Consider the following 72,089-nt stretch of genomic DNA (forward strand, 5'->3'; position numbering starts at 1 on the left):
TTCATCTGAAAGACGGCACCTCCAATAGTGCAGCGCTCCCTCAGTACTACACTGGAGTGTCAGCCTAGATTTTTGTGCACAGTCTCTGGCGTGACAGTTGAACCCACAACCTTCTGATTCAGTTAAATGACCTATTTATGGATAATAAAGTTAAAATTGAGAGTTGTAATACATAAATGTATATATTTGTACAATTAGCAATGTTAAGACTATAACAAGGAAAGTCGAACAAATTAAAATAGTGGGCTAATGTCAATCACTGTACACCTGGTAAGGTGTCAAAGAGATGGCTTATTGGAAAGAATTTACATTGCTCACACCACCTTGTTGGAATTCACACTGATCTTATGTTTAAAGGCCAAATTTGCACTGAAAAAAGGGAAAAAACTGAAACAAGTGGCAGGCCCTCACACCACAAGCATTAACGTCACCAAAAGAGAGAGCTGTTGAATTAATAGGGAAGTAGTCGGTGGAAGTCTCTGATTCTCAGATGCTGGAAATGTGGACCAACCACCTTACAAGTGCAGTACTGAGGGAGTGCAGCACTGTCGGATGTGCCATCATTCAGATGAAACATTAAACCGAGGGCCCGTCTACTCTCTCAGGTGGATGTAAAAAAAATCCCACGGCACTATTTTGAAGACGAACAGACGAGTTCACTCCGGAGTCCTGTCTAATATTTATCCCTCAATCAACATACCTAAAACAGATTATCTGGTCATTATCACATTGCTATTTGTGGGAGTTTGCTGTGCGCAAATTGGCTGCTGCGTTTACTACATTACAACAGTGACTACACTTCAAAAATACTTTGGCTGTAAAGCACTTTGGGATGGCCTGAGGTCATGAAAAATACTATATAAATGTACCTTATGAATTGAATCGCATCATGTGTTTCATCAATGTTTTCATATACACAGATTACATAAGAACATAAGAACATAAGAGTTAGGAACAGGAGTAGGCCATCTAGCCCCTTGAGCCTGCTCCGCCATTCAACAAGATCATGGCTGATCTGGCCGTGGACTCAGCTCCACTTACCCGCCCACTCCCCATAACCCTTAATTCCCTTATTGGTTAAAAATCTATCTATCTGTGATTTGAATACATTCAATGAGCTAGCCTCAACTGCTTCCTTGGGCAGAGAATTCCACAGATTCACAACCCTCTGTGGGAAGAAATTCCTTCTCAACTCGGTTTTAAATTGGCTCCCCCGTATTTTGAGGCTGTGCCCCCTAGTTCTAGTCTCCCCGAACAGTGGAAACAACCTCTCTGCCTCTATCTTGTCTCTCCCTTTCATTATTTTAAATGTTTCTATAAGATCACCCCTCATCCTTCTGAACTCCAATGAGTAAAGACCCAGTCTACTCAATCTATCATCATAAGGTAACCTCTTCATCTCCGGAATCAGCCTACTGGATCGTCTCTGTACCCCCTCCAAAGCTAGTATATCCTTCCTTAAGTAAGGTGACCAAAACTACATGCAGTAATCCAGATGCGGCCTCACCAATATCCTGTACAGTTGCAGCAGGACCTCCCTGCTTTTGTACTCCATCCCTCTCGCAATGAAGGCCAACATTCCATTCGCCTTCCTGATTACCTGCTGCACCTGCAAACTAACTTTTTGGGATTCATGCACAAGGACTCCCAGGTCCCTCTGCACCGCAGCATGTTGTAATTTCTCCCCATTCAAATAATATTCCCTTTTAATGTTTTTTTCTCCAAGGTGGGATGACCTCACATTTTCCGACATTGTATTCCATCTGCTAAACCTTAGCCCATTCGCTTAAGCTATCTAAATCTCTCTGCAGCCTCTCTGTGTCCTCTACACAACCCGCTTTCCCACTAATCTTTGTGTCATCTGCAAATTTTGTTGCACTGCACTCTGTCATCTCTTCCAGGTCATCTATGTATATTGTAAACAGTTGTGGTCCCAGCACCGATCCCTGTGGCACACCACTAACCACCGATTGCCAACCTGAAAAGGACCCATTTATCCCGATTCTCTGCTTTCTGTTAGTTAGCCAATTCTCTATCCATACTAATACATTTCCTTTGACGCCACGTACCTTTATCTTCTGCAGTAACCTTTTGAAGTGTTACTTTATCGAATGCCTTTTGGAAATCCAAATAAACCACATCCATTGGTACACCTCTATCCACCATGCTCATTATATCCTCAAAGAATTCCAGATTGTATAAAGTGCTTCGTAATTCACATGATGAAAACACAATTTACGAAAATAGATATGTGCTCAGTTATTCATAATGTCCCATCTGCTCTCTTCACAAGCATTGAGAGTCCAGTAGTCTTCAGAGTGCAAGAACAGATGAACAGCCAGGACAGCACCAAGTGTCATCAGCATGCACATTGCTATCAAATAGGAGACCAAGTTTATTATTTTGTGACGAGGATGAAGAAGAACAAACCACTCGTGATGAAGGTTCAGCAGAGTTGGTGACCGCTGAGGAACCAGGGCTGCATGGCTCTCATGAGTTGTCTCGGGATATAGGGTATTATTTCGGGCATGGACGGTAACAATGGGTTTTCAGATCGCCGGCTTGTCACCCATTCTCAAAGCCCCTAGTCTCCATTTTTGAAATTGGGCGTTACCACGAGCAATATGAAATGGGCAGTAGCGTTAAATTTCTGAGACCTTCTGCCGTAAAGTGTCGCCGTCCTTAGCAACGGCATGGCAAAGCTTGATTCCCGCGATTCAGGAGGTCAAGGGTCATCATGATATGCGCAGAAGAGGAGACAGAGAGAGAGGGAGCTGAGAGGAAGGCGTGTGTGGGTGTGGTGTAGCTGCTTTGGGAGAAAGGAGGGAGAGTTTCGAGCTTTAAACAAATTGGGGGAAAAAAATTAGCTGTTACCAATCAGATATTAGGTCGAATTTGGAGGGAGAGGAGGAGGCAACACAGCACGCTGTGGAGACTGACGTTGGAGAGAGCAGTGAGTTGGGAGAGGAGCACATTGGAGAGCGCAAAAGAGCGAGGAGATTCTTGGACGAGGCAAATGCCTCCCTCCTGCAGGAGGTCGAAGTACGCTGGGGTGATTTGACCCGTGGGAAGCCCATCCCAAAGGCCTACCAGAAGATATGGGCCGAAATAGCAGAGGTGGTCTTGTCGGCGACCAATAAGGTGCGTGAGGACAACCAATGCCGCAAACGATGGAACGACCTTGTCGGATCCGCAAGAGTAAGTATTACATTTATTTACATGTACTTATGTTTTTGTACAATTTGATTTGTAAGAGTCATGAGTGACTATCATCAGATGTGAGGTCTTTCACTTTTACCGGGAATGTTTTACTCAAAGCCTGCGGTCACGGTTACGTCTTTAGGTAAAGAATGATAATTATCATAATAAGCATGATTACATCTGTCGGTTATGTGTTGTATCAGTCTCTGTGACAGTACCTAGCAATGATATCACGCAATGATCTCATGCCATGTCGCCTTGTTACCTTTTACAGAAGAAGCTATCGATGATGAGGTCCTTGCAGAGGTGAACAGGTGTGGGGCCACCAGCCCCAGCGACATCACTGAGATGGAGGAGTGGGTGCTCACACTCCTGGGGAAGCACCCCCGGATGGCCATGCAAGCATCTACAGACCCTAAAGTGATGCGACATGAGTAAAGTTTACACCATTGCGTGATGTAAAGTCAATAGATGCCACACCCACTTATATCCAAACAATAATATATGATAGATGTTTCTAAAATTGTCCTATAAATAATGCTGGCCTAATGAAAATTATTGCAATGCAGAATGTGTTGATGGTCATGAAATGTGATGTCTGTGATGATTTTTATAGCGGTGGTGCTTTTGTCATGTATATGCTGTGTGTAATGCTGGACTCACCTTGTGACCCTAGCACCCCCTTCTCCTCTAATAAACTCATTTGTGTTTTGCAGCTCAGTCAGCAGCACGTCCCAAGGCAAGATCACAGAGGCCAGAAGGTGGGGGGCGTGGCGTCGGACTCGTCGGACGATCCTACATCTGGTGCTGAGGAGCTCCGATTCTCGCCCGTCAATCCGCTGGGTCTGTTCTCTATGGATGAGAGAAAGGACTTTGAGGAACCTGCATCACCACGCTCCAGAAGCCATTCCACCCCAAGGCCATCTAGTGCTCCTCCAGCCATTCCCGCCTCCACTTTGGAGGTACCGGGCCAAGCACCTCGCCACAGGGCACCCCATCTGTCTCCAGGACGGCGCCGACCCCACAGAGATTTCGTGGACGCGGCAAGTCTGTTCCACGAGCGCCACATGAGAGCGGAGAGATGGTACAGTTGTCCAAGAGGACTGTAGACATTGGTGACCAGATCCTCGATGCATTGGGGGGCATATCCCGATAGTTGGCCACCATGACTGAGTATGTTCCGCGGACAGGGGAGGCCGCGGATAGGGGAGGCGCAGGCCTCCTAGTGATCCCGGAGCGCGGCACTCCACCCCTAGGTTCCGCACCACCACTGCCAATGACAGATGAGAGGCAGGACCAAGATTCTGCTTCTGGATCCGAGAATGTTCCAACCTCGGCACCCCCCACTCCTGTACCCGTGCAACCACAGCCTCTGCTTTCATCCCCCACAATGAGGTACCACCTGAGGAGCTCTTCGGACAGGCGGCGTGGAGCAAGGAGGGGAAGGGGTAGAGGTGGGGAGAAGAAAGGGAGGGGGGAAAGAAAGTGAGGTGCATGTCCGCAGGTGATGTTATATCTCCATCTCGTGTATGCAATTTGTTGTAATGTATGGGGGGAGGGGGCCACCCTCCTGCTTTGCATTTGTATTCTGTGTTGCTGGACATGTGGACCATTTGATTGATGTCAATGGTCGAAAATGTGGGGTGGGGGTGGGGTGTTTTTGCCCGTGATACTTATGATTTCAGACCAATGGTCGTATAAAATGTTTTTTATTCAACATAACCTTGTTCCGCATTGTCTCAGATAGCTGGACTGTAACACACTGGTGATTCCTTAACATAAAGAGTTAAATAAAACTTAACTTGAATCAACTGAAACTTTAACTTGCACCAAGGTGATGTCCACCATTGATGTCTGAGCTGCACACACACAGCAGTGTGTCAGCTTTGTCAATCACAGCAACGTTCTTTCAGGCAAATCATTCAATTATGAGCTCCTGACATAAGGATCTTGCACCTATGTAGCCACCAGGGCCCTTTCCTGCAGTCTGAAGAGGGGCGAGGGCATGGTTGCATAGTCAGCCTGATTGTCTGGCCCTAGCTCAGCATCCAGCCCCTCGTCCTCCTCTTCCTCTCTCTCCTAACGTGGACCATCAGTCCCTTCTGGCAATTCTTGTTCCCTCCTGATAGCCAGGTTGTGCAGCATGGAGCACATGACCACGAATTTACCTATTTGCTCAGGATGGTATTGTAGCTCCTCTCCTGAGTGCTCCAGGCATATAAAGCACAGTTATTGTTTTCTGGACCACATTGCGTGTGTCTCTGTGACTCTGGTTGTATCGCTTCCCGGCCTCAGTGCGGGTGCCACGTGAGGGGCGGGGGGGCCGGGGTCATCAGCCAGGTGGCTAGGCCATATCGGTTGTCACCAAGCATCCAGCATTGTCCTGGTGGCTGACTCTTAAACATGTCAGAGACAGTGCTCTCACGCAGGGTGTGAGCCTCATCGAAGCTGCCCGGACATTTGGCATTCACTGCCAGTATGATCTGGTTGTAGTAGACAACTGTTTGGACCTTCAGAGAGTGAAATCCTTTTCTGTTACGAAAAACCTCTTGGTCCTGAGATGTGAGTGCACTGTATTGCTCTCTGCACCCTGGGGAACTTAGCAATGCGGTAGAATGCTCCAGCCCTGTCAGTCTGAGCCTCCGTAGTCAGTGGGAAGCTGATTAAAGTCCATCCTACACATGTACAGGGCCTCTGTGACCTGCCTAATGCAGCGATGTGTGGCACGGTGAGACAGAGGGGAAATCTCGATCGTGGAGGCCCGAAAGGAACCGGACGAGTAGAAAGACAGTGCCGCGGTGACCTTGACCTCGATCGACACTGATGTTCTGATGGCAGGCTGCATATGTGGCCTGATGAGCTCGCATTTTTCATTGATCACCAACTTGTGGAAGCGCAGTCTCCAAGGCAGGTGTGCTTGGACACGTCGAGGTAAGACCACTTCTCCCTGTAAGTGCAGGGTGTGTATGGTCTGGATCTCCTCCTCATTCTGGCACGTCTTAAATTGGGCACATAATGCTGTGCATTAGACGTTGAGCCATTTGCACTCTGCAGCATCTGCATATTAATCGATGCAGGCTGAGAAATGGCTGGACCCATTGCAATGAAAGTATAATAGCGATTAATCAGAAGCAATAATTTCCACTCTAAAATACACCTACAGTAAACCCCAATGGTCCAGAGTCTGAAAAGATGTCTGTTGAGATGGTCACTTCACCTGAGAAGAACTCCAGAGTCAATCCAAACTCTCCCGAAACTGAAGCAGCCTTTTGAATGAAGCGACCTGCGATTTTAAAAATGGTGCCCATACGGCTGTGATTCGTTCAGAACAGTTCCACTTTTTCAGAGCGGTGTTTTGGGCGAACGATATTGTGGGCAAGATGTGTACAAGGTGGTAAAAGTGACGCAGGACGATCTCCCGGGCATTAGTTTTGGCAAAAGTGATCTTTACGACAAAATTAAGTGGACGGTCGGTATTATTGAATCTCGGCATTAATTATGTGCGGAAAGTAATGCTGGGCGATATTATGGGCGTTTGTTTCGCCCATTCTGATGATTCCGCCCCAAAAAAGTGGGCGGGCGGTATTATTCTTTCCCGCCGTTACGTAAATGGGGAAAGTAACACTCGCCGATAAGTGCCCGAAAAATAGGCGTCAGTTTCCATTTTGTGGCTAAATGGGTGATATCTGGCCTTGATATCTTATTTCAGCATTAAAATGGAAGTTAAGTGGGCGTTATGCATGCAAAAAAAGTGTAAAATCTAGCCCATGGTCGTTAATGTGCATATTTTCCAATAGATGATGTTACAACACCTACACACTGCTAAGTCGGCACTTGGCTCCATCTCCGCAGCAGTGAAAAAGATAGGCAAATGATTGTCTGCACTACAATCTACCATAGTGCAGGCAGCACCGCCAACAGTAGTGGCAATGGTGACCACAGTACTGCAGGAGTAGGAGCATCTCTCACAACTGCTGATACTGCTGCTACACATACTCTGGGGTCCAAAATCCAAGAAGCAGTCAAAGCTACCTTCAACTGGTTTCAACACCACTTACAAGTGACTACCAGAGAGCGACTCTAAGATCTCACAGAAGCCCACTCCCCAAAGCTCAGACAGATGAGTGGGGAGCAGGTGGTCTGCAGCAATGTAGCAAGTGGGCAAGCACAGGGAGAGGCAAGTGACGATGGTGTTGGCAGCAGTTCTGAACCATTGTTGAAAACCATCTGGCTTCAGCCAAGGTCAAGCCAGGCAATATGTAAAAAGTGCACCATCCGATTTATGCTGTAGGGGTTGACTTAACTCCTTTGAAATGCAGGTGCAAACTCAGTCTACCATTATGTTTTTACTATGCAAGTAAATTATGCATGGAAAGAAGCTTTCAGTGATTATACTGAAATTGTATTTTTACCAATGTTTCCATTTTTTTTAATCGATCACTGTGTTTTAATGCTGTGTGGTGGTTATAAATAGAAACCAGCAGGGTTCTTGTTCCAAAGGCCTTTGATCCAGTATCGTTCTTTATAAATATGTCATATTGTATTTTGTTAATGGTGTTCATCAGTAGGGAGATGAAGCTTAGAGACTGACACTATGCGATATTAACCTAATAACACTTAATGCATTAAGCGTTTGTGCATTAATATCACCATCATCATAGGCAGTCCCTCGGAATCGAGAAAGACTTGCTTCCACTCCCAAAGTGAGTTCTTTGATGGCTGAACAGTCCGATACGAGAGCCACAGACCCTGTTACAGGTGGGACAGACATTCGTCGAGGGAAGGAGTTGGTGGGGCTGGTTTGCCACGCGCTCCTACCGCTGCCTGCGCTTGGGCCTCTTCATGCTCTTTGCATCGGGACTCGAAGAGCTCAACACCCTCCCGGATATACTTTCTCCACCTCGGGCAGTCTTCGGCCAGGGTCTCCCTGGTGTCAGTGGTGATGTCACACTTTACCAGGGAGGCTTTGAGGGTGTCTTTACAACGTTTCCGCTATCCTCCTTTGGCTCGTTTACCTTGAAGGAGCTCCGCATAAAGCATTCGCTTAGGGAATCTCGTATCTGGCATGTGAACTATGTGGCCTGCCCAGTGAAACTGATTGAGTGTGGTCAGTGCTTCAATACTGGGGATGTTAGCCTGGTCGAGGACACTGATGTTGGTGCACCTGTCCTCCCAGGGGATTTGCAGGATCTTGCGGAGACATCGTTGGTGATATATCTCCAGCGACTTGAGGTGCCTTCCATACATCGTCCATGCCTCAGATCCATACAGGAGGGCGGGTATTACTACAGCCCTGTAGACCATGAGCTTGGTGGTAGATTTAAGGGCCTGGTCTTCAAACACCCTTTTCCTCAGATGACCGAAGGCTGCACTGGCGCACTGGAGGCGATGTTGAATCTCCGCATCAATGTCAGCCTTTGTTGATAAGAGGCTCCCGAGAAATGGGAAATGGTCCACGTTGTCCAGGGACGCGCCGTGGATCTTGATGATTGGAGGGCAATGCTGAGCGACGGTGACAGGCTGGTGGAGGGCCTTTGTCTTACGGATGTTCAGCGTAAGGACCATGCTTTCATATCCCTCAGTGAGTACATTGACTATATCCTGGAGTTCAGCCTCTGAATGTGCGCAGACGCAGGCGTCGTCCGCATACTGCAGCTCAACGACAGAGGTTGGGGTGATCTTGGACCTGGCCTGGAGGCAGGGTAGGTTAAACAGCTTCCCACTGGTTCAGTAGTTTAGTTCCACTCCAGCGGGGAGCTTGTTGATTGTGAGGTGGAGCATGGCAGTGAGGAAGACTGAGAAGAGGGTTGGAGCGATTACGCAACCCTGTTTGACCCCGGTCCGGACGTGGACTGGGTCTGTAATGGATCTGTTGGTAAGGATCACACAGAGCAATTAAAGGCTAATATTCCATCAGAAGGCTTTCATAGACTGAAAACAAAAGTATCAAGTATAAGCCAAATGCACCATTATCATTTTCATTTCAACTTCCCATTGTTTTCATACAAGAAGCACTGCAATGATGTACATTATATCCAACAATTGATATCAGCTAAGAAGGTAAAGGTTGAAGAGCAATTATGTTTATAGATAAATAATTAACAATGACTATACTTCCTTGGTATCTGTTTATTTTTGTTTTAGAACAAAGATTTTTTTTAAATGGAGTAATGTAGCTTTGATTATAGTTTAGATAAGGCCATCATGTTTGACGTTACAATATTCTAATGTAGAAACAGGGTCTGGGATCAGGAATGCACATTTTCAACCTGTCTAAACTGTTGCAGTTCTAAAGTGTTGGGCCCAGAGGAGGTGCTGCAACACTCCTCCTACTATTTCCCTTTCCTAGTGATCACAACAAAAGTCTGTTTCGTACCATGTCTGAATATGTCTGACTCAATTTGTAGATGCAGTTGTGGAGCTGCTCCTGCAAAAGGTTAGGGACAGGAAGGAGACCCTTCTTGAAATGGAGAGAGATGAACAGCACCAATAAGGGAAGCTCACGGTGCATAGAAACATAGAAAATAGGTGCAGGAGCAGGCCATTCGGCCCTTTGAGCCTGCACCACCATTCAATATGATCATGGCTGATCATGCAACCTCAGTACCCCACCCCTGCCTTCTCTCCATAGCCCCTGATCCCTTTAGTCATAACGGCCACATCTAACTCCCTTTTGAATATGTCCAACAAACTGGACTCAACAACTTTCTGTGGCAGAGAATTCCACAGGTTCACAACTCTCTGGGTGAAAAAGTTTCTCCTCATCTTGGTCTGATATGGTTTATCCCTTATCTTTAGACTGTGACCCCTGGTTCTGGACTTCCCCAACATTGGGAACATTCTTCCTGCATCTAACCTGTCCAGTCCCGTCAGAATTTTATAAGTTTCTATGAGATCCCCTCTCATTCTTCTAAATTCCAGTGAGTATAAGCCTAGCCGATCCAGTCTTTCCGCATATGTCAGTCCTGCCATCCCAAGAATCAGTCTCGTAAACCTTCACTGCACTCCCTCAATAGGAAGCACGTCCTTCCTCAGATTAGGAGACCAAAACTGCACACGATAGTCAAGGTGTGGTCTCACCTGTACAACTGCAGTAAGACGTCCCTGTTCCTATACTCAAATCCTCTCGCTGTGAAGGTCAGCATGCCATTTGCTTTCTATACTGCCTGCTGTACCTGCATGCCTCCCTTCAGTGACTGATGTACCATGACACCCAGGTCTCGTTGCACCTCCCCTTTTCCTAATCTGTCACCATTCAATAATAATCTGCCTTCCTGTTTTTGCTACCAAAGTGGATAATCTCACATTTATCCACATTATACTGCATCTGCCATGCATTTGCCCATTCACCTAACCTATCCAAGTCGCTCTGCAGCCTCATAGCATCCTCCTCGCAGCTCACACTGCCACCCAGCTTAGTGTCATCTAGAACTTGGAGATATTATCTTCAATTCCTTCGTCTAAACCATTAATGTATATTGTAAATAGCTGGGGTCCCAGCACTGAACCCTGCGGCACCCCACTAGTCACTGCCTGCCATTCTGAAAAGGACCCGTTTATTCCCACTCTTTGATTTCTGTCTGCCAACCAGTTCTCTATCCACGTCAATACATTACCCCCAATACCATGTGCTTTAATTTTGCACACTAATCTCTTGTGCGGGACCTTGTCAAAAGCCTTTTGAAAGTCCAAATACACCACATCCACTGGTTCTCCCTTATCCACTCTACTGGTTACATCCTCAAAATTGCTAGAAGATTCGTCAAGCATGATTTCCCTTTCATAAATCCATGCTGACTTGGATCGATCCTGTCACTGCTTTCCAAAGGTCTGCTATTTCATCTTTAATAATTGATTCCAGCACTTTTCCCACCACCGATGTCAGGCTAACTGATCTATAATTCCCTGTTTTCTCTCACCCTCATTTTTTAAAAAGTGGGATTACATTAGCTACCCTCCAATCCAGAGGAACTGATCCAGAGTCCATGGAATGTTGGAAAATGACCACCAATGATCTATTATTTCTAGAGCCACTTCCTTAAGTACTCTGGGATGCAAACTATCAGGCCCTGGGGATTTATCGGCCTTCAGTCCCTTCAATTTCCATAACAACATTTCATGACTGATAAGGATTTCCCTCAGTTCCCCCTTCTCGCTAGACCCTCGGTCCCCGAGTATTTTCAGGAGATTATTCATGTCTTCCTTAGTGAAGACAGAACCAAAGTATTTGTTCAATTTGTCTGCCATTTCCTTGTTCCCCATTATTAATTCACCTGATTCTGATTGCAAGGGACCTACATTAGTCTTCACGCGTCTTTTTCTCTTCACATATCTATAGTAGCTTTTGCAGTCAGTTTTTATGTTCCTCTCATACTCTATTTTCCCCCTCCTAATTAAACCCTTAGTCCTCCTCTGCTGAAATCTAAATTTCTCCCAGTCCTCAGGTTTGCTGCTTTTTCTGGCCAATTTATATGTCTCTTCCTTGGATTTAACACTTTCCCAATTTTCCTTGTTAGCCACGGTTGAACCACCTTCCCTTTTTTATTCTTATGCCACAGAGGGATGTACAATTATTTAGTTCATACATGTGATCTTTAAATGTCTGCCATTGCCTATCCACCGTCAACCCTTTAAGTATCATTGTCCAGTCTATCCTAGCCAATTCACATCTCATACCGTCGAAGTTTCCTTTCTTTAAGTTCAGGACCCTAGTCTCTGAATTAATTATGTCACTCTCCATCTTAATGAAGAAATCTACCATATTATGGTCACTCTTCCCCAAGGACCAGATTGCTAATTAATCCTCTCTCATTACACAAGACCCAATCTAGGATGGCCTGCTCTCTAGTTGGTTCCTCGACATATTGGACTAGAAAACCATCCCTTATACACTCCAGGAAATCATCCTCCACAGTATTGCTACCAGTTTGGTTAGCCCAATCAATATGCAGATTAAAGTCACCCATGATAACTGCTGTACCCTTATTGCACGCGTCCCTGGTTTGATGCCATCCCCAATCTCCCTACTACTGTTTGATGGTCTGTACACAACTCCCACTAACATTTTCTGCCCTTTGGTGTTTCACAGCTCTACCCATATAGATTCCACATCATCCAAGCTAATGTCCTTCGTTGCTATTGCGTTAATCTCCTCTTTAACCAGTAACTCTACCCCACCTCCTTTTCCCTCCTGTCTGTCCTTCCTGAATATTGAATACCCCTGGATGTTGAGTTCCCAGCCTTGGTTACTCTGGAGCCATATCTCCGTAATCCCAATAACATCATATCTGTTAACAGCTATCTGCGCAGTGAATTCATCCACCTTATTACGAATTCTCCTCGCATTGAGACTCAAAGCCTTCAGGCTTGTTTTTTTAACACTCTTTGTCCTTTTTGAATTATGTTGCAATGTGGCCCTTTTTGATTTTTGTCCTTGATTTCTCTGCCCTCCACTGTTGCTTTTCTCCTTCCTACCTTTTGCTTCTGCCCCCATTTTACTTCCCTCTGTCTCCCTGCATAGATTCCCATCCCCCTGCCATTTTAGTTTAAACCCTCCCCAACAGCACTAGCAAACACTTCGCCAGGACATCGGTTCCGGTCCTGCCCAGGTGCAGACTGTCCGGTTTGTACTGGTCCCACCTCCCTCAGAGCCGGTTCCAATGTCCCAGGAATTTGAGTCCCTCCCCCTTGCACCACTCCTCAAGCCACGTATTCATCTGAGCTATCCTGCAATTCCTACTCTGACTAGCATGTGGCACTGGTAGCAATCCTGAGATTACTACCTTTGAGGTCCTACTTTTTAATTTAACTCCTAGCTCCCTAAATTCAGCTTGTAGGACCTCATCCCATTTTTTACCTATATTGTTGGTACCTATATGTACCATGACAGCTGGTTGTTCACCCTCCCCCTCCAGAATGCGCTGCAGCCGCCCCGAGACATCCTTGACCCTTGCTCCAGGGAGACAACATACCATCCTGGAGCCTCGTTTGTGGCCACAAAAATGCCTATCTATTCCCCTTAAAATCGAATCCCCTATCATTGTAGCTCTCCCACTCTTTTTCCTGCCCTCCTGTGCAGCAGAGCCATCCCTGGTGCCATGGACTTGGTTGCTGCTGCCTTCCCCTGATAAGTCATCTCCCCCAACAGTACCCAAGGTGGTGTATCTGTTTTGGAGAGAGATGACCGCAGAGGACCCCTGCGCTACCTTCCTTCCACTGCTCTGCCTGATGGTCACCCATTCCCTATCTGGCTGTGTAACCTTTAACTGCGGTGTGACCAACTCACTAAATGTGCTATTCACGACATCCTCAGCATTGCGGATGCTCCAGAGTGAGTCCATGTGCAGCTCCTGTGCCGCAATGTGGTCTGCCAGGAGCTGCAGCTGGATATACTTCCTGCACATGTAGTTGTCAGGGACACTGGAAGCGTCCCTGACATCCCACATAGCACAGGAGGAGCATGACATGGGTCTCGGCTCTCCTGCCATGACTTAACCCTTAGATTAACTTAATTGGTAACAATGCCAAAGGTTTCTTACTAATAAGAAAAAGAAAAAAGATAAAGAAAAGAAAAACTACTCACCAATTAATCAACCAGCCAATCACTTACCCTCTTGGCTGTGACGTCACAATTCAATTACTTTTTACTTCTTTCTTACTTTTGACCCTGCACCAGCTGCAGCTAGCTGCTCCTCCCCGAACTACCGCCGACCTGGGACCGCCGCTGGGCCTTTATAGGCCGTTGCTTGCTCCTCGCTACTCCTCCCCAAACTACCGCTGACCTGGGACCACCGCTGGGCCTTTATAGGCCGCTGCTCACTCCTCGCTACTCCTCCCCGAACTACCGCTGACCTGGGACCACCGCTGGGCCTTTATAGGCCGCTGCTCACTCCTCGCTACTCCTCCCCGAACTACCGCTGACCTGGGACCACCGCTGGGCCTTTATAGGCCGCTGCTCACTCCTCGCTACTCCTCCCCGAACTACCGCTGACCTGGGACCACCGCTGGGCCTTTATAGGCCGCTGCTCACTCCTCGCTACTCCTCCCCGAACTACCGCCGACCTGGGACCGCCGCTGGGCCTTTATAGGCCGCTGCTCACTCCTCGCTACTCCTCCCCAAACTCCTCGTACCGGGCTCAATTTTGCCTAGGAGTTGCTCCATTTTTTTGGGAGCAACTTGATTTTTCTGGAGTATCTTAAAAATCCCCATTTTGCACATTCAATTTGTGCCAGAGTAAGTGAGTTAGTTAGGATTTTCTTAGTTTATTTTTTTCTCAAAAGGGGGCGTTACCAGCCACCTATGCCAGTTTTGCCTACTTAGGCCACTTTAGCCAGCTAATAGTTATTCCAAATCTACTTAGGCCAGCGTATGTGGCTACTTCAGAAAACCTTTGCGGAGAAGAACATAAGAACATAAGAATTAGGAACAGGAGTAGGCCATCTCGCCCCTCGAGCCTGCTCCGCCATTCAAAAAGATCATGGCTGATCTGGCCGTGGACTAAGCTCCACTTACCCGCCCGCTCCCCGTAACCCTTAATTCCCTTATTGGTTAAAAATCTATCCATCTGTGATTTGAATACATTCAATGAGCTAGCCTCAACTGCTTCCTTGGGCAGAGAATTCCACAGATTCACAACCCTCTGGGAGAAGAAATTCCTTCTCAACTCGCTTTTAAATTGGCTCCCCCATATTTTGAGGCTGTGCCCCCTAGTTCTAGTCTCCCCGAACAGTGGAAACGACCTCTCTGCCTCTATCTTGTCTATCCCTTTCATAATTTTAAATGTTTCTATAAGATCACCCCTCATCCTTCTGAACTCCAACGAGTAAAGACCCGGTCTACTCAATCTATCATCATAAGGTAACCCCCTCATCTCCGGAATCAGCCTAGTGAATCGTCTCTGTACCCCCTCCAAAGCTAGTATATCCTTCCTTAAGTAAGGTGACCAAAACTGCACGCAGTACTCCAGGTGCGGCCTCACCAATACTCTGTACAGTTGCAGCAGGACCTCCCTGCTTTTGTACTCCATCCCTCTTACAATGAAGGCCAACATTCCATTCGCCTTCCTGATTACCTGCTGCACCTGCAAACTAACTTTTTGGGATTCATGCACAAGGACCCCCAGGTCCCTCTGCACCGCAGCATGTTGTAATTGCTCCCCATTCAAATAATATTCCCTTTTACTGTTTTTATTTCCAAGGTGGATGACCTCACACTTTCCGACATTGTATTCCATCTGCCAAACCTTAGCCCATTCGCTTAACCTATCTAAATCTCTTTGCAGCCTCTCTGTGTCCTCTACACAACCCGCTTTCCCACTAATCTTTGTGTCACTGCAGCCACTGTGTGTGTGGGACCCAATGCCCGCCCCTAGCCCGGCCGGGTGGCCTCCTGGTGCGATAAACCTCAGGTTTGAAATTTTATGCACTGCAGCTATTTTTGATTTTTCTTACTGGCTTGTCATTTTTCTAGCCTTTTGGATATTTTGAAAAGATTATGTAAATATGTTTTGTCTCTTCTGAATAGTGGTGACCATTTGTCAAGCCTATTCACCTGGTCCAATTGTGGAAGAAGAACATAAGTGACGGAGGAACACTGAGAGAATATCTTATTTAGAAATCAACGCAGGTAGGTACATCGGAGGCTATTCGGCCTGGGATAGGGGTGGGAGATCAGCAGAACTTAATGACTTGACTAAAGAATGTGAATAGGATAAAACAGCTATACAGGACATCATATGACAAACTTCGCAAAGTTAATTTACTATACAAAAGAAGCATTCATGGAAGCTTAAACTACAAAAATAAAAGAAGTAAAAGATAGTTGAATTAAATTGCCCTAATCTCACAACTAATTTAAACAACTATTTGTTTGCAATGATTATACTCGGCCAAAATTGAGCCCATATTATCTAAATAAAATCTACTTCAATAAATAAGATGTTCTCTCAGTGTTCCTCCGTCACTTATGTTCTTCCACAATAGCACCAGGTGAATAGGCTTGACAAATGGTCACCACTATTCAGAAGAGTCAAAACATATTTACATAATCTTTTCAAAATATCCAAAAGGCTAGAAAAATGATAAGCCATTAAGAAAGATCAAAAATAGCTGCAGTGCATAAAATTTCAAACCTGAGGTCGATCGCACCAGGAGGCCACCCGGCCAGGGCTAGGGGTGGGCATTGGGTCCCACACACACAGTGGCTGCAGCACGCAAACCGAGAGGCTGGGGGCGAGCAGCTACTGCGCATGTGCGGACACTCCACTGTGCATGTGCAGACGTCCCGGCACTGTTTTCAGCGCAGGATGCTGGCTCTGCTCCCGATTTGGCTGGCCACACTGCGCCACGACTGAGGAGAGGCCGAACAGTGGCCAAAGTGGGGACCAATTTTTTCGGCGCATTTATCAACGGCGAAAAGCAGCGCATCTCCGGTAAGTGCGCTGAAAAAAGGGGTGGGCTAAAATTGAGCCCTGTGAGTGGAGAGAGGTCACCAGGGCAGTCAGTGCAAACTCCATAAACACATGCAATACCTGACAGTATGGAATGGGAATAAATGACCTTACCAGACCAGGCAAGGTAAGAGTCAGCCATATTGTTACACATTTCAGACATAGATATTCTCACTGGTTCAGCGGTGTTGGTTACGGCCATAACTGACCTGAGCATCATTCAGGGTTATGCCTATACTTCCCAATAACTAATTATATGATAGAATAACCTAGGGTGCAATCATTATACTTTTGATGTGAACTGGTATTATTTATGCCTTTGCATGTGTCCTCATGTGTGCTTCTCCAATCTTTTTCACGATGGATTAAAAAATACTTAATGAGACAAGAAATAAAGACTTGCGCATTTCATGACCTCACAAAGCACTTTATAACCAATGACGTACTTTTGAGGTGAGTCACTATGGTAAAGTAGGAATTGCAGCAGCCAAAAATACACACAGCAAGCTCCCTCAAACAGAAATGCAATAATGAGCAGATAATCAGTTTCAGTGATGCAGGTTGAGACATAAATATTGGTCAGGACACCTGGGATCTTTTACGTCCACCTGAGAGGACAGATAGAGCCCCAGTTTAATATCTCATCTGAAAGATAGCATCTTTGACATGCACTACTCCCTCACCTAGGTTTTTGTACTCAAGTCTCTGGCGTGAGACTTGAACCCACAGCCTCTTGACTCAGCAGGCAAGAGTGCTACCCACACAAGACAAGGCAAGATATGAATCATTAAGATGCTTTATTTCACTAACAGCAAATGAAAGTACACTGCATCGCTCAAGGTAAACTCCACTTACTTCACTCATTCTCACTTCTCTCCTCGAAAAATGGGACAAAATAATGAACCAGCACCTTGTCCTTTTCGTGGGCGGATTTACTTCATTTTGGCACTACTTTTCTTGCTAAATTACTTCCAACTACAAAAACTGATCTCCTGCATTGCAGCTTCAAGCTCCAGGCCCCAGCAGACTCCCAAGCTCTTCTTTAGAACCTGATTGCCCCGAATATATTTTTTCCCTTGTTTTTAAAGTTAATTTTTGCACCAGGAGGCAGAGGGGCAATAACCACTGGAATAGAATGATCCTCACCACAATGGTTGTACATATTTGTTTGTCATCTGAGATGAGATAACAAGTTGTTTAATGTCCCTCATCATCTTGTCTAATGGACTGGGATGAGACAATAGACCTTCACTGTATCAGTTTGAAATAGATTGAGAGCTGTGGCAATCCACAAATTGGCATATCTGGCTTTAATGCACAGCTTCAATGCCTGAAGCCTATAGTCTTTAAATAAAAATCTGTGTGAATTTAATGGGCTGGATTTTCGATTGCCTAACTACTCAGTTAGCGGCCAGAGGGGGAGTTAAGGCAAACGTTAGAGCTTAGCGAATTGGCGCGCAGCTTTTGGCGCCCGGTCATGACACCATCCTGGTGCAATGCACACGCTTGTGCGGTAAATTAGGTGCGGCTGCCTCATTTAGCAACTGCTAATAATCATGTCTGAAAAAACAGTCAGTACAGCCTTCCAGAGGTGTTAAATAGTGGCTACTTGAAGAGATGAGGAAGCGCTTCCCTCGGAGGTCAGAGTCAGTGCAACGTTTACACAGAACACGGTGCGTGAGCCTCTGAGTTTGCAGCGGCAGATGCACATAACAGTTCAGCGTTTGAAAAAGTAATTTGCTAAACTTTGATGGGTACATTACTATGCTGCCAGTGTCGCATTGTACATGCTCTAGCAAAGTGACATCAACAGAGAAGGGCTGTTGGCCAGACCGGTGACTGAAGGAGCACAGCCCCGAGACGTTGGTGCAGGAGGTCATACCCACCATGGCTTCACCGACGGCAATGCTCATACCTGGTCCTGTCCGAGGAGCAGTGTGTCAGAAGGTTGTGCTTCGGAAAGGAGGTAGTTACAGAGATATGCCATCTCCTGCAGGAAGGCTAGCAGCCTCACATCGGCACCAGGACTGCACTGCCCGTCGCAGTGAAGGTCATGGTGGCACTCACTTTCTATGCCTCTGACTCCTTCCAGGTTGTATCAGGGGACATGTGCAGCATCTCACAATTCACAGCACATCGCTGCATCCATGACGTCACTCAGGCTCTCTACACATGCAGAATGGACTTCATTATTTTCCAGAGTACCAGGGAGAAAAAGGATGAGTGTGCATGTGGGTTTGTCAGGATAGCGGGCTTACCTAGGGTGCAAGGAGCAATTGACTGCATGCACGGGCCTTGCGAGCACCATTCCAGAATGCAGAGGTCTTCAGAAACAGAAAGGGATACCCCTCCCTAAATGTGCAGCTGGTGTGTGACCACACACAACGCATCCTCGCAGTCAATGCTCGCTATCCTGGAAGCGCACATGACGCCTTTATCCTGCAGGAGAGCATTGTTCCTCAACTGTTTCAGCCCCCACAGCAAGGCCAAAGCTGGGTGCTCTGGGACAAGAAATACGGCCTGGCCACCTGGCTAATGGCCCCACTCCGCAACCCCTACACAGGGCCGGAGGAACGCTACAATGAGAGCCATGCCGCCACCCGCAACATCATAGAGCAGACTATAGGGATGCTGAAGCAGCGATTACGATGCCTGGACCGCTCTGGAGGCAGCCTTCAATACTCCCCTCAACAGGTCTCACTCTTCATTGCATACTGCACAACTTGGCCATCATGAGGGGTCAGGCATTGCCAGTGGGGATCACAGGCCCACCTCAGGAGAATAAGGAGGCGGGGGAGGAGGAGGAGGAGCAGGAACAGGAGTCTGCTGATGCCCCGCATCTCCAGCAACACGACGAGGACAAGCAGCAGCCACGGAGGAGGCAGCCTGCCAATGTTGGCCGCGCCATGGCTATTCGGCAATGGTTCATAAGGGAGCGCTTTGCTTAAATAGAGGTAGCTGAGGGATGCAGCTAATAATGACCGTGCATTGTGCCACGATAATGCCACATCTCAGTCACAACTGAACAGTCAGGCACCAGAGGCTGAAGGAAATGGTTCAACTAACATTTTATTTGGCAAACATGCCTCAAACAACCCCTAAAACCCCACACCCTCCAATAAAACAAAATGGAGCACCCGCTCCTTCAGAAACACAACAGATGCTGAAACTTCCCAACATAATGTACATAGGTCCCATGGGGACACATTTACTCAGTGGGTCTTCCGCTGGCATTTTCCACCCCTCTGCCTCATCCCCCTCCCTCGCCTACTGTTCCTCCTCAATGGGTCCTCAGTGCCTGCAGCAAGGCTGCTTGAGGGCGGCTGTGTGTCTGAAGGAGACAGGACAGATGGCCTAGCACGATGCCCCGGACCAGCTCTGGGCCTAGCAGGAACGGCTATTAGCAGCACCGCCTGAGAGTGAGCAACACCACTCTCGGATGGCTAGCGTGCAGACCACGCGGCAGGTGCAAAGGCGGAATGGCAGTGTTAGAAGCTGCAATGATGTGCTCCTGAGAGAGGACATCAGGTTCTATTTCGTTCGGCTGGCTGTCCCTCCCCCGGGGCAGAGCCTCAGCATCCAGAGCAGATTGCTGGCCTATTTCTGCACCGTTAGCTCCCTGTTGGACTGATGGGGCCCCAGACACAATGGCAGCAGTCAGTGCTTGCGTGGCATCAATTTAAGCCTGCATTAGAACAGAAAGCGCATTAATGCCATCACACACTGATGACATGGCAGAATGCAGGTGTAGTGTGGTCTCAGCCTGTCATTCAATGGCTACTGCCACGTCAGCCATGGCCCGCGCCATCATGTCTGGGACCCCATGGTCACTTCTGGCGTCCATCATCTGTTGGTATCTACTGAAGATGGGCTCGATGGGCTCCTGAGACCCAAATGCAAAGGTTGAGGCAGCCTCCACCACACCCAAAGCAAGTGCATCCAAGCTCGGCGGGATCCTCGCCAATGCACCCATTCCCTCACGGTGCATCTGCATTGACTTCCTAGACATAATCTTCAAGTCCAGGTCCTTATCTGCCTGTCTGTGAGCAAGGCTCATGGGCTGACTTACCCTCCTGAGAGTTGGCACCTTCGCATCTCCTCGCGCTGGGTATTGCTGCAGGCCACTGGGGCCAGGAGCCTCAGCTTCATGAAACCCCGAGAAGCTGGTCTCTTCCACCGAGGTGGTCTCCCCATTTGCTCGCAATGAGGAAGTGTTGCGCTGTGCCAGCATACTGCTCTCCACCTCCTCATCATCTTCCCGTTGTCTGAAGACATAGGCTGACAGGCAGGCTGATGCTTTTCTGGCTCATCATCTGTAAGCACAAAGCAACAGAAGTGCGGTTATCAGCTGGGGAGGGGGCAGGAAGGCAAGAAGTAGGGGGGCATCATTATTTTGGTTGCACCATCTTGCAAGGCACGTGGCCCCAAGGCTAAGGGGACTCACACAAAATGCCCATCTCATTCACATACCATCACTGTTGAGCGGGGCCTCTGCCTCCCCACCCTCCACCGCCACAACTACAGCGCCCACGAGGTCGGAGACTCACTCCTCCACCTTGGTGAGGTCCTGGAGGCAGGGCTCACCTCCGCTCCTACGATGCAGCTCGCGCATACTGTGCATGAGTTTGATCTGCAAAGACAAAAACAAAAAGTTGTTAGTGGCTGTATAGGTGCTGGTGTGCCACATGTGTGTGCAGTAGAATACTCGCGAGTATTATGAGGAAGTGTGCATATCCGCATTTTATCCTGATGGCATCGCACAGTGGATGTGTGAACGGTGGGTCTGGGGCACAAGCAACTACCAGTAATATGCGGCTTAGGCCTGTGATCGCATATGAAGAGTTGAAAGGTGCTGCTAGGTGGGCTCAGGCTGAGTAAGGAGCGAGAAGATGAGAGAGGCTTGGATGGGCAGTGCATTTCTGGTGAGGCGATAGAGAGGTCTCAGGCTGGCTTCAGCAAGGAGGAGCTTGGCCTGGTAGACATATAGAAGGGGTAGGCAGTGTAAAGGCTTGACATTGTGTGAGACAGTGAGGTTCACATGAAGGCATTGGAAAGGGTATTCACCCTGAAGATCCTAGTAAGGTCGTTGAATCTATTGCAACATTGCATTGCTGTTGTGGCCACCGTGCTCCGGGCTGCAATGTGCTGTGTCACTTCCCTCCACATCCTTGTCAGAACTCTAGCCGGTGATCTTCGTCCCCCTCCAGGCTGGAGGGCATTCCAGCGACTCTCCACTGCCTCCAGAGCAAGTCATCAAGGGCGGTGGACGAGAAGCAGGGAGATAGCTGGCATCCTCCTTACTCTTCTATTTTCGCACTCTGAAGACCCTGTGGAGCTGGAACTGCTCATGCGCTAACTTGCCTTGTTGCACCTTTAAGACTCGGACTTTTACGGGATCTGAATCGGAGTTTGGCACATGCACAATGGGTCTGCAAAATTTACCGATCAAACATTCGTTATCGCCCACCCCACCAGCTCTGGTGTGCAATGGCTGATTTAGCGCCCCGTCAGCTCTTCGACCGATTCTGCCGAATTTCTAGGTTGGAGGCGCAAACTTTTTCAAGACGCTTAAAGTACCACTCTGTCTGGATTAACACCGCAACAGAAGCGCAACTGAATTTCTCCCCCATTTTGTTTTAAAACACAACAGTTAAACATAACTCAATCCCAACATCCATTCTGTGAATGAAAGATTGATCAAAAATGACATGTACTATACTAACCATGTTTTCCACTTACAATGAACTTCCTTCACACCGTATTAAAATACATCAATTGCTCACCATCAATGCCCAGGAGGTACTGATGTCCTTTACACTCCCAGCCTTCACATGGAAGAGTTCATTCACTTATATCCTTAAACTTATATGCATTCATCCCAAATAAAGTCCCACATGGAATGTAATTGTCTGTTTTTGCTGCTTGCTTCCATTCATCATCATAGGCGGTCCCTCGAACGAGGGTGACATGCTTCCACACCAAAAGGGATGAGTTCACAGATGTTTCAATGAAGGACCCGATATTCCAGTCCTGAACTCCAATTGAAGGGGTGGAAGATGCCTGTGCGTGGATTTTTTTAACGTGTGCTGCCATTATGGGCTGCATATTGACACGTAGGTGTTACTCCTTGTCATTGTAACGGAAAGCCCTTTTGGTTTTCTTGTTCTAGGACAAGACGGCCCAAAATAGCCGGGAGAGGTCTTGGCAGTCTTGTAACCCCAGACCACTAATTCCCTCAAAGAAGGAAGCCTTGCATTATCTTGGGGAGAGAGGCCATTAATTGTACTGAAGATGGAGAAGTAGGCGAGCATATAGTTTTTGTCAGAACATTTGCCCTTCTATTGTACCCTTCTTTGTCACTGAAGCACATAATAAATCATTCATATCACTCCCTGAACACATAGTGACATATGAGTGCTGCTCGATAGGAAGCCATTCTAACCTCTCTTCATTTTCCCTTTGAATGTCCGCAGCAACAAGCAGGCCCCTCAGCATTCAGCAATGCCAGCACTTCCGAGCACCAGTCAAGTGACGTTCAGTCCAGAGAAGGTAGATACTGAGTGTCATGTATTCAACTGTCATTGTAATCCATGTATAAACTGACCTAAGTTGTACACCGTGAGAACACTGACCACTAGACGGTGAACTTGTGGGAGATACTCCTAACCTGGACTTTCAGGTATAAAAGGGCAAGCTCCACCCAGCTTCTCCACTTCAGTGCTGGCTAATAAAGGTTACTGGTCACATAGTGACCTTCTCTCTAGTATGGGCTTCGTGTGCATTTGTACTGTATAATAAGGGCATATTAGTGAGGAATGGGGGGGCTGGGTGCTGCACTGGATGAGACACTAAGCATGAGTCAGCAAAAACAACTGGTAGTGGTACATAAGAGGAAGACGTTGAATCATTGCTAGTTGGCGGGAAAGTCAATGGAAATAATAACCAGGAGAGAGTTTTTATGTAAAAGAGACATCCAATTCACTCTCACCCATTTTACATTATCACACAAAAGTCAATATCTACCCCACTGAGTGTTGGTGCAGGCATTTTATCAGACAAGTTGCTACAGATGGAGGCTCCAGTGGAGGAGTTCACCAGCAGTATGCAAATATGCACCGTACATAGGGGGACTAGTTAAATATCAGCACTCTGGGCCACCGTGAAGCATGTAGCAGTTTCAGGTACATCTGCAATGAAAGCCTCAATGACAGATGCCCTAAGGCCAGTTTTTTCTTCCTGTATGGTTTGTTCCGATTGCTGCCATAGAAGCCTAGGGTGCCAGATTGGACATAACTGTCTTCTGGTTTGGACAGATTGAGAATCCGGTTGCCAGGCAGGCAAGCCACTTTGTGGCTCTTTAAAAATAAAGGCTATCCTTTGCAGTCTTGATTGATGACACCAGTGTGTTTCCCAGAACCCCAGCTGAGTGGCACTGTAATGTGGTCCAACCATTCGATAACCAGAATTATAATTAAACACATGATAGGCATATTGAGTGTCTGCATGTTGTCTCTTGAGCTCCTCCAATTCTGGCCTCTTGTACATCCCCGATTTCCATCGTTCCACCATTAGCAGCCGGGCCTTGTGTTGCCTAGGCCCCAAGCTCTGGAATTCCCTCACTAAACCTCTCCGCCTCTTTACCTCTCACTCCTCCTTTAAGATGCTCCTTAAAACCTACCTCTTTGACCAAACTTTTGGTCATCTGCCCTAATATCTCCTTATGTGGCTCGGTGTCAAATTTTGTTTGCTAACGCTCCTGTGAAGTGCCGTGGGGCATTTTACCATGTTAAAGGCAATGCAAGTTGTTCTTCTTGTTGTTTATTTCTCAGATGTCCCCAGTACAGGTCTGTAATGACTTTAACATAGACGTTAAAAGTAAAAGTGACCTTAACAGCCAGTGACAGAGGGCTGCATACAGGTCTGTTGGCAACATGCGGTATAGTTCGGTGAGGGTTTCCTTTGGAAAGTGAAGCCTTCGCAGGCTTGGTCAAATGCAGGTAGGAGCACTTCTCCTATATCCTGAGGTGTAGGGCTTCCAACAACTGGCTGCTGTGTGCCGACAGTGCAATCTCACCTCATCCTATTGTTCCTGCTCTTCTTCCAAGATGCAAAGATATGGTGGAATCACCAATGGCAAGCTCTGTGTCTGAAAATGGAGGTGGGGGAGGGATGGGGGTACGTGAAAGACAACCCCTCAGAAAATAATATAAAAACAAATGGAAAAATAGGTGCCAACAGCATAACAATTCCAAAATTAACAGAAAAATAAGATTTTAATAGCAACAGTAACTGAACAAGCTGGTCCCTTTAAACTTACTTCCACCTTCAGGGTAATGGCAAGTAACCCAGGACACCAATTTTATTGTGGTATGATTAAGACTCAGCTGTGTCAGCCATGGCTCAGTTGGTAGTACGCTTGGCTCTGAGTCAGAAGGTTGTGGGTTTCAAGTCACACTCCAGAGACGTGAGCATAAAATCTAGACTGAAACTACAGTGTAATACTGAGGGAGTGCCACATTGTCGGAGGCGCCGTATTTCAGATGAGATGTTAAACTGAGGCCCCATCTGCATTCTCAGATGGTCATAAAGGATCACACAGTATTATTTCAAAGAAAAGTAGGAGAGTTCTCTCCATTGTCCTGGCTAATAAATATCACTTAACATCATTAAAATTTATAGGTCAGAAGTTAAGGCTGTAAAGCAGAATAGCGATTTGGGTATAAATCAAGCAGATTGTGTCAGGAAGGGACAGTGTGTTTAGAAACAGTAATAGGGCATTAGCAATTAAGGCTACATCAGGGAAAAGTAATAAAAGGTTAAAATTAAAGGCGGTATATCTGAAAGTATGAAGCATTCGTAACAAGATAGAAGAATTAATGGCACAAATAGAGATAGATGGGTTTGAGCTAGTAGTCATTATTGAGACGTGGTTGCAGGGTGATCAAGATTGATAAATATTCCAGGGCATTTGATTTTTAGAAAAGATAGACAAAGTGGAAAAGGAGATGGGGGAGCCTGGATAATAAAACCTGAGCTATAGGGCCCAAGTTTCCACACGCGCCTAGAATGGCGCAGTCCCGACCTGGAAGCCCGTTTTTCGTGCCACAAAGTGCGCCTAAAAAAATCCTCCGTATTCTCCACCTCCCTGCAGGTCCTCTGGCCCTCGGCGCAGTGCAGCAGGAGCTGTAGGGGGCGGAGCCAGGTCCCTGCGCTGAAAACAGTGCCGGGACCTCTGCACATGCGCGCTACAGTGGGCACGCAAGTGCAGTAGCTCCAGGCGCCCGAAACTGTGTGGGAGGGGCCCGAAGCACGCAGCCCCTAGCCCTGGCCCAATGGCCTCACTGGGGCTGTGTGAATAAGGCTCCTCCCACGGCCAGCTCCTGCTTCCCCCCCCCCCCTCCATCGACCAGACCCGACACACGCTCCCCGCCCCCCTGCCTCCGGACCGGACCCGACACCTGCTCCCCCCCCCCTCCCGGACCCGACCCGACCCGACTCCCGTTCCCCCCCCCGCCTCCGGACTCGACCCGATTCCCGCTCACGCTCATGCTCCCCCCCCCCCCCGACTGGACCCGACCCGACCCGACTCCCGCCCCCCGACCCCCCCACCCCCGACTGGACCCGACCCGACCCGACCCGACTCCCGCCCCCCGACCCGACCGCCCCCCCCCGACTGGACCCGACCCGACCTGACTCCCGCTCCCGCTCCGCCCCGACCCGCGCTCCTGCTCCCGCTCCCCCCCCCACCACTGGACCCGACCCGACTCCCGCTCCCGCTCCGCACCCCCCCCCCCCCCGACTCGACCCGACCCAACCCGACTCCCGCTCCCCCGCCCCCGCCCCCGGACTGGATCCGACCTGACCTGACCTCCCCCTCCCTCCCTCCCTCTCTCTCCCCCTCTCTCCACGCCCCCCCTCTCTCCCCCTCTCTCTCCCTCCCTCCCCCACTCTCTCTCCCTCCCTCTCTCTCCCTCCCTCCCCCGACCCGAACCGACCCGACCCGACCCAATGCCACCTACCTGTAAATCTGGTGCTGGGGACGGGGCCGGCCCGAGATTCAGCCTTCGGTCCCGAAAGGCCTGCCTGAAGCACTTTCACACAGGTAGGAAGATGGTTTATTTAATCTTTTCTTTGCTTATAAATGTTTATTCAGGTTGGATTTATTTGTAGAATATTTGTAGAAGTATAAAGAAGGATTTATTATAGAATTTAATGACTTTCCTTCCCCCCCCCTCCCACCCCGCCACCTCGTTCTGGACACCTAATTTGTAACCTGCGCCTGATTTTTTAATGTGTAGGTTTTTTCAGTTCTACAAAAATCTTGACTTGCTCCATTCTAAGTTAGTTTGGAGTACGTTTTCACTGTGGAAACTTTGAAATCAGGCGTCAGTGGCCGGACACGCCCCCTTTTGAAGAAAAAATTCTGTTCCAAAGTGGAACTGTTCTACCTGACTAGAACTGCAGAAAAGAAAATGTGGAGAATTGCGATTTCTAAGATAGTCCGTTCTCCACCAGTTGCTCCTAAAAATCAGGCTCAAATCATGTGGAAACTTGGGCCCATAGACTGGGCAAATCAATTTGGCAAAAGTAGCTTGGAGGACAAGTTCATAGAATGCCTTTGAGACAGTTTTCTGGAACAATATTTTGAAGCACCAACCAGGGAACAGGCTATTTTACAAAAGAACATAAGAAATAGGAACAGGAGTAGGCTATACGGCCCCTCGAGCCTGCTCCGCCATTTAATACGATCATGGCTGATCCGATCATGGACTCAGGTCCACTTCCTTGCCCGCTCCCCATAAGCCTTTATTCCCTTATCAGTTAAGAAACTGTCTATCTCTGTCTTAAATTTATTCAATGACAGCGCTCTGAGGCAGCGAATTCCACAGATTTACAACCCTCTGAGAGAAAAAATTCCTCCTCATCTCAGTTTCAAATGGGCAGCCCCATATTATAAGACTATGCCCTCTAGTTCTAGTCTCCCCTATCAGTGGAAACATCCTCTCTGCATCCACCCTGTCAAGCCCCCTCATAATCTTATACATTTCAATAAGATCACCTCTCATTCTTCTGAATTCCAATGAGTAGAGGCCCAACCTACTCAATCTTTCCTCATAAGTCAACCACCTCATCTCCGGAACCTTCTCTGAACTACTTCCAAAGCAAGTATATCCTTGCGTAAATATGGAAACCAAAACTGGACGCAGTATTCCAGGTGTGGCCTCACCAATACCCTGTGTAATTGTAGCAAGACTTCCCTGCTTTTATACTCCATCCCCTGTGCAATAAAGACCAAGATTCCATTGGGTGTCCTGACCACTTGCTGTATCTGCATACTAAACTTATGTGTTTCATGCACCAGGACCCCAGGTCCCGCTGTACTGCAGCACTTTGCAATTTTTCTGCATTTAAATAATAACTTGCTTTTCAATTTTTTTCTGCCAAAGTGCAGAACCTCACATTATACTCCATCTGCCAAACTTTTGCCCACTCACTTAGCCTGTCTATGCCCTTTTGCAGATTTTTTGTGTCCTCATCACACATTGCTTTTCCCATCTTTGTATCGTCAGCAAACTTGGCTCCGTTACACTCGGTCCCTTCTTCCAAGTAGTTAATATAGATTGTAAATAGTTGATGTCCCAGCACTGAACCCTGCGGCACCCCACTATTTACTTTTTTCCAACCCGAGAATGCACTATTTATCCCGTCTCTGTTTTCTGTTAGCCAATCCTCTATCCATGCTAATATATTACCACTAACCTCGTGAACTTTTATCTTGTGCAGTAATCTTTTATGTGGCACCTTGTCAAATGCCTTCTGGAAGTCCAAATACATCACATCCACTGGTTCCCCTTTATCCACCCTGTTCATTACATTCTCAAAGAATTCCAGCAAATTTGTCAAACATGACTTCCCCTTCATAAATCCATGCTGACCCTGACTGACTGAAATATGCTTTTCCAAATGTCCTGCTACTGCTTCTTTAATAATGGACTTCAACATTTTCCCAACCACAGATGATAGGCTAACCATTCTATAGTATCCTGTTTTTTGTATGCCTCCTTTTTTAAGTAGGGGCATTACCTTTGCAGTTTTCCAATCTGTTAGGACCTCCCCAGAATCCAGGGAATTTTGGTAAATTACAAGCAAAGCATCCACTATCCCTGCCGCTACCTCTCTTAAGACCCTAGGATGCAAGCCATCAGGTCCAGGGGATTTATCCACCTTTAGTCCCATTATCATACTGAGTAGCCCCTCTTTAGTGATTGTGATTGTGTTCCTCCCCCCCTATAGCCCCTTGACCATCCACTGTTGGGATATTTTTAGTGTCCTCTACTGTAAAGACTGATACAAAATATTTGTTCAGAGTTTCTGCCAGCCCCATGTTCCCCATCACTAATTCCCCAGTCTCATCCTCTAAGGGACCAACATTTATTTGTAAAAACTCTTGCTATCTGTTTTTATATTTTGTGCTAGTTTACTTTCATAGTCTATCTTCCCTTTCTTAATCATTTTTTTGATCGTTCTTTGCTGGCTTTTAAAAGCTTCCCAATCTTCTGTCCTCCCACTAGTTTTGGCCACTTTATATGCCCTTGTTTTTAATTGGATACCGTCCTTTATTTCTTTAGTTAGCCACGGATGGCCATCTTTTCTTTTATACCCTTTCCTCTTCACTGGAATATATTTTTCTTGAGAGTTATGAAATATCTCCTTAAATGTACGCCATTGTTCATCAATCATCTTACACTTTAATCTCTTTCCCCAGTCCACTTTAGCCACCTCGCCCTCATACCTTCAGAGTCTCCTTTATTTAAACTTAGTACGCTGGTTTGAGATCCAACTTTCTCGCCCTCCATCTTAATTTGAAATTTAACCATGCTATGATCACTCATTCCAAGGGGATCCTTTACTAGGAGATTGTTTATTAATCCTGTCTCATTACTAAGATAGCCTGCCCCCTGGTTGGTTCTGTTACATACTGCTCAAGGAACCCATCCCTTATGCACTCTATGAATTCTTTCTCAAGGCTACCCTGACCAATTTGATTTGTCCAATCAATATGGAGGTTAAAATCACCCATGATTATTGCTGTTCCCTTTTTACAAGCCCTCACTATTTCTTGGTTTATACTCCAACCAACAGTGTTGCTACTGTTAGGGGGCCTATAGACTGCGCCCACCAGTGACTTTCCCCCCTTATTATTCCTTATCTCCACCCAAACTGTTTCAACACCCTGACCATCTTAAATTTAAATCATTTAAAATCTGGTATTGTGTAATGAGACAGGGTTCATTAGTAATCTTATAGTAATGGATCATCTGGGGAAGAGTGATCATAATATGAGAGAATTTCACATTAAGTTTGAGAGTGATGTGTTTAAGTCCAAAACTCTGGGCCCAAATTTCCACAAGAGTTGCCACTTTTTTTTTGGAGTAAGTAGCTTTTCTCGGATTAACTTAAAAATCGCAAATTTCCCCATTGTAAGTCAGTTAGTTAGGTTTTTTTCTAGTTCCGTTTGTTCTCTCCAAAAGGGGGGTGTGACTAGCCACTTACGCCTCTTCTGGCCATAGAAGCAAATTTGGCCAGCTGAAAGTTACTCCAAACTAACTTAGGCCAGTGTATGTGGCCACCTTTGTAGGCACTGAAAAACCTTACCAACATTTAAGAAATCAGCGCAGGTAGCCAGAGATGGGGAGGCGGGGGGGGGGGGGCGCGGGGAGCAGCAGGGAAGGTGAGTTAGAGGATTCCAAAACACTAAAGACCTTCACAACATCAGCACAACATTATAACATTTTCAGCACAACAGCTGCACAAGATCATCACAAATGAATGAAAGATAAATCAGCTACTGAAAATAGAGCAGTCCTACCTTGCTGACTGCAAAATGCACTGGCTAGCCCTCCCATCAGGGCTAGGGGCGGCAGGCACGCATGACTGTAGGGGTGAGGGATTTTTACTTTTTACAGTTGACCCTAAATGTTGCGTTGTCCTAATGGAGGATGATTCAGCTTTGATGCACAATATCTTTTATTGTAAATTTTACAGTGCACTTCAATGACACCAACAACAACAACAACAACAGCAACAACAGGAAAGAAAGTCTGCACCCATCCCTCACCCACAACTCGGGGAAAGTGCACTTCCTCATAGGGTCGGTGATGGTGGTGGGGGTGGGGCGTTGGGGGCCCGGTTTGGGTTTGACCGGTGGCTGGTGCATGGAGTGAGGTAGGAGTGGCATTTGAGTCTCCGGCCTTTATGCCCTTATTGCAGAAGCCAGCTCCCCCATGGCACCTGCACACCATTTGAAATGTCCGCCCTCAGTTCCCGTCTTAGCGCAGAGATTTCACCCGACAGTGACGCGACCTCATCACGCACCCCACTGACGGCTGCCACGAATGATCTTGTGAGGGCATTGGTCTCCTCACCCAATGAAACAACCTGATTAACCTCCGCTGAAGTCTACCTCTCAGGAGAGACTGATCGGCTTCTCCTTCCCCTTGCCGTTGATCTGGCTGGTGACACCCCTCCAGTGCGAGGCGCAGGCTAGGACGGTGGGGACTGGGTGTCCCAAGATGCATTTCCTGACCGCCACTTGGACCCGCGACCTCAGAAGGTGTGAACCCATGGAATGTTGTTGAGGAGCTCATGGAGGGTTCTGGCAGTGTGATGCCCTGTGCTATGTCCTGATCCATATCACAGTCAGCATTCTCCTGAGCAGACATTTCCATGGACCCCTCCTCCCCCCACCTGCCTTGGTCTGGAGCGCACGCATCTGGATCCTCAGGATCTTAAGGAGTGTCTTTTTCTGCAAAAGACAACACAACAGTCAAATGGTTAGCAGCACAGGAAGGGGCAGGATGGGTGGCATGAGTAGTCTCACGTGTAGCAGGCCAGTCAACAGGTTGATTTGAAGGGCGACTATGCATTTTAATGACTCACCCTCCACCTTGCGTGTGGGTCCAGCTTGTACAGAGCTGATTCTTCTTCTGCCGGTGCGAGTCAACAAGGCAGCAACCCTCTGTTCCAGGGTTGTCAGTTGGTGCAGATTTGGCGGACCTCCTCCTGTTCTAGTTCTCTCCCTCTTGTTGTGGGTCAATTTCTTCTGCAAAGATGAAAATATTAATTGTCAGACATGGTGCGCTTCTGATGGGTGGGACACATGCAGATGCTCACACTTTACACTGCAATTCAATTTAAAGATGAAGATATTACTTACACTCACTACTTGACCAACATCCTGCCATTTCTTCTTGCACTGGCTTCCAGATCTTGCGGTGTTGACCCCAGCGGAGAATTCTTCTGCAACGAGGTTCCATCTTTTTCTCATTTCCTTGGGTAAGACTTTTGACGGACCACTCTTGCTGATATCCAGCTCCAGCCATTTCTCCTCTATTACAGTCACTAATTTCTCCACTTCCTCATGGAGGAAATTCTTGGTTCATCTTGCACGCTCTTGCGCCATTCATATATTGGACTCAAACGCAGGTAATGTTCAAAGATCACACTTATGCCTCTCTTACACCTATCCAGCACTCCTTTCCACTCCCTCAGCCACACAAAAATCAATATTCAGACCTCACCTTTATATATGCTCCATAACCAATGATTCTGAGGACGCTCTCCCTTTAATTGGCCGATTGCCAAGCTTCCTGTTGCACTGCGCATGCGCGCAAACTGAACCGCCCATTGCGCATGCGCGCAGGCTCAAAGAGCCATGCGTACCCCTGTTGGCACTATACAAAATTCTGGACCCAAGCCCCGCTCCCCTGCCGGCTGCGCTGAGCAAGCGTGGCCGAAGCTCCGCCCCCCCCCCCCAGGCTATGCAGTGCCACGCCGATGGATCTGGACGACGAGGGAGCGGCCAAATTCAAAGGTAAATTTATGGCGCTTTTTTCCCCCAGGAAGTTATCGCACCACATCTAACTATGCGCTCTAAGTGGCTGCGGAAATTTGGGGCCTCGAGTCTTAAATTTAAACAAAGCCAATTGTGGAGGTGTGTGGGGACGATTTGGCTAAGGTAGATTGGAAAATTAAGTTAAGAGACATGGTGAATAAGCAATGGCAAACATTTAAAGAAATAATTAATAACTCTGAATGAATATGCATGCCCTTAAAAAATAAAAACTCCACTGAAAAAGTAGTACAGCCGTGGCTAACTAGAGAAGTTAAGGATAGTACTAGCTTCAAAGAAGAGGCTTACAATGTTGCCAAAAATGGTAAGCCTGAGGATTGAGAGGGTTTTAAAAATCAGCAAAGATTGACCAAGAAATTGATAAAGAGGGAGAAAATAGAATATAAGAATAAACTGGCAAGAAATATGAAAACAGATTGTAAGATCTTTTACAAGTATGCAAAAAGAAGAGATTAGCAAAAGTAAAGGTGGGTCCCTTAGAGGCAGAGGCAGGAGAAATTATAATGGGGTATAAGGAAATGGCAGAGAAGTTAAACAAATATTTTGTGTCCATCTTCACAGTAGAAGGCACAAAAAACATAACAGAAAGTGTGGGGAACCAAGGGTCTAATGAGAGTAAGGATCTCAAAGTCATTAATTTTAGTAAAGAAAAACTACTGGAGAAATTAAGGGACTAAAAGCTGACAAATCCCCTGGGCTTGATGGCCTACACCCTAGGGTTTTACAAGAGGTGGTTGCAGAGATAGTAGATACATTGGTTTTGATCTTCCAGAATTTCTTAGATTCTAGAATTGTTCCCGTAGATTGCAAGGTAGCAAATGTCACGCCACAGTTCAAGAAAGGCGAACGAGAGAAAACAGGGAACCAATGATCCCTCTTAGGACCTTCCACGCAGTTGACTCGCCAGCCTTACAATGCAAAGAACCGCGCATGCATAGTATTTTTAATGGGCCATGCAGAGCCTTAAAGGGGCCGCGCACCTAGTAATAAATAAGAGGGAACATTGCAGGGAACTATAGGCCAGGTAGCCTGACATCAATAATAGGGAAAATACTAGAATCTATTATTAAGAACATGGTAACAGGGCACTTGAAAAATCACAATATTATTAAGCAGAGTCAACACGATTTTATGGACGGGAAATCATGTTTGCCAAATCTATTAGAGTTTTTTGGGAGTGTAACTGGCAGGGTAGATAAAGGGGAATCAATGGATGTATTTGGATTTTCAGAAGGCATTCAATAAGGTGCTACACAAAAGGTTGTTATACAAGATTAGGGATCATGGGATTAGAGGTAATATACTAATATGGATTGAGGACTAGTTAACCGACAGAAAACAGAGAGTAGAAATAAACTGGTCATTTTCAGATCGCAGGTGTAACTAGTGGGGTAATGCAAGGATCTGTGCTTGGGCCTCAGCTATTTACAATCTATATCAATAACTTAGATGAGGGAGTGTAATGTAGCTAAGTTTGCTGGCGATACAAAGCTAGGTGGGAAAGTAAGCTGGCTGCAAAACAAAAAGGCAGGTTAAGTGATTTTGGCAAGAAGGAGGCAGATGGAGTACAATGTGGGGCAGTGTGAAATTAGCCACTTTGGTCAGAAGAGTGAAAAAGCAGAATATTTTTTAAAAGGTGAGAGACTAGTAAATGTTGATATTCGGAGGGATTTGGAGGTCCTTGTACATGAATCACAGAAAGTTAACAAGCAGGTACAGCAAGCAATTAGGAAGACAAATGATATGTTCGTCTTTTTTGCAAGGGGGTTGGAATATAACAGTAAAGAAGTCTTGCTGCAATTATATAGGGCTTTGGTGAGACCATACCTGGGGTACTGTGTACAGATTTGGTCACCTTACCAAAGAAAGCATATACTTGCCTTAGAGGGAGTGCAATGAGTTTCACTAGATTGATTCCTGGGATGAGAGGGCTGTCCTATCTGGAGAGACTGTGTAGAATGGGCCTATACTCTCTGGAGAAGAATGAGAGGTGATCTCATTGAAATGTATCACATTCTTAGAGGGCTTGACAGGGTAGATGCTGAGAGGCTGTTTCACCTGGCTGGAGAGTATAGAACTAGGGGTTATAGTCTCAGGATAAGGGGTTGCCCATTTAGGACTGAGATGAGGAGAAATTTCTTCACTCAGAGGGTTGTGAGTCTTTGGAATTCTCTACGCCAGAGTGCTGTGGATGCTTAGTCATTGAGCATATTTAAAACTGGGATTGATAGATTTTTGGACACTAAGGGAATCAAGGGGTATGGGGATAGAGCAGGAAAGTGGAGTTGATGTGGAAGTTCAACCATGATCTTATTGAATGGCGAAGCAGGCTTGATGGGCCTTATAGCCTATTCCTGCTCCTATTTCTTATGTTCTTATGAAGCCATGATGGGAAATAGGACATGTTATGTCACCACATCATTACCGCCTCAGGGCAGAAAACCAGGCAGGTATAGAGTGGGGAGCTAGGGTAATGGGTCCTTGCTCAATTACCACTCTAAGGTCAGAAGTTCTAGGCTTCATTGTCAAGGCTTTCTTTGCAGAGGGCAACAGGAAATCCTGGAACCATATCCCAGCAAGTACACAGCACATTTAAGAGAGGAGGAATAACATTGGCAGAAAACGTTGGTGAGCAAAACAATAGGTAAAAATAAACTTTGAAAAGTTAATAGTTTGAGTTTATAGGGCTAACATTATGAGTTCACACTCCAAGTAAGAATGCATGGTGGAAACTCATTATGCCCTATATGTCACTATAGCAACATCCAGGGACTGATAACAACCTTATCTAGACTGAATCGTTCCATTAGTGGGGGTGTTTTCCTGGACATTATTTAACCCGCATGTGTATCTAAATCAATATTGTACAGATTGCTAATGAAGGTGATGTGATAAATGGAATCATTTACATTCCACCCTAGTATGGCAATTGATCGAACATTACAGTGTTTTACAAGTTCATCACCTTCATTTTCTACTGCTGTTAAAAATTAACTCTAAGTCATTTGATATGACTCTGCATAGCTCTTTTGTGGCAAATGTTTATGAATGTTGACTATGAAGATCAAGTAGCACCTAATTCTTCAATATCTATTTGGAGACGCATAGCCCATTTCTTCCTGTGTCTAGAAAGTTACGCTTTTTTTTCAAATTGTCTTCCTTTTTCTCATGCTGGCTATGGTTCTGCATTCCAACAGTGCTAACAGCCCTCCAAACCTTACTCAAGTGGCCATTCTTCTTGTGTGAGTTCTGGCATTGAATGTTCGCAAGGGAGGGGGCAAGTATTACAGATAACTTTGATCCTATTCTTACCTACTATCGAAAGAAAGACTTGCATTCATATAGTGCCTTTCATAACCTCAGAACATCCTAAAGTGCTTTAATGAAGTACTTGTGAAGTGTGGTCACTGTTGTGATGTAGGAAATGGGGCAGCTAATAAGTGCACAGCAAGCTCCCACAAACAATGTAATAATGACCAGATAATCTGTTTTTGTGCTGCTGATTGAGGGATAAATATTGGCCAGGACATCAGGGGAACCCCTCTGTTCTTCTTTGAATTAGTGCCATGGGATCTTTTATGTCCACATTAGAGAGCAGATAGGGCCTTGGTTTAATGTCTCATCCGAAAGACATCACCTCCGATAGTGCAGCACTCCCTCAGTGTTGCATTGGAGTTGAATCCACAACATTCCAACACAGAGACAAGACTGCTACCAACTGAGACACGGCCGACACAATTGCTGGATCGCAGTCAGCAGTTGGAGCCCGACTGACATTTTTCCTGTCAATAGACCAGGTGTTCTGAGGCCAATTTTAATGGCAATAATACCATCCCAACTGAGATCCAATAACTTGAGATGTCCTTTCTCATTATTTGCCTCAGTTCTACACTGGGAAGTGCACTTACCAGCTGAGCCATCAGGGAAGCTATTTGAATGTTTCATGAGTGCCATCTGATTCCTTAAGTAGATCAGAGCCTTGAAAATACTCTCTTGTATCTGAGTCTGCCTTTGTGCAGGTTGTGTGTGTTACTGTGCTCCATGTCATTGATGCACAATAATATTCACTCTGGAAGATTGACGATCATAATGTAATTACAGCAAATCTTTAGTGAAGGAACCTGCAGTTGATTAGTTGGGAAATTTGTGTTTATTATTATGTTACAATTGAACCCACAGATGGACATCACACACTGTTTCTCATATATTAAACAATACCAGGTGTTTCCAAACAGCTGCAGCACAATCTCATTGAGTTAACATGAACAGAGAGATAAAGAAGAGGATTAGGAATCTATCCATATCTCATTTATATTGACATAGCAATAAATCAATGTAAAGTTTTTGATGAAACCCAGAGTGTTTCTTCCTTGTTACTGGTCAGAAATCATTTTGATTCTGTTGCACTATTCTGATTCTGATTCACATTCTGATTCCCCATTTGCTTCTTTTCCTCGCTCTAATCTTTTCATGATAACTTTGAGTTCAGCAGGGTGAAGAATGATGACCTGACCATATTGGTGAATTCAATCTTATTCCTCCTATTGACATCACCAAATACACTCTTTGTGGGTACTTTGTGGTTAGGTTGACTTTAAAACTTTGTCTACTCCAGCGATATTCAAACTTTTCTGTTTGGGGGAGGCCTGTCTAAATATTGACACACTCTAGGGGAGCCCTGTCCTAACTCCTGAAAGACCGTGTCAACTACCTGAAGGAAAATAATGCAATCGGTATGTAAAGCATTTTGTTATTGACATACAGCAACAGAAATAATGTGCCAGTTATACTATATTACAACAGTGCCTATGCACCAAAAGTACTTCATTGGCTGTAAAGTGCATTGAGACATCTGGTGGTCCTGAAAGGCGCTATATAAATCCAAGGGCTGGATTTTAGGCTTTTCTATATTCAGGGAGAAAACGGAGGCAAGGAGGGAATGTTACTGGCCGGGAATAGTTTGAGCTTTAATAAGGAAGTTTCGGCATCTGGGTCCTGCGTCAGGGGGCGCAGTGCTAAGGGAGGCATTGTACATTTTTCGTGGCGCAAGGATGGGAAACTCCTGAGCTAAAGAGTCGGGCCGTGTGCGCTTCAAAAGAGACCTGGGGGGATGGGGGAGAAACCTTTAAAAAAACACAAAAACATTCCCAAAACATTGTTCACACCATCACAACACAAATTGCCAAAATAAGTAAAAGAACAAACACTCGCACTTACCTTTGGAGTGCTTTACCTTTCTCTGCGCCGTCGGCTATGCTGAACCGATCTGATTTCCTAGTTGTGGGCGCACTTCCAGGCAGATGGATCAGGTAAAAGTCAAAACTCCTGCCAGTGTCGCACCGTGAGGCGATGCACATCCAGCACAGCTCTGAGCAGCACCGCCGCAAAACCGGACCGGAGGATCGTGACGGGGCACAGGAGACCTCAATGCTGCCTTTCACGCCGCTCTAGGGCGAAAACCCAGAGCACAAAAAAACAGAAAATCCAGCCCCAAGTCTGTCTGTCAGTAAATCAACGCAACAGGAAAATGCATAAATCTGATGCACTCAGGAGATCCCTTAGTGTCTGAGAGTCCTAATTTGGTTCAACTCTGCCTTGACATAGTGCTTACACTCAAGATCTTAAAAAAAACCCGATGTTGCAGAAGTGAGGCATTTGTATTTCCCACACCATCTCACAAGCATATTTCAGTGAGGCTGCCCAATTAGGCTAAATTATGAACACTTTTGTTCTGCGGTCTTCCATCCGTTACAAGGTATGTTGAGCCTACTCAAATTTGTTTTGTTCTTACAGCAATCCAATGTTTTGTTTTCCCAAATATCTAGCAGTATTTTCATGGGGCAAAGCCTTGCACAAGTCGCTGCCTCTTTGCACAGCCCATTAACACCAATTTCCTGCCTGACATAGATCAAGCAGATTAAATTGAACTGGTGAATCACCCATGGTGCCAATCAAGGGCAGGCCTCGGTGTGGAGTGTGGTTTCTGATAGTTACTGCGGCTTGCTACAACCTAAACACAAAAACTGCTTCCCCATCACTGTAATATGACGGGTTCACTGAAGCAACTTATCACCTGTCTGGCAGGAAGTGAAAATATTATCTGCCTTACCAATGCTGAAACACATATGGGCCTAGAAATTGGCCTCCTCAATGCCACCCATTTTCAGGGGGCAATAACAGGGGGCTAACCAGGTATCGACCGGGTGCGGCGATAACATCGACTCCCGCCATATTCAGCAGGAAGTTTGCGGCGGCGGTACGGTGGTGCGTCCCGATCTCCTTCGCCCGGAGATTGTGACATCATCACCGTGTGCATCGCCCTGGTAACGCCCCAGACCTGAACCTGGGTTCCGCCCCCTGCAGCATCGCCGGGCGTAAACATCGGCAGCTGCAAGAGGAGTTCATTGGGAGGCCACGCCCTTCGGGGGCGATGCTTAAAGGCAAGGTGGCGAGGTAAGTGGGAAAAAATGTTAAATCTTCTCTGTCAGGTTTTGTTGCTGGTTCCTGCCTGCGATCGATCAGCCCCACACTCTGCTGCACTCTGCTGCAGCGCATCGGGCTGATCGGGCCAGATCACTGCTGCCATCGGGGTCCAGCTAAGTTTTTTCTTTTGCACAGCCTGCCCTTCCCTTTAAGGGAGGGAAGCAGTCTTTCAACGCGGCAGTGTTGCACGGCCCATTGTGCAGCGCTGCACACCTTCTGCCCCGTCTGCTGCCTCTTGCATGCCAGGAAGGAAGTGGAGTGCTAATTTTTTCTTCTGTGCAAAGTTAGCATGTGGGGCCGATATTGCCCGTTTTTTTAAGGCCTCGTTACCGCTTCCTTCCTAGAGCGCTAACCCCGAATTTTTTTAAAGTAGGGAAACATTTGTGCCTTCTGCTAACTTTCTCTACTTTTAAAAGTTAGCGTCCTAAGCGGGGCACTCCCCAATTTCTCCCTCATGGTCTCTCAGATACATTGGGGGCAATTTTCTGGGATGTCAGTGGATGTGATCGGTGGGAAAGTGAGTTTTTTTGACAGCGTGTTAGGACCCTGTTTTGCGCACAGCAAGCTCCCACAAGTAACAATGAGATAAATGACCAGATAATCTGTTTAAGTGATAGGTATTGAGGGATAAATGTGAGCCAGAACACCGGGAGAACTCCCTTGCTATTCGAATAGTGCTGTGCAATTTTTTACATCCACCTGGGGTGGCAGACATGGCCTTGGTTTAACGTCTCATTGGAAAGAGCAAAATGTCATTATCTGCCAGAGGATTTCTTCTTTATGGCATATAATAAGCATTAAATTGTAGCTATTTATACTTTCCAATAGGCTGAGGGTGTCCTTTTCACTTTATGTGTTCTCCATGTTGGTACCCATTCATATTACAATTTCCGGTCTTGCATTTGTATCATTGTTCAGTTTTATGCAATAAAATGATGAGGTGTATAATAACATGGATTTGCTTGGATAGGCACTTGTAGTGCTGTAACGCATAAGGCTACGAACCAAGAGCTGGAAAGTGAGATTAGGCTGGGTAGCTCTTTTTCGGCCGGTACAGACATGATGGGCCAAATGGCATCTTTCTCTGCCGTAAATTTCTACGGGCTAGAACCTCCATATAATGCCCATATATCGCCCATTTTAGCAGAAAATGGAAACTGGCGGGCATTTTTCAGAAACTTACCGCCGAGCATTACTTTCCCCATGTGCTTAACGCCGGGAAAAAATATTACTGCCCGACCACTTTTTTGGGGCGGAATCATCAGAATGGGCTAATTCAACGCGCATAATATCGCCCAGGATTACTTTCCTCACGGATTTAACGGCGAGATTCAATATTAACGCCCGCCCACTTTTTTTTGTCGTAAAGAGTATATTTACCCAAACTAGCGGCCATGAGATTGCCCATCGTCAATTTCACCACCTCGCACACATATCGCCCACAATATTGCTCACCCAAAAAACCGCCCAGAAAAAGTGGAACTAACCGGAACTAATCACGGCGTTATGGACGCCATGTTCTAGATCACATGTCACGTCCTTTAAAAGACTACTGTGCTTCAACCTCGGCGGAGTTCGGGTGTACTTTGCATATTGTTGGAGTTGATGTGAACATCTGTAAAAACATCTTGACCATACTGTGTATTATGTCTGTAATGTACTTATGAATGAGTCCACGAGGCAATGTGTTGTACTCAAATTGTAGTGACCTTGGTCCCAACTCCAGAGTGAGACAGCCACATGGTGGCTCCCCTTTTATACAGCCCCTGCCACCACAGCAGGAAACCCCGGTCTCCACCAGTTGCACCCACTAGTGGTGCCAGCATGTATATACACAGTGTAAATCTTACCGACAGTACATCAGGTAAACAAGTTTCCATCTTATGTAACTATACAGTGACTACACAGAGAGTATATCTATAGTCTGCATATATAACACTGTGACCGATTGAAATTAAATAGGTGTCTTCATTGGGACATTCCTTGTTTGTGACCAATCGGTGGAAAACAGAGAGTTACTGCAATGGGGCCTGTCATTTCTCACCCACTCTTGGTGACCAAATACATGCAGCAGACTCGACATCACCGAAGGAATGCTCCACTGCATTATGTGCCCAATGTAAGATGTGACAGACAGATGAGGAGGACCAGACGTTACACCCCCCGCGAGTACAAGGAGAAGCAGTCTTACCTCGACTTGCCCGACACCACCTGCCTTCGGAGACTGCGCTTCCACAAAGAGGTTATCACCGAGGTATGCCAGCTGATAAGGGCAGATCTGCACCATCAGTACTGCATGGTCCGTCGAGGTCAAAATCACCGCGGTACTGTCGTTCAATGCCTCGGGTTCTTTTCAGGCCTCAGCTGGCGACATTTGCGGACTTTCTCAGCATGCCACACATCGCTGCATTAGACAGGTCACTGAAGCCCTATAAGCATGCAGGAGGGACTTTAATCAGCTTCCCTATGACCCAAGGAGGCACAGAGTGAGAGGGCTCTCGGATTCTCCAGAATTGCAAACTTTCCCAAGGTGCAGGGAGCAATAGACGGTACGCACATCGCGATGTGGGCACCTTTTCAGGATGTCGAGGTTTTCAGGAACCGCAAGGGATTCCACTCCCTGAATGTCCAACTGGTTGTCGACCACCAGAAAATTATACTGGCAGTGAATGCTCAATTTCCAGGAGGCATCCATGATGCTCACATCCTGCGTGAGAGCACTGTATCTGACTTGTTTAACAATGAGCCACAAGGTCAATGCTGGATGCTTGGTGACAAAGGATATGGCCTCGCCACCTGACTCATGACCCCCCTTTGTGACACCCACAACACTGAAGCTGACAGGCGATACAACGAGAGCCACAGAGCAACTCACAATATCGAGGAGAAAACCATTGGAGTGCTGAAGCAGCACTTTAGATGCCTGGACCACTCAGGAGGCGAGCTCCAATACCACCATGAGCAGGTAGTTCAATTCGTGGTGGTGTGCTCCATGCTACACAACTTGGCTTTCAGGAGGGAACAAGAATTGCCCGATGAGTCTGACAGTCCACCTCACCAGAGAGGAAGAGGAGGACGAGGAGGCTGTATTGACATTGGGCTAGACAATCAGGCTGATGCTGAAGCCATGCCCCCACCCCTCTGTAGACCGCATGAAAGGGCCGGTGGTGGCATGATAGAAGCAAAAGCCTTATGTCAGGAGCTCATCAATGAGCGCTTTGCCTGAAAAAATTGTGTTATTTATAAGGCTGACACACTGCTGAATGTGCAGGTCATACATCAATGGTGGTCAAGACCTTGAAGACAGTTAAAGTATAAGTTGATTGAAGTTAAGTGTGATTATACCCTCTGATGTTAAGGAATCACCAGCGTGTAATGGTGCAGCTATCTGAGCCAATGCACTACAAGGTTTTGTTAAATAAAAAACATTTAAACTGAACATTAGTCCGAAATTACCAGTATTTCTGTACAAACCAACCTTTCCCCACCCCCGCCCCCCCCCCCCAGCTGCTTCTCCTCCCCACCTCTACCCCTTCTCCTTCCCCTCCTGACTCCAAGCCGCCTGGCCGAGGAGGTCCTCAGGTGATGCTTCATAGGTGGGGGCGGCTGTTGCTGCTGGCTCTCATGTGTGGTTGGCAATGAGGGTGTGGCACCTTGGGGTGCAGTGCGGCACTCAAGGACCACTGGGAGCCCTCTGCCACCAGTGTTCCTGACTACCAGTTCCAGGGCAAAAACACGGTGCCAACTATGTTCTTGGTGCTTCGTATGCTTTTTGCTACTGGTGAATCTCCATTGAGCCTCCCACAACAGCTAGACAAGCACACACCACAGCCACACATGCTTTCAGTGCCTCTGAGCTCCCTCTCTCTCAGACTCCTCTTCTGCGCATATCATGATGACCCTTGATCTCCTGAATTGCGGGAATCGAGCGTTGCCATGCCGTTGCTAAGGATGGCCACACTTTACAGCAGAGGATCAAAAAAATTTAACGATATCGCCCATTGATATCGTTCGCGGTAACACCCATTTTCAAAAATGTAAGCTACGTATTTTGAAAATGGGCGAGAAGCCGGCAATCCGCCCACGCTGGAAATAATGCCCATTTTTTGGCAATAAGCACAAAAGTGGAGGTTCTAGCCCTAAGATTCTATAAGAAATAGCACCTTTCAATGTTATACTAAATAAAGACACCCTGTATCCAGAAATAAAGAGTAAGTACTGAAAGTGGCATTCAAAATGCAACAGCATTTATATTGACTTCAGTACCAACTTCACAGGACTTTCACAGTGGTAAGTATGAATGGAGTACTATTGGAGCTCTTAACTCCTGTCAGAGAGGGGTCCTTCATCCCATCAATCTAAGCTGTGTTTGATCCCAGGTTCCCTGAGGTGAAGAGACAGTGTTCTGACCCACTATGCCACTCAGTTTCTCTGCATTTGTGACTTTCAGAACAGTCTGGTAACTCGTTGCCTCTCGTGTGATAATCAATTGATTATATACATTCTCAGTTAAAGCCGTAACATGCTGTATGATTAAGGCCACCAATGTAACAATCACTTTGGTGAATTCTCATTTTTATTTTCCTGCAGCTAATTATCAGGTCACTTGGCAGTTCACTGAAAATCTCACAATACTATCACTAACAGGGAACAGTGTTTATATCTTTTTAAATTGCGTGTGAATTGTAATCCTTCAATTTACATACAAGGCTCACTTGCGGTCGTGTTAAGGGTAAAGCTACATGATGATAATGTATAATAACATTTCCTTGGCCATTTTGCATTCCCTGTACCTGATGTGTTATCAGGTGTTATAAAATAAGTTTGCAGTTGGTGTATTGTCACTTACGTCCACTGCTGTCTTTTACTTGTGTGTTTGACTTGTGCTTTCTGAATTATCACATTGATGACTTGTGTTTTCAGCAAAGAGTCTGTGTTATGGACTGAACACCGTAGATATCACACACTGAGTACAATTTTCATGGGTTAGACATCCAAATTAAAACAATAAATGCCAGCGAGAGACAGAAAAAAAAAACTGAAATGGTTGATAATGGTTGATTTATCAATTCAGTATTTCAGTGCTTTCCCACTGAGGTTTAATGCCTTTGTCCCATTACTTACCAACATGTGCATGCCTCCTTCGAGTCGGATTACTTCTGTGACATCAAGCACACTTCCTGAATCTGTTCTATTACGGAACTGGCATCACTGTGTTTGACTTAAATCCCTCTTTAGAACTCCATTGTTGCGAGATGGGAGTGAGCTGTGAATGCTGCGGGTGTCCCATCAGCAGTGGGAGAGCTCTGCTTGAAGAAGCTTCCAAATAAATAAAAACAAGAGCAGACCAGTATATGACAATATTATGACTTCAGGATTAAATTTATGACAGAATTTTTTAATGGATGAATGTAAGGCCATCTGTTTTTTTTAAACAACACCTAAACGTGGTCTGATTTCTTCCACATCCGGCACTGTCACTGTAAACCGCAATGCTCCAATACGTGTTTGTTTGAGAGCAGTTTTAACAGATGTCACTTTTTGGGGGCCTTTGTATCTCTGTGTCACAGCCATGGCCCAACATTGGACCAGAATATAGAGCAGGTATTTGTAAGGTGCTTCAGGGCAAAGAAGGAGGAGGGGGTGGGGGGCGGTGGGGGGACTGATTATCTGACCTAAGCATCGATGGTACGTCCCACTCCAACCCATAGGGCCCCAGGGAGGTTGCCTTGCTATTGCCTGCCTGCAGCAGTTGAACCTCTTTATCACTCTAATCTGTTAATTGTAGACCCACAATTGCCACATGGTGGCTTTATATTATAAGAGCTAAAATATCCCAGTCTGCTTAAAGAAAAGTGATGTGTGTGTTCTCTTACAGCTAAGCAAATGTTATCAATACAGTATTTTTCCAGAGGAAAAACACATTTTCTCCTCAACCATACTGCTGCTATCAGGGAATGCAAGCATTGTGCATTAATGTGGTCATTTTGGGATTAGTTGATTTCCTTTGAAATAGATGAAACACTTCATCAGTTTGTTGGGAATGCAGTTTCTCCCCTTTGTTACACAGCTCCAGAACCAATCAGATTGGAAGGATAAAAGACTTTGACTTACTTTAAAAAACCTCTACAAATTCCTCTCTGTTATAATCTCGGATGCCTCTTTTCTTCCATTTGCTTCCTGACCAAAACAAATGTTGTTTGTTTTCAGACGAGAAGTCAGTATGAAGCAGTGCACTAATGGGATTCCACTTTAATGAATTGTAAGAAAAATAAACAGAATTTTTTTTTTAATTTGGAGAAATAATTCTTTGGGTTCTATGTTTCCTGGAGAAATAATGCCGCGGAAAAAAAGAATTTACTTCGGAATGTGGAAAAATGGCAAAAAACCCTCAAATCGTTTATTCTACAAGTACCTGATCATTAGGTAGGCGGGAGGCTGCTGATTTAAAAATTATAATTTCAACAGAAAGAATATTGCCCTTTGTGTATATGAAAATTCAATTTTTTCTCATACTTTCTTTCCCAACTGAAAATAATATTGTGGTTGGAATATATGTGAGACGAGTAATTGTTCTTCAGTGATGAAATAAATCATTGATGGGTGAAATTACACATGCTCATTTAAACTGTAATGTGATTAGCAGATGATGGGATGTGGTTAATATATTGTCTCACAGCTCCGAGACTCCAAATCCTTGACACCACAAATCCATCAACTACAACTGTCTTTAACTTTACAAACGTGATTCCGGGTGACAAGAACTCAGATGGCCGAGCCGCTTTTGTGTTTGCAGGACAAAGGCAGAAGGTGAGAGAAATGGATAAGAAGATTTGGCAGAAAGTTCGTCGGGGAAAAAAAATAAAAAGCAAGCTGCTGCCTCGGCTGCAGCTGATTACCACTCGTCTCAAAGCTACTCCATCTTCTGCACACTGGCTAAGTCCTTTATCATGGGCGGCACTGGTTTTGCCTGCAGCTATTGCTAGCCTAAAGGTAAGTGCTTAGATGGCAAAGGGATTCTATCATCGAACTTCATAATAACACAGGGTTTGCCACAGCTGTGGTATGACCCTTTGTGATGGAGCAGATAGCACTTAGATGAAATAATGTCCTCCTTTGGTGTGAAATTATCATGTCTATTAATTTAGTCAGACATTGGGTGCTGTGTTTTTGTTACCATATAATAATTGTGGCGGTGGGGTGGGGTGGGGGAGGATTTGGAGGTGGAGGCTATAGGGAGCCCTTGCTATGCCTATTGATGTCCCTGAGATGGGGAAAAGGCCTGCAAGCTGCCCTGAATGAAATCTTGGCATTAAAAGATGTGACTGTGTGCTTCAGAATTTATAATACAGTTGCGATTATAAGATTACATGCAATTTTTATAAATAAAATGCCTACCCATCACCCCGCCAGCTCCCCAACGCCGCCCCCCCCCCCGCCCCCCACACCGACTCCCCACCACCACCCCCACCCCACCCCCGCTTTGAGAAAAAAGCAAATGAGTTCCAGAAATAAAACAAAAAATATAGAGCAGGTCCTGCAGCATCTGAAAAGAGAAAAGGCAGGTTAATGCTTCAAGGGTTAAAATTTGGCTGAGTTCATCGCAAAGTGGCACGGAGTGAATGATGTTTCGTATTATTGTGATATTTGGTATTCATTTCTGCGGTGTTCTGCACTCAGCTGCTTTGAGGTGGGCTCATTCAGATGGTAGATCTGTATTGCACAGGTGTCTCTGCATATATTCTAAAGTGATATCATAGAATCATCCAGCACAGAAGGAGACCATTCGGCCCATCGTGGCTGTGCCAGCTCTCTGAAAGAGCTACCAATTAGTCGCACACTCCTGCCCTGCTCTTTCTGAACATTTTTTTTTTGGTGTCAGAACGTCAGATGGTGCCAGAAGGGCTTCAAACTTGCCACGTAGCTAACTTGGTTTAAAAAAAAACGCAGGTTCTAGAAACCTGAAATGGAAACAGAAACTGCTGGGAAAAACTCAGGGTGTGAGGCAGCATCTGTGGGGAAAACAGACAAGATAATTCAGGTCTAACCCGTTCATTAGAACAGCAGTTCTGATGGCAGTCCCTGACCCGAAAAGTCTTGTCCCTTTTGAAATGGTGGTTGATGGTGTCTTTTCTCTGAGAAAAATGTAGAAAAACAAAAAAGAATGATGAGGCTGCCCAGTGCTTCAGAAGCTGATTGCACTCCATGAGGTGGGACAGAGTGATGAAGATTAGAAAAGTTCCAGGTTTGATACCAGGGTTGTGCTAAGTTAGCAGCCAGGGCAGAGAGAGGGTGCTCCATTTGACCTCAGAATTTCTGGGCTAGGGGGAGGGGGGAAGGGGGTGGGGTTCGAATCAGCCAGAATTCCTGCTCCTGACTGTTATCCAGTGAAGCCTGCTTGAAAGTCATGGAATAATTACACAAAGGGAAGCAGAGACTTGTCTGTGATATGCAGCGCCTAAGGTCACATAGCCAGCCAAACCTCACTGTCTAGACTCAGACTCACACGTGAGGACTAGGCACATGGCTAAACTATCAGAGGACTGTTGGTATCTGTGGCAAACTCCGACATGAGGCAGCACCTACAGCAGATAATAAAGCAACATCAAAGGGGGAAAAACTGAAGGGGGAAAAAGCAAAACAAAAAGACCTTGGAGCTAAAAGTTCAGTTGGAGGACTCCTAAGGCGTTAATATCGCCCGGGCGCTAAATTTAGCAGTGGAAGATTTTTTGCACCGGGCCCAGCAAAATTCAGTTTCAGCATCCTGAGAGTGGAGGGGAACATTAAGGGAAGCATTCCACAGTTTTCTTAGGGCGCTAGGCTGGGTGCGCTACTGAAGACCCCGCACTAAAGAGTCAGCTTCGTAGCACTCGAAGAGAGGCCACCCTGCAACAAAAAGAATCAGACCAAAATTCACAAAAAAACATTGCCGATATATTATTCATCCCAAATAAAGTTAAATCACAAAAAAAATTTCAAAAAAACAATCACACTTACCATGTAGTCATGCCTTCCCTTAGCACCCTGGGACAGCTCTGCACACCCGGCTTTCTCTGGCGAGGTTACCGTGAGCCGCTACAGGTGGTGAGCACACCAAAGTTTGCTTCCGTGTCGCTCACGGGGCGTTGCACACCAGCGCAATGCTCCCGGGCGATACTCCTCAGAGCCGCCGGCAACTGCATAATGAAGTTGCCGAGTGGTGCTACTGTCGACACTCGCTGGCACTAACCCTTTAGCGCCCTTGTAGTGCCCCTCGTGGGGGGCACTATCCAACCAAATTTTTTGCCCCTTATCTATTAGGGCATAGAAATAGGATACAATTTTTTTTCTATAATTTATGCAACTTAGAATATTCAGTATGGTTGGGGGCAGCAGGGACAGAAATAGAACTCAGACTTAACAGCACCATGGTTAAAAATGACCAGAATGTTACAAGAGATATTCAGAGGCACTTCAGAAATTATATTAGGGTTCCGGAAAGTATATCCTGTTGATCTGGACTTTCTGTGAGACATATGAATATGTAAGATTGATTCTATTCATATCCTTATAATTCTGCTTCAGGACAGCAAATATGACCTGCCAACAGAAGCACAAAACAGTGTTATTTCCCTGGAAAAAGCTGTAATGTTGCAGTGATGGTAAGTCCACAAACGTACACTTCCAGCGGGAGCCACATTCGCAGGGACCATAGGTCTGTGAGTTAGGATCATAGTGTTGTTGCCCATCTCCAACCTATGACCTATGAGCCCTGCAAGTCCATTAGAAGCATGGGAGTGCAGAATAGAAACATAGAAAATAGGTGCAGGAGTAGGCCATTTGGCCCTTCTAGCCTGCACCACCATTCAATGAGTTCATGGCTGAACACGCAACTTCAGTACCCCATTCCTGCTTTCTCGCCATACCCCTTGATACCCCTAGTAGTAAGGATTACATCCAACTCCTTTTTGAATATAGTTAGTGAATTGACCTCAACAACTTTCAGTGGTAGAAAATTCCACAGGTTCACCACTCTCTGGGTGAAGAAGTTTCCCCTCATCTCGGTCCTAAATGGCTTACCCCTTATCCTTAGACTGTGACCCCTGGTTCTGGACTTCCCCAACATTGGGAACATTCTTCCTGCATTTAACCTGTCTAAACCCGTCAGAATTTTAAATGTTTCTATGAGATCCCCTCTCATTCTTCTGAACTCCAGTGAATACAAGCCCAGTTGATCCAGTCTTTCTTGATATGTCAGTCCCGCCATCCCAGGAATCAGTCTGGTGAACCTTCGCTGCACTCCCTCAATAGCAAGAATGTCCTTCCTCAAATTAGGAGACCAAAAATGTACATAATACTCCAGGTGTGGCCTCACCAAGGCCCTGTACAACTGTAGCAACACCTCCCTGCCCCTGTACTCAAATCCCCTCGCTATGAAGACCAACATGCCATTTGCTTTCTTAACCGCCTGCTGTACCTGCATGCCAACCTTCAATGACTGATGTACCATGACACCCAGGTCTCACTGCACCTCCCCTTTTCCTTTTATGGAATGTGCCTTATAATCCTCCAATGATCATGTCATAAGTAATATATAAATGTTATAAATAACACCGCAATCTACTTATGTTAGCCATGGTTCAGATGGTAGCACTATTGCCTCTGAGTCATGAAATGTGTGCATGAAACAGGCAATGTATACAGGTATGTGGAGCTGTCTCCCAAAATCTAGAAATTTTAATGTGTTGAGAGTGCGAAAGAGGAGAATCTTTGCTTTCTAAACACTGAAGTTAAGGACCAGGTAGGTGTACAAAGCATCTAGTAAGGCTGCACCGGACCCGCTTCGGCACTTTGCAAATCAGGTTTGACACAATGCTGGATTTACACGTCATGTCAATGTACAATTGCCCTTGTATGATGATCGGCCTACATGGAATAGATCACAAAGCAGAAGAATAACATGTGAAATATCGAATGTAGGTCATAATCACATTGCTGTTTGTGAGAGCTTGCTTGTGCACAAATTGGCTGCTGCGTTTCCTACATTACAACAGTAACTACACTCCAAAAGTACTTCATTTGTTGTAAAGCACTTTGAGACGTCCGGTGGTCATGAAAGGCGCTATGTAAATCCAAGTCTTTCTTTCATAATCCCACTCCAGAGATTTGAGCACAAAAATCTAGGCTGACACTCCAAGTGCAGTACTGAGGGAGCGCTGCACTGTCGGAGGTGCTGTCTTTCAGATGAAACATTAAACCGAGGCCCCGTCTGCTCTCTCAGGCAGATATAAAAGATCCTATGGCACTATTTCGCAGGGGAATTATCCCTGATGTCCTAGCCAATAATTATCCCTCGAACAACATCACTAAAATAGATTATCTGGCCATTATCACATTGGTGTCTGTGGGAGCTTGCTGTGTACAGATTGGCTGCCGTTTTCTATATTACAACAGTGACTACACTTCAAAAAGTACTTCATTGGCTGTAAGGCACTTTGGGACATCCTGTGGTTGTGAAAGGCGCTATATAAATGCAAGTCTTTCTTTTTTATTTATATAATATATATCTGGCACTGTTATTTGTAACATTAAGTTGTGGGGCAGAATACAAGAAAAAAAGTTAATGTCGGCTCAAATGAGAATAATTTCTTGTGCCTTGGTGTCATGATATGTGACATCATGTTAAAGAGACACTCTTCAATGGAAATGGTCAGCAACCTTTTGTAAAATCCATGTCAGAATTGCAGTTACATGGCTAACTCTTGACAGCAGCACAGTAAAAATTATGCTTGGCAGTTTGGACTGTTCACCCTCTCAGGTGACAAAGGCAACTGAGGTGATGATGGTGGGGTGGGCGGAGGGCGGGGTAAGAATCGTGGAGGAGTGGATTGCCCACCTGTTGTAGAACCGGCCCGATATTCGTTCCGTTCCAATCAGTGGGATGAAAATCGGGCCTGTTCGCCAACAGGTGGGAAATTGACTCCACCAGCTTACTGCAAAGTTAAATGATTACCCTAATTCTCATTGACTCCTGACTCAGATTATTTTCTTGTCATCATTCGCACCTCTATTATTTTCTGTTTTGTAACCTCTGGCAATCATGTGACTACATTACTCTTAAAAGGTCTTACCAGACTGATTCCCGGGATGGCTGGACTGACATATCAAGAAAGACTGGATCAACTGGGCTTGTATTCACTGGAGTTCAGAAGAATGAGAGGGGATCTCATCGAAACTTTTAAAATTCTGACGGGTTGAGACAGGTTAGATGCAGGAAGAATGTTCCCAATGTTGAGGAAGTCCAGAACCAGAGGTCACAGTCTAAGGATAAGGGGTAAGCCATTTAAGACCGAGTTGTGGAGAAACTTCTTCACCCAGAGAGTGGTGAACCTGTGGAATTCTCTACCACAGAAAGTTGTTGAGGCCAATTCACTAAATATATTCAAAAAGGAGTTCGATGTAGTCCTTACTACTCGGGGGATCAAGGGGTATGGCGAGAAAGCAGGAATGGGGTACTGAAGTTGCATGTTCAGCCATGAACTCATTGAATGGCAGTGCAGGCTCGAAGGGCCAAATGGCCTACTCCTGCACCTATTTTCTATGTTTCTATGTTTCTATGTAAGAGAGAGAGGTAGAGAAGTGGAGAGGTTTAGGGAGGAAATTCCAGAGTTTAGGGCCTAAGCACGGCCTCCAATGGTGTAGCGATTAAAATCGGGGATGCACAAGAGGCCAGAATTGGAGGGATGCAGTGTTCTTGGATTGTTGTAAGGCAGTATAGATAGAGGTAGATATAATATACATACACATATATTTTATATATATATAGGAACATAGTAACAGGAGTAGGATATTCAGCCATTCAAGCATGTTCCGCCATTCAGTGAGATCATGGCTGATCTGTATCCAAACTCCAACCACCCACCTTGGTTCCATGTCCCTTAATACCCTTGGCTAGCAAAAGTCTATCGATATACATAATTTTAAAATTCTTGGGAGTGAGAAGAGCTATATTTCAATCTCAGCAGTTCAGATGACATCTGTGAATCATGCAGGTTTTGCTTGAATTGTTCACAAAGTTATCTCCCTCTAGAAATGTTTAATTTGCAACAGTAAATGTTGGCATGCAGTAACTGTTTATGATGTCACTTTCTGCAGCTTGGACTGAAATGGCACAGCTATAAAAATGACGCCATCTGGCTTCTGCCCGGGAACCGGAAACTGCACCAGAACTGGCACCGAGTAGCATGCCTGGTTATGAATGAGTTAAGTGCCACTGCCTCTGCCGAGAGGTTGTGTGAACTCTGCCAGCATTAGTAACAGGACAAGACAAGCTGCAATTGGTTAGAAAGAACACTACAGCATATGGGAAAGAGACCACAGCACAGTTTCTGCAGTCAGACTTTATATAAAAATAAAACTACATTTCCCATGCGGCATCAAACTTGCAGTGTGCATGCTCAGGCATGACTTCCACTAACAGATAAACTTAAATCTGGCTTGTGACTTTTGTGCTGTCATGAGTCATAAATCCTATTTCAGAAAAACAGGTTTGTATGTGCGCATAAGGGTGAGGCATGCCTGAGTAAGATCATCAAAAGAATGCAATCAAATGTCAGCAGAACTTTACTTCATGTCATTTGGGTCAAAAGAGTTTCTCTTGGCGCTCTGCATTGGCTTCTACTTTGCTTACTTAATTCAAAGCTCATAATAGATGACATAATACATCTAATCTTGCAAAAGTCTTCAACTGTTGGAAGGCCTCACTCTTAAAATCAATAGATTCAACCTGTGTACAAATTGAACAAGAGAACAATAGAATTACAGGCTGGAATCTTACCGGCGCTGCGAGTGCGAGTTTGGAGCTATGCCCACTGTCAAAATGGTTATGACTGACAACGGGGCGGAAGTCCGCTCAGAACCTGCCTCCTTGTGAATTTCCCAAGTGCCGGCTCTGCCTGTGGTTTGCAGAACCGGCACTAAGCAGCATGTCAGGCAATTGTGCTAGTTAAGAAGCTGATTAACGTTATTTAAGCAGCATTTTACCAGGTCCTAATGATTTTTCCAAGTTTTGTAGGAGGTTCCCGGACCTCGGGAATCACATCAGGTAAGTGTGATGTATGTAACCAGCATTCTACCGCCACCAGAGGGCGCATCTGTTGGAGTCCCAAGGGATCCCAGCATCACTTGGGAGCACTGCATATAAGCAGGCCTCCCATGCTGTGCCAGCACTCTAGAGTCAGAATAAAGAGACTAAGGTCACGCTTACTCAAGTCTACAGTACTCAGTCACATTGCTTTATTTGAGACATAAAAACTGGCGACGAGTAATAGATAACAAACCATCATGCAAAAATGCAGAGAACTGTTGGTATCCTGGAGAAATTCTCAGAAAGTGACGATTGGGAAGCCTTCGTGGAGCGACTCGACCAATACTTCGTGGCCAACGAGTGTAAGGAAATGAGAACACTGTCAAATGAAGGGCGATCCTCCTCACTGTCTGCGGGGCAACAACCTATGGCCTCATGAAGAATTTTCTTGCTCCGGTGAAACCAACAACCAAATTGTATGAAGAACTGTGTACGCTGGTCCGGGAGCACCTAAATCTGAAGGAGAGCGTTCTGATGGCAAGGTATCGATTTTATACATGTCAACCTTCTGAAGGCCAGGAAGTGGCGAGCTACATTGCCGAACTAAGGCGCCTTGCAGGACATTGCGAATTCGGTGAATTCCTGGATTAAATGCTAAGAGACTTTTTTGTGCTTGGCATTGGCCATGAGGTTATCCTTCGCAAACTATTGACTGTTGAAACACCGAACCTGAGCAAAGCCATAACGATAGCCCAGGCAATTATGTCCACCAGCGATAACACCAAAGAAATTTTGCAGCATAAAGATGCATCAGCAAGTACTGTACACAAAGTAACGTCATTTTCATGCAGGAATGCATATGGCAGAACGTACACACCTGAAGCTGCACGACCTCAGATGACTCAGAGTCCACCATCAAGTGTGAATGTGAGGCAATTAACACCTTGTTGGCGCTGCGGAGGTGATCATTGAGCCCATCAATGCCGCTTCAAACACTAGGCATGCAAAGGCTGTGGAATAATGGGACACCTCCAACGAATGTGCAGACAAACTGCAAACCCTGCAAACCACCACGTTGCAGAGGGAGACCGATCCATGGCAGATCAAACTGAATTAGAGACTTGAACCAAGGAGGCAGAAGTGTACGGGGTACACATCTTCATCACGAAATGTCTACCGATCATGTTAAAAGTTGAACTGAATGGAATTCCAGTAAACATGGAATTGGACACGGGTGCAAGTCGGTCTATCATGAACAAAAAGGCCTTCGAGAGGCTGTGGTGCAACAAGGCACAAAGGCCCAAACTGAGCCCAATTCATACCAAGCTGAGAACTTGCACTAAATAGCTGATCCCTGTAATTGGCAGTGCAGTAGTAAAAGTCTCCTATGAGTGAGCAGTGCATGAACTACCACTATGGATTGCACCAGGAGATGGCCCCACACTGTTCGGCAGAAGCTGGCTGGAAAAAATCCGCGGGAACTTGGACGACATCCGAGTGATTTTGTCCGTCGACAATGCCTCATGTGCCCAGGTTTTGAGCAAGTTCCCGTCATTGGTTGAGTCAGGCATCGGAAATTTCTCTGGGCGAGGATGCAGATCCACTTGGTTCCCGGTACAGGACCCATCCACCACAAGGCGCGTACAGTGCCATACATGATGCGAGAGAAAGTGGAGATCGAGCTGGATAGGCTGCAATGAGAGGGCATCATCTCGCCGGTTGAGTTCAATGAGTGGGCCAGTCCGATTGTTCCGGTTCTCAAGGGCGATGGCATGGTCAGAATTTTGTGGGGACTATAAAGTAACGATTAACCATTTTTTGCTGCAGGACCAGTACCCGCTACCCAAGGCAGATGACCTATTTGCGACGCTGGCAGGAGGGAAGATGTTCACCAAGTTGGACCTGACCTCGGCCTACATGACGCAGGAGCTGGCGGAATCTTCGAAAGACCTCACCTGCATCAACACGCACAAAGGTCTGTTCATCTACAATAGATGCCCATTTGGAATTCGATCGGCCGTGGCGATTTTTCAAAGGAACATGCAGAGTCTGCTAAAGTCGGTTTCACGCACCGTGGTTTTCCAGGACAACATATTGATCAAGGTCGGGACACCATTGAACACTTGCAGAACCTGGAAGAGGTTCTAAGTCGGCTAGATCGTGTAGGACTCAGGTTGAAACGCTCGAAGTGTGTTTTCCTGGCACCAGAGGTCAAGTTCTTAGGGAGAAGAATCGCGGCAGACAGCCTCAGACCCACCGACACCAAGACGGAGGCCGAGACCACAGAACGTGACGGAGCTGTGGTCGTTCCTGGGACTCCTCAATTATTTTGGTAACTTCCTACATGGGTTAAGCACCTTGCTAGATCCTCTACATGAGTTGCTATGCAAGGCAGATGACTGGATATGGGGGAAATCACAAGAGACTGCTTTTGAGAAAACCAGAAATATGTTATGTTCCAACAAACTGCGTGTTCTGTGTGACCCATGTAAACATTTAGTGCTAGCTTGCGATGCATCTTCGTACGGGGTCGGATGTGTGTTACAACAAGCAAACGAATCGGGAACATTGCAACCCGTCGCTTTTGCGTCCAGGAGTTTGTCCGAGGCCGAAAGGGCCTACAGCATGATTGAAAATGAAGCTCTGGCATATGTTTATTGGATGAAAAAAATGCATCAGTATCTATTTGGAATTAATTTTGAGTTAGAAACTGACCATAAGCCACTCATATCGCTATTCTCAGAGAGCAAACATATTAATACCAATGCCTCTGTTCACATTCAAAGATGGGCGCTCACGCTGTCTGCATATAACTATGTAATTCACGACAGGCCAGGCAAAGAGAACTACAAAAGAACATAAGAACATAAGAATTAGGAACAGGAATAGGCCATCTAGCCCCTCGAACCTGCTCCGCCATTCAACAAGATCATGGCTGATCTGGCCGTGAACTCAGCTCCACTTACCAGCCCGCTCCCCATAACCCTTAATTCCCTTATTGGTTAAAAATCTATCTATCTGTGACTTCAATACATTCAATGGGGTAGCCTCAACTGCTTCCCTGGGCAGAGAATTCCACAGATTCACAACCCTCTGGGTGAAGAAATTCCTTCTCAACTCGGTTTTAAATTGGCTCCCCTGTATTTTGAGGCTGTGCCCCCTAGTTCTAGTCTCCACAACCAGTGGAAACAATCTCTCTGCCTCTATTTTGTCTCTCCCTTTCATTATTTTAAATGTTTCTATAAGATCACCCCTCATCCTTCTGAACTCCAACGAGTAAAGACCCAGTCTACTCAATCTATCATCATAAGATAACCCCCTCATCTCCGGAATCAGCCTAGTGAATCGTCTCTGTACTCCCTCCAAGGCTAGTATATCCTTCCTTAAGTAAGGTGACCAAAACTGCATGCAGTACTCCAGGTGCGGCCTTACCAATACCCTGTACAGTTGCAGCAGGACCTCCCTGCTTTTGTACTCCATCCCTCTCGCAATGAAGGCCAACATTCCATTTGCCTTCCTGATTACCTGCTGCGCCTGCAAACTAACTTTTTGGGATCCATGCACAAGGACCCCCAGGTCCTATTGCACCGCAGCATGTTGTAATTTCTCCCCATTCAAATAATATTCCCTTTTACTGTTTTTTTTCCAAGGTGGATGACCTCACATTTTCCGACATTGTATTCCATCTGCCAAACCTTAGCCCATTCGTTTAACCTATCTAAATCTCTTTGCTGCCTCTCTGTGTCCTCTACACAACCCGTTTTCCCACTAATCTTTGTGTCTTCTGCAAATTTTGTTACACTACACTCTGTCCCCTCTTCCAGGTCATTTATGTATACTGTAAACAGTTGTGGTCCCAGCACCGATCCCTGTGGCACACCACTAACTACCGATTTCCAACCTGAAAAGGACCCATTTATTCCGACTCTCTGCTTTCTGTTAGCCAGCCAATTCTCGATCCATGCTAATATCTTTCCTCTGACTCCGCATACCTTTATCTTCTGCAGTAACCTTTTGTGTGGCACCTTATCGAATGCCTTTTGGAAATCTAAATACACCACATCCATCGGTACACCTCTATCCACCATGCTCGTTATATCCTCAAAGAATTCCAGTAAATTAGTTAAACATGATTTCCCCTTCATGAATCCATGTTGCGTCTGCTTGCTTGCACTTTTCCGATCTAGATGTCCCGCTATTTCTTCCTTAATGATAGCTTCAAGCATTTTCCCCACTACAGATGTTAAACTAACCGGCCTATAGTTACTTGTCTTTTGTCTGCCCCCTTTTTTAAACAGAAGCGTTACATTAGCTGCTTTCCAATCCGCTGGTATTTCACCAGAGTACAGAGAATTTTGGTAGATTATAACGAATGCATCTGCTATAACTTCCGCCATCTCTTTTTATACCCTGGGATGCATTTCATCCGGACCAGGGGACTTGTCTACCTTGAGATCCATTAGCCCGTCCAGCACTACCCCCCTAGTGATAGTGATTGTCTCAAGGTCCTCCCTTCCCACATTCCTGTGACCAGCAATTTTTGCCATGGTTTTTGTGTCTTCCACTGTGAAGACCGAAGCAAAATAATTGTTCAAGGTCTCAGCCATTTCCACATTTCCCATTATTAAATCCCCCTTTTCATCTTCTAAGGGACCAACATTTACTTTTGTCACTCTTTTCAGTTTTATATATCGGTAAACGCTTTTACTATCTGTTTTTATGTTTTGCGCAAGTTTACTTTCGTAATCTATCTTTCCTGTGCAGATGCTCTCAGTCGGATACCATTGCCCACTACCGGGGTGGAAATGGCACAGCATGCAGACTTGCTCTTGGTGATGGATGCATTTGAAAACAAAAAGTCACCCATTAAGGCCCGCAAGATCAGGACCTGGACCAGGCAAGAGCTTTTACTGTCCCTTGTAAAAAACTGTGTTAGTTGAAACATAGAAATTAAGTGCAGGAGTAGGCTATTCGGCCCCTCGAACCTGCACCGCCATTCAATAAGATCATGGCTGATCATTCCCTTTCCGGCTTTCTCTCCATATCCCTTGATGTCGTTAGCCGTAAGGGCCATATCTAACTCCCTCTTGAATATATCCAGTGAACTAGCATCAACAAATCTCTGCGGCAGGGAATTCCATAGGTTAACAACTCTCTGAGTGAAGAAGTTTCTCCTCATCTCAGTCCTAAATGTTCTACCCCTTATCCTAAGATTATGTCCCCTGGTTCTGGACTTCCCCAACATCGGGAATGTTCTTCCCGCATCTAACCTCTCCAATCCCGTCAGAATCTTATACGTTTCTATGGGATCCCCTCTCATTCTTCTAAACTCCAGTGAATAAAGGCCCAGTTGATCAAGTTTCTATTCATATGACAGTCCAGCCATCCCTGGAATCAGTCTGGTGAACCTTCGCTGTACTCCCTCAATAGCAAGAGAGTCCTTCCTCAGATTAGGAGACCAAAACTGAACACGATATTCCAGGTGAGGCCTCACTAAGGCCCTGTACAACTGCAGTAAAACCTCCCTGCTCCTGTACTCAAATCCCCTAGCTATGAAGGCCAACATACCATTTGCCTTCTTCACCGCCTGCTGTACCTGCATGCCCACTTTCAGTGACTGATCAACCATGACACCCAGGTCTTGTTGCACCTCCACTTTTCCTAATCTGCCGCCATTGAGATAATATTCTGCCTTCGTGTTTTTGCCCCCAAAATGGATAACCTCACATTTATCCACATTATACTGCATCTGCCATGCATTTGCCCACTCACCTAACCTGCCAAAGTCACCCTGCAGCCTCTTAGCGTCCTCCTCACAGCTCACACCACCACCCAGTTTCGTGTCATCCGCAAACTTGGAGATATTACACTCAATTCCTTCATCTAAATCGTTAATGTATATTGTAAAGAGCTGGGGTCCCAACACTGAGCCCTGTGGCACTCCACTAGTCACTGCCTGCCATTCTGAAAAGGACCCATTTATCCCGACTCTCTGCTTCCTGTCTGCCAACCAGTTCTCTATCCACGTCAGTACATTACCCCCAATACCACGCGCTTTGATTTTGCACACCAATCTCTTGTGCAGGACCTTGTCAAAAGCCTTTTAAAATACAAATACACCACAGCCACTGGTTCTCCCTTGTCCACTCTGCTAGTTACATCCTCAAAAAATTCCAGAAGGTTCATCAAGCATGATTTCCCTTTCATAATTCCATGCTGACTTGGTCCGATCCGGTCACTGCTTTCCAACTGCGTTGCTATTTCATCCTTAATGATTGATTCCAACATTTTCCCCACTACTGATGTCAGGCTAACCGGTCTATAATTACCCGTTTTCTCTCTCCCTCCTTTTTTAAAAAGTGGTGTTACATTAGCTACCCTCCAGTCCATACAAACTGATCCAGATTCAATAGACTGTTGGAAAATGATCACCAATGCATCCACTATTTCTAGGGCCACTTCCTTAAGTACTCTGGGATGCAGACTATCAGGCCCCGGGGATTTATCGGCCTTCAATCCCATCAATTTCCCTAACACAATTTCCCGCCTAATAAGGATATCCTTCAGTTCCTCCTTCTCACTAGTACATTCAGAAGGTTATTTGTGTCTTCTTTCGTGAAGACAGAACCGAAGTATTTGTTCAATTGGTCTGCCATTTCTTTGTTCCCCATTATAAATTCACCTGAATCCGACTGCAAGGGACCTAAGTTTGTCTTCACTAATCTTTATCTCTTCACATATTTATCGAAGCTTTTGCAGTCAGTTTTTATGTTCCCTGAAAGCTTCCTCTCATACTCTATTTTCCCCCTCATAATCAAACCCTTATTACTCCTCTGTTGAATTCTAAATTTCTCCCAGTCCTCAGGTTTGTTGCTTTTTCTAGCCAATTTATATGCCTCTTCCTTGGCTTTAACACTATCCTAAATTTCCCTTGTTAGCCATGGTTGAGCCACCTTCCCCGTTTTATTTTTACTCCAGATAGGGATGTACAATTGCTGAATTTCATCCATGTGATCTTTAAATGTTTGCCATTGCTTATCCACCGTCAACCCCTTAAGTATCCTTTGCCAGTCTAATCTAGCCAATTCACCCCTCATACTGTCGAAGTTCCCTTTCCTTAAGTTCAGGAACCTAGTTTCCAAATTAACTGTGTCACTCTCCATCTTAATAAAGAATTCTACCATATTATGGTCACTCTTCCCCAAGGGGCCTCACACAACAAGATTGCTAATTAATCCCTTCTCATTACACATCACCCAGTCTAGGATGGCCAGCTCTCTAGTTGGTTCCTCGACATATTGGTCTAGAAAACCATCCCTAATACACTCCAGGAAGTCCTCCTCCACCGCATTGCTACCAGTTTGGTTAGCCCAGTCAATGTATAGATTAAAGTCGCCCATGATAACTGCTGTACCTTTATTGCACACATCCCTTATTTCTTGTTTGATGCTGCCCCCAACCTCACTACCACTGTTTGGTGGTCTGTACACAACTCCCACTAGTGTTTTCTGTCCTTTGGTATTCCGCATCTCCACCCATACCGATTCCACATCATCCAAGCTAATGTCCCTCCTTACTATTGCATTAATTTCTTCTTTAACCATCAATGCCACCCCACGTCCTTTTCCTTTCTGTCTATCCATCCTAAATGTTGAATACCCCTGGATGTTGAGTTCCCAGACTTGGTCACCCTGGAGCCATGTCTCCGTGATGCCAATTACATCATATCCGTTAACTGCTATCTGCGCAGTTAATTCGTCCACCTTATTTCGAATACTCCTCGCATTGAGGCACAGAGCCTTCAGGCTTGTCTTTTTTTACACACTTTGCCCCTTTAGAATTTTTCTGTAATGTGTTCCTTTTTGTTTTTTTGGGGTTTTTTTGTTTTTTGCCTTGGGTTTCTCTGCCCTCCACCTTTACTATTCTCCTTTCTATCTTTTGCTTCTGCCTCCATTTTATTTCCCTGTCTCCCTGCATAGGTTCCCATCCCCCTGCCATGTTAGTTTAACTCCTCTCAACAGCACTCGCAAACAGATGCATGAAGAGATCAAGCTGTTCCAGCGGCGCAAAGATGAAATGTCCATGCAGGTGGACTGTCTTTTGTGGGGTAATCGCCTGGTTTTACCTAAGAAAGGCAGGGAAACGTTCATACGCGACCTAAACAGTACCCACCCAGGCATAGTAATGATGAAAGCTATAGCCAGATCCCATGTGTGGTGGCCCGGCATCGACTCAGATTTGGAGTCTTGCATGCTCCAATGCAACACTTGCTCTCAACTGAGCAATGCACCCAGGAAGGCACCGCTAAGTTTGTGGTCATGGCTCCCCAAACCATGGTCTAGGATCCACATTGGCTTTGCTGGCCCGTTTCTAGGCAAAATGTTTTTGGTTGTTGTGGATGTTTATTCAAAATGGATTGAGTGTGTAATAATGTCTGTAAGCACGTCCACTGCCACCATCGAAAGCCTTCGAGCCATGTTTTCCACGTACGGCCTGCCCATTGTCCTTGTCAGCGAAAATGGCCCGTGCTTCACCAGCACTGAATTCAAAGAATTCATGACCCGCAATGGGATGAAGCACATCACACCTGTCCCATTCAAGCCCGCATCCAGGCAGAATGGGCAGTCCAAACCATCAAGCAAAGCTTGAAACGCTTATCGGAAGACTCCCTGCAGACCCGCCTGTCCGGAGTCCTGCTCATCTACTGCAAAACCAGGGATCCCCCTGCCGAACTGCTCATGAAAAGGGCACTCAAAACAAGGCTGTCTCTAGTCCACCCTGATCTCCATGATCATGCAAAGGCAGGCGGCATCAACAAAGCATGAACCATGATTGCGAACCATAAATTTGTCACGCAATATTGAAATCAATGACCCTGTTTTTGTACTCAACCATGGACATGGTCCCAAATGGCCTGCTGGCACTGTCATAGCCAAAGAAGGGAGTAGGGTGTTTGAGGTCAAACTTGCAAATGGACTGATTTGCAGAAAGCATTTGGACTAAACTAAACTATGATCCACAGACAGCCACGAGCAAACTGAATAGGACACCACCAACTTCGACCCTCCAACACAAGGCCAAGTGGCAACCGACATTACGGTTGACCAGGAAGCTGAACTCATCATCCCCAGCAGCTCAGCAAGGCCAACTGCGCAGCAGCCCATGAAGGCCCAACCATCTCACCTGCACCTGTGTTTGTACCGAGACGATCGACTAGGGAGCGGAAAGCCCCAGATCGTCTCACCCTGTAAATAAGTGTACTATTGACTTTGCGGGGGAAGTGATGTTATGTATGCAACACCTTGTAACCAGCATTCTACCGCCACCAGAGGGCGCATGTGTTGGAGTCCCAAGGGATCCCTGCATCCCTTGGGAGCATTGCATATAAGCAGACCTCCTATGTTATGCCAGCACTCTAGAGTCAGAATAAAGAGACTAAGGTCATACTTACTCAAGTCTACAGTACTCAGTCACATTGCTTTATTCGAGACATAAAATTAAGTGTGTCAGGTTCTCAACAACTCTGAATTGGTTTGAGTAGCTGGACAGCTACAAAAGTGATAGCATTGCACAGCTGTTTGCTTTCCAATATTAGAAGCTGGAGCCTTCAGGATTTGGAATACACTTTTCAACTTTATGGAGGTTTAAAATGTTTGCACTGAACTCTCTATGCAGTGTCACCTCCTTGGAGCAACCTCTCTCACCATTGACAGATCGCTTCTGTCATCTCAACTTCAGCTGCCATCTATTCCATCAGCATCGGTGCCCTTGAAAAAATCTCACCTTGGTCCTCAGAGTCCCACCACAATCAGCCCCAACACCAACATCACCGGGCACACCAGCATCAGCAGACACACCAGCATCACCAACAACAACACCAACCTTCTCCGCAATCCCCTGATGCTGCATGGGACACAGGGCATAAGCACCCGACCACATTGCTGCCCGGGATGGCTTTACCATGGCCAGATTTACTTCACTTGACGCTGTACACCCTGGCTGCCACATGATGTGCCAGGTTTGCACCACCCCACACCAGCACCATAAACCATCTCTGCAATGCCCAAGCCATTCCTTTCACACTCATCACCATTGCAGGGGGTAACGTTATGTCTCACAATTCGCTACAACTCACAAAGGCACTTCCAAAGGTGCACACAGATCTGTCCAAGAACACAAAGTGTTGAAAATAACAATTTCAATATTTAACATCACATTAACAGAAACTTTACATGAACATTGGCGATAACACCCAAGTGCCTACCCTTGTGTGTTGTTAGTTGGTATGATTGGACAAGGATGAGGGTGACTGTGAGGGGTGGCTAGTGATAATGTAGGTAGAGAGAGAGGGATGGGCGGAGGTGCAAAGTAAGTTAGTGTGAGTCAGGATGTGCAGGAGTAGGGTAGGGAAGAGTGATGGGGATGTGATGAGTGGCACAGCAGGATGAAGTTGAGTGTGGCTTTGCAGTAACGTTTTGTGATCCACTGAGTTCATTGAAAGGTTTGCAACATTGCAGCCTGGTCCTCCTGACGACATCCCTGCTTGTACCTTCCTGTGCAATGTGCAACTGGGTTGCATTGGTGTCTTAGGGAGGTTTCTTCTGCCCATTGGAGCATATAAGCATATAGAGGGAGTCATGGGAGTACCTGGGTACAGCTGTGCACCTTTGTGGCAGTGCTTGTCAGTGTTTGCAGCAGCTCAATGCTGCAGAACACTGACAGAACAAGTGTAAAAGTCAGAGAAGCTGTCATAGTTCTTTATTAAAGCAAAATCTGCCTGAATAGTATAATTCATTTAAATGTGACCTCCACTTCAGCTGGACACATTCACGCTCTTGAGAACATCCCAGCAACCCTTTCTAAATGTTATTAAGAAGTCCCACATTTGGTCACAAATAATTTACAGCGCTACATCCCAAGGGCAATTATAATTCATGGTTATTTGCTCATAAAGTATTTTTAATGCAATTATATATTTTTTTCCTGCCTATTTATTTGGGCATTCCTAATTCAGTTTTAAACCCTCAGCCCCAAAGCAAGTGGCCTGATTGGAATCTCCAGTCATGTTCTGTGTCCCTGTGCTGCCTGTATTAGCCTATAACTCATTGCTGTCTGAGACATGGTCTACTTTAGAGACAACATAACATGTACATGTTCAGAAGGATCAAATTCAATACAGATCAATATATCCAAACCTAATTCCATTAACTGTATAATTCTGTTATTTAATTCATGGGTGTGCATCATAAGTAGATTTGAACTGACATTAAATAAAAAGGTACGGCCCTATTTTACCATTTTGTGAGAGCTTAATTTATAAGTCAGTGTGAAATAATTTTGGTCAGTCTTGACTAGTTGCTAGACCCCATGGGCATCACAAAACCGCCCCTAATTTAGCACTAACTGGCACTCTTACAGAGAGAGCTCACTGGATATGGTGTGGGAATTATCACACTGGTGCAATAATAGACCGATACAGCACAGAAGGAGGTCTTTCGGCCCATCGTGCCTTGCCGGAGGATCTGCTTCTGAGGTTGGGGCAAACTGGAGGGAGATTTACTCTGTGTTTAACCATGATATATTTGACGTGGGAATGCCTGATGTTGACAGTGGCCAAAACAGAAAGTATTCCTTTCCCCAGCACTAATATAATTCACCTGGATAGACATAAAAAGAAGAAAAGAAAGATTAAAATTTAGGTTTATCGAAAAAACTCCATGACATAATCATTTCTTTTGAGGGAAAAAAGTAATATAAAATGCTTTAGAAGTCATGGAGCAATATTATGATTCAAGATTAGATTCATATTCAGATTTTCTACGAAAGAGCCGGTGCAGACTCGATGGGCTGAACGGCCTCCTTCTGTGTTGTACCATTCTATGATTCTACGATTGTATTTAACACAGATATACAATATGTGTATTTAACACAGATATACATGTGCATTTAACATAGACATACATTGGGCCATATTTTGCGGCCCCTATGGGTGCATATGAGGTGCGCCCACGCCGTCAGGGCCACGCAAGTTCCAGGTTTTCGCCGATGCGCTTCGCGTGCAAAAAAACTGAACTTCTGTGGCCCTTATGGGTGTGCGCACACCTGATACACACCCATAGGGGCTGCAAATTACGAGCAAATGAATTAATTGCCTGCGTTTTTAACTGTAACCTTGTACTGCCTCATGAATTAAAATATACCTTCTTGATGAATGATTAAGATATTACTTCTGAAAATGAATTCACATTTATTTGCATTTAGTTACAAAAAATTGCATATTTTACAGCTGATAGGCCAAAACAAAAAACAGTGTTAGTATCAATTTCTGTGTCCCTTCATGCATAATCTCAATGCTCTCATAATCTGATTGGAATACACATGTTGTATATGTGTGTTAAATGCACATTTGTATATCTGTCTTAAATACACATGTGGTATATCTGTTAAATACACATGTGGTATATCTGTGTTAAATACACATGTTGTATATCTGTGTTAAATACACATGTTGTATATCTGTTAAATACACGTGTTGCACATCTGTGATAAATGCACATATTGTATTTCTGTGTTAAATAAACATATTGGGGATGAAATTGAGGCCGGAAGCTTCCAGAGAATGGATGCCTCCGACCTGCAAAAAATCTATGAACTCATCTGATGGCCCCGGAGCTTCAGACACTTGTGTTCCTGGGCCTCTACGCATAGGCTTGCGTAGAGGACCACATACCCAGGGCACATGCGGTTCGCAAACTCATTTCCCAGGGATGTGCACGATCTGTCAAGAGAATTCTTAACAGATGCAAGTTCCATGTTTCAGCGCATGCCTAAACTCGGAATTTGCCTGGCCCCTATGGCGCTTGTGCACTTCGTATGCACCCGTATGGACCGCAAAATAGGGCGCAATGTATGTCTATGTTAATTGCACACGTTGTATATCTGTGTTAAATAAACATATTGTATATCTGTGTTAAATACATAGGGCTGGAAATTGCCTGCCACCCCATTTGAGGCGAATAATTCTATTCGAATTATGACCACCCGGTGGGAGTTGGAGGGAAGAGGCGGGAAATTCGGATATTTAACTTTGTCACCGCATCCCTATGCTTTGGGACGCGGTTTGAGGCAGTGTAAGGCAACTTTGTGCCGGGAGTGGGGTGGTGTTCATCAGATGTGCCGCATTGCCCTGAAGCACAGCAATGTCACTCCTCTTCACCTAAGGGGGAGGGAAACTGCGAGGCCTAGTCAGGCCTCCTTGGCACCCACTGGGCCACCAAGGAGGGCTTTAGCTGGGCCATCGGCCATGCACCCTAGAGGAGATGCCAGGTTGCCTGTTGAACCAACGGCTACCATTGTCGGGCCGACTGCAGAGTCAGAGACAGTTTTTTTAAATGACAGCCGTGGCGGTGCGCCCTCCTCTTTAAGGGCGGACGCACAGCCCAAGCAGTATCCCGCCTCGTGAACCTCGCGGGCAATTTCCCCTGCGAGGCGGAAAAGGGGTCACCGCAAGGTGGTAAGGAGTCGGCATGTGGCTGACAACGGGTCGGAGCGGCAGGCGGGGCAGAAACACGGGGCGCGGCGGAAACCAGTTACTCATTTCCATCTGCCCCGATCCGGGGGCAATTGTGTATGAGTCGCACCCTCTGCCCGCCCCCGGTCGGAAAGGCCTTACCAACCCGTCATCTGATGGGCTTTAAAAAAGGGAGGCAATTTCAGAGAGAAATTCAGGAGCGCCCCAACTTTTAAAAGTAGAAACAATTTGCACTCCAGTTCCTTCCTGGAGCGCAATAGGCAGCAGGCAGGGTGGTAGTTCTGCAATGGGTCAGGCAACGTGCCGTGTTGGAAGGCTCCTTCCCTCCCTTAACAGCAGGGCCATTGCTGCAGATTCTGCAAGGCAAAAACTTACCTGATCCCCGACGGCAACCACGATCCCACCTGATCAGCCTGATCTACTGCAGAGCGCTGGGCTGATCGATCACGGACAGGAATTTGCGAAAAAAACTGAAAGAGAGCAGAGAATTGTTTTTTTTCCTTACCGTGGCCAACTTGCCTTTAAGCATAACCCATGTAGCGCCCAACCTCCATGTGAACGCCTCCAGCAGCTGTCGGTGTTTTCGCCCAGCGATGCTGCAGGGGGCGGAAACAACATTCGGGTCCGAGGCACTACTGGGGCGATGCATACGGCGATGACATCACGATCTCTGGTCACAATGTGGTTATCCCCCCGTTATTGCCCCCCAGAAGTGATAACAGGAGGTGCTAAGGAGGCTAATTTCTAGGCCTTTGTATATTTGTGTTAAATAAGCATGTTGTATATAGAAACATAGATAGAAACATAGAAAATAGGTGCAGGAGTAGGCCATTCGGCCCTTCTAGCCTGCACCGCTATTCAATGAGTTCATGGCTGAACATACAACTTCAGTATCCCATTCCTGCTTTCTCACCATACCCCTTGATTCCCCTAGTAGTAAGGACTTCATCTAACTTATTTTTGAATATATTTAGTGAATTGGCCTCAACAACTTTCTGTGGTAGAGAATTCCACAGGTTCACCACTCTCTGGGTGAAGAAATTCCTCCTCATCTCGGTCCTAAATGGCTTACCCCTTATCCTTAGACTGTGTCCCCTCGTTCTGGACTTCCCCAACATTGGGAACATTCTTCCTGCATCTAACCTGTCTAACCCCATCAGAATTTTAAACGTTTCTATGAGGTCCCCTCTCATTCTTCTGAACTCCAGTGAATACAAGCCCAGTTGATCCAGTCTTTCTTGATAGGTCAGTCCCGCCATCCCGGGAATCAGTCTGGTGAACCTTCGCTGCACTCCCTCAATAGCAAGAATGTCCTTCCTCAGGTTAGGAGACCAAAACTGTACACAATACTCCAGGTGTGGCCTCACCAAGGCCCTGTACAACTGTAGCAACACCTCCCTGCCTCTGTACTCAAATCCTCTCGCTATGAAGGCCAACATGCCATTTGCTTTCTTAACCGCAAGTGGAAGAATTTTCTGGTATGGCTGCTGCAAATCCAGTTGAAAGGGAGAGGGCACACATGTTAATGACGTGACATTGGAGGCATTGATGGGGGCAGTTGAGAGAAGGAGGCAACTGAAAGGAGGTCATTGCCACAGGTCATCAGGGTCATGTGGAGGGGAGGTGGCAGCCAGCACTGTAGTAGATCAAACAGTGCCAGAAGAAGTTCAATGACCTCAGCCGTGGTCAAGGTGAGTACATGCTTTCACACCTCCTACATACCAGCCTCTGAACCTCTGTCTGTGCACACTGCCCAAACCATCACTCTCCCACCTCTCACCCACCAAACATGTGCAGCTACTCAAACTCACGTTCTCATTTCACGCCATGCCTATATTCACTGCAATTCGACGACGGCAGAGATATCTCCCACACAAATAGCTGGACTCTTACTCACACAAATTCCTTTTTTTTTACAGGCCAAGATGGCACATAATCAGAGGGGCAACAGAGGACTAGCAGGGGTGAGCCTTAGCTGCAGGAGCTGTCCGACCTGGAGGAGCGAGTGTTGCAGCTCATTGGCCCGCAGCTAGTGGGCACCGTCACCATCGGCAATGTCGACACCGCTGGAGCCGACAACGGTATCTTTATCCCCTCTCCTTTTCTCATCCCACTGCCACCTCACACCAGAAGGCTTTATCACTTTCCATCTCTTGATACTGTCTGCCTTCCTTGTGCCATTCCTGGCCCCCTGCCCTCAACTTAACGAGTGCCATTTATGCTTTCAGATAATGAAAAAGCAGGTGACCAGCCTGTCCCCGAGTGCCCCCATGCTAGTGATGAGGGAGAAAAGGAGGAGGACCCAAGCACCGCTTCATTGCATCTCTCACCCGCAGGCACCAGCTCAGAGACTGGCACTATGATGGTCCTTAGAGGTTAGCTTAGCAGAGGGGTCAGCACTGGGCAATACACCAGCGCCCAGTGGGCTGCAGCAAGGTCAAGGAGAAAGGATAGCTCGGAAGCCAGCTGCTCGGAGGAAGAGTTCGCACGTAAGTTCTGCTGCACAGGACTCAGATGAGGACCTCGATGGGGAGGCATTCACAAGAAAGATGATGGCCATGCATTCCGGCATGATATGTACAATGGCAAGGGTACCCGAGAGAACATAAGAACATAAGAAATAGGAGCAGGAGTAGGCCATTTGGCCCCTCGAGCCTGCTCCGCCATTCAGTAAGTTCATGGCTGATCTGATCTTGGCCTCAACTCCGCTTCCCTGCCCGCTCCCCATAACCCTTGATTCCCCTATCATTCAAAAATCTGTCTATCTCCACCTTAAATTTATTCAATGATCCAACCTCCACAGCTCTCTGGGGAAGAGAATTCCAAAGATTCATGACCTTCTGAGAGAAGAAATTCCTGCTCGTTTCTGTTTTAAATGGGCGACCCCTCATTCTGAAACTATGCCCCCTAGTTCTAGACTTCCCCACAAGGGAAAACATCCTCTCTGCATCTACCCTGTCAAGCCCCAATCTTATACGCTTCAATAAGATCACCTCTCATTTTTCTAAACTCCAGTGAGTATAGGCCCAACCTGCTCAACCTTTCTTCATAAGACAATTCCTTCATCTCAGGAATGAATCTAGTGAACCTTCTCTGAACTGCCTCCAATGCAAGTATAGCCCTCCTTTGTGTGTGAGAACACCTCCGCAGGTCAGAACTTCAAAAAGAGCTGGAGCATGCCACTTCACCTTCCAGCATGAGCTGACACAAATGTGCAACGGCTTCGAGGTGGGCAACTGGGTGACGTCATCAGGACCCAGGTTGCCGTTTGGAGCGTAGGCAGGGACATTGCCGAGGCCCTGGTACAGCAGAGGAGTGGTAAGGTCGTGGCGGACTTGCTAATAGTGATCAGGCAGAGGAGCGATGAGGGATCGTGGCTGAGGTTCGGCAAGTGTTTGGTGCGGAAGTGCAGCGGGAGATCGTGGCGGAGGTGCGGCGAGTGTTTTTGTGGCGGAGGAGTGGTGAGGGATCGTGGCAGAGATACGGCGAATGAGGGCACAGGGCCTTTTGTAAATCCTTGCCACCGGACCAAGACCTAGCTCTGTCAAGCCCGTGTGGTGGCTAGTGTGCAACGGCCACCACACGTTAAAAAAATCCATGCACAGGCATCTTCCACCCTTCAACATATAGTTCGGGACCTGGAATATCAGGTCCTTCATTGTAACACCTATGAACTCATCCCTTTCTGGCGTGGAAGCAAGTCATCCTCGATACGAGGGACCGCGTATGATGATGAGGTCCCTGCAGAAGAGCGGGTCTCCAGTCATCCTGGTTAACCCTTGCCACTGGATAAAGACCTAGCTCTGTCAAGCCCGTGTGGTGGCTAATGTGCAACGGTCACCACACGTTAAAAAAATCCACGTACACCATCTTCCACCCTCTCAATTGGAGTTCAGGACTGGAACATTGGATCCTTCATTGAAATATCTGTGAACTCGTGTGGAAGCAAGTCATCTTCGTTCGAGGGACCACCTATGATGATGATCCCTCCTTAAAGAAGAAGACCAAAACAGTACACAGTACTCCAGGTGTGGTCTCACCAACGCCCTGTACAGTTATAGCAGGATTTCCCTACTTTTATACACCAACCCCTTGCAGTAAAGGCCAACATTCCGTTTGCCTTTCTAATTACTTGCTATACCTGCATGCTAACTTTTTATGTTTCATGTACAAGAACCCTCAGATCCCTCTGTACCGCTGCATTTTGTAATCTTTCCCCATTTAAATAATAATTTGCTTTTTTATTTTTCCTACCAAAGTGGATAACCTCACATTTTCCCACATTATACGCCATCTGCCAAATTTTTGCCCACTCACTTAGCCTTTCTATATCCCTTTGCAGAATATTTGCATCCTCCTCACAACTTGCTTTCCCACCTATCTTTGTATCACCAACAAATTTGGTTACATTACACTCAGTCCCTTCATCCAAGTCATTGATATAGATTGTAAATAGTTGAGGCCCCAGCACTGAACCCTGTGTCACCCCATTAGTTACATTTTGCCCATTTATCCCGACTCTGTTTTCTGTGAGTTAATCAATCCTCTATCCATGCTAATATATTACCCCCAACCCCGTGAGCTCTTATCTTGTGCAATAACCTTTCATGCGGCACCTTATCTCGGCAATGGTAAGGAGTGTGGAGGAGTCCACCTCCAACATTGCACAGAGCTCTGCACACACCATGGAGCCCATCATTTCCAGTCTGCAGACAATGATGGACTCCCAGAGAGACCGTGCGGATCCAGAGAACATGACGCGTGTCGTGGGTGATGTGGCAGCTTCCATTGCAGCACAGGCAGAAGCAACGCAACGTGTTAGTGCTGTAATGCAGTCAATGGTCGGTGGCATGGAAGCTCAGACTGCTCTAATGCACTTTCAGCTGGATGCCAGGTGAGCTCTGACTGCTGCCACCACCGCTGGATCCAGCACAATCGACCTGGCATCTCTTGGTGTCACAGCAGGCCACCAATCTGTGCTCCAATGGTGGGAATGCTGAGGTGCTGCCCCAGGGGAGTGGCACTGGGTCAGTGGATCAGGAATCTGCTGCCCTCTCTCAGGGTGACAGCATTCCTGAGCCCACCACAGTCACTCCGCCATTGCACTTGTCGCTGCCTGTTACCAAGCCAGCCCAGATTGCTGCCACCCAGACTGAGGTGGTGCAGTCTACAGCTGAGCCTTCCAGGCCCAGAGCTGGTTGAGGGTGTCCTGCAAGCCAACTGTAGTCTCTGGCCCTGACACACAGCAGTCTTCCAACAACCATGCTGCAGCCACTGGGGAGACACTGTGAAGAAGCTCCACACTAGGTAAACCGAGTATTAAGAGGGGATATAAGGTATTGCACAAGGGTGTTTCTTAAATATAACTATTGCTTATGATAGTGTTAAATATTATGACATAAATTTTAATTGAAATGTTGCATATTTGGTTTTCTCTCTCATTTCAGT

Source organism: Pristiophorus japonicus, chromosome 1, assembly GCF_044704955.1.
Source record: "Pristiophorus japonicus isolate sPriJap1 chromosome 1, sPriJap1.hap1, whole genome shotgun sequence".
NCBI classification, from domain to species: domain Eukaryota; kingdom Metazoa; phylum Chordata; class Chondrichthyes; family Pristiophoridae; genus Pristiophorus; species Pristiophorus japonicus.